Source organism: Dermacentor andersoni, chromosome 3, assembly GCF_023375885.2.
Source record: "Dermacentor andersoni chromosome 3, qqDerAnde1_hic_scaffold, whole genome shotgun sequence".
NCBI classification, from domain to species: Eukaryota; Metazoa; Arthropoda; class Arachnida; order Ixodida; family Ixodidae; genus Dermacentor; species Dermacentor andersoni.
In genome coordinates, this window is record NC_092816.1 from 117,813,567 (window position 1) to 117,885,655 (window position 72,089).

General features: G+C 47.7%; 1 protein-coding gene and 1 long non-coding RNA gene across 2 annotated transcripts; both read left to right on the forward strand.

Annotated features, from left to right (window-relative positions):
- The first annotated feature begins 15,871 nt into the window (after positions 1–15,871).
- LOC126538224 (E3 ubiquitin-protein ligase MARCHF4-like) lies at positions 15,872–22,847 on the forward strand. The gene is made up of 3 exons (XM_050185123.3): positions 15,872–16,411; positions 21,587–21,696; positions 22,620–22,847. Exons 1-3 carry the CDS (start codon positions 15,982–15,984, stop codon positions 22,845–22,847), a joined length of 768 nt encoding a protein of 255 aa, XP_050041080.2. The 5' UTR covers positions 15,872–15,981.
- A 31,596-nt stretch (positions 22,848–54,443) lies between these two features.
- Positions 54,444–56,256, forward strand: LOC140216396 (uncharacterized). Its single transcript, XR_011893056.1, has 2 exons — positions 54,444–54,934; positions 56,120–56,256. It is a non-coding gene; the product is annotated as an uncharacterized lncRNA (long non-coding RNA).
- The last annotated feature ends 15,833 nt before the right edge of the window (positions 56,257–72,089 follow it).

Here is a 72,089-nt window from a genome sequence, read left to right on the forward strand (position 1 = left end):
GTGGTGTTTTCGAGATCGCTTCTCGTTTCGAACGAATCGAAGCCTAACGAAAGAAACATTCGAGATGTCAGCGCCACCTATCGCTACAGGCGCGAAATAGCCGAAACGACGGCATATGGCCTTTGAGATCCGAAGATATCGCCGGCCAACTAAAATTGCAGAAAACGTGCGCTGCTTAGCGTACGCTATAGCTGCGTACGCTATTAGCGTACGCTAAGCAGAGCACGTTTTCTACAATTTTAGTTGGCCGGCGATATCTGCAAATGTTGAATTCATTCTTCACTATCGGGAGCAAATTAAAAAGCCATGGGGCCCTATAACGCTAAACTATTCCAATATGTTTTTATTCTATGACCTGACGTCGAATGTGCGCAAGCGCAGACGCAAGCATGGGGCGGTGACCCGATGGGTTGTCTGAACAGACCAATAAAACGCTCTCATTCACAGGAGATCACTTTTTATTTGCTTGAAAAACGAATAACATTGCCTACACTATGCGGCTTGTTTGATCTAATTGACTCACAAGAGGCGAAGATCGCGCTCAAGTGGAGAGGGGTTAGATGGGGCCGTGCCAGTGCAACAAAATTCGATAACCGGATGAATGGGGTGGGGCCTGCGTCGGTGATTGGCCCGCTTTCCCTTAATTAGCTTGCGGTGGCTAGTCGAAAATCGCGGCGGCGTGCAACGGAAGTTTACGAATGTTGCTAAAACGTATCCTCAGCAAAGAAGAGTTGGGAGAACGAGGTCATAAATGTGCAGAAAGTGCTCGAAAACCTTACAGGGCACCGCAAGAAGCTATATTATACGCAAATGAACCCATGCTCTCTGGAAGGTGCGAGTAGCCTTTGCCTGAGCGATCGGCGGCAGCTATCTTTTATTCCTTTCGGAACGGGGCCGCCTGTCGTTATTCAGAAGAAAATTCAGTTTTGTTCGACATATTGATGGATTTTTAACGCGTACATGTCACAATCACGCGGTGAGTTTTCGCGGTTTTATAACGTCGCGCGACAGGCAGACGAAGTAGGTGCAGCCGGAAAACATATGACCAATAGCTAATTGCGAAAAAACGAAACTAAACGAAAAAATCAGAAACTATTGTTCTTTTGTTGGATGCAATAATGCATAATGAGGGTGTACACGTCACATCAGATGGGGAGCTATCGCGGTTTGCGTGATATCGCGTGACTGACAGGCGAAGGGAGGTTGGCGCAAAAAAGTTTTTAATTAGAGGCCTGATTGCAGAATCGGAATAGTGTTACGTTATAGCGCCTATGATTAACGACACCCTCGAACCCGCAGATAGCCGAGGAAATCGCCAGGAGTCTTGCAAGGTATCGATCGCACTCCGCAAGATACCATATCCACCGACGAAGAAGAGCTCATGGGCGTCACGTCAGAGAGAAAAGCCTCTCCCAGAATGTGAGTCCAAGGTTCCATTATTAGCCTTTACATTGTGAAATGGTTGCGTACCACCTATGACGCTGGTATTTGGGAATGGCTCATGAAAGATGAAGGAATTGAATAAGTGGGGATGATAGACGGAGTTAAGTTTCTCTCTGCAGTATGTGTGCAGCAAAATATTGAGTGAACTATAGACTGAAGTGTCGTTTTGTTGTAACGATTCTTCATTTTGATGCTCTGTAGCCATTACCCAGTAGAGTGTTGTACATTACTTTCGTAGAAAATTCAAATCTATTGTTTCTTTAAAAAACGAAGCTAAGAAAGAAAACTGCACCAATTTCTCTAGCGCTTGATTAATCAAGGAGAGTTATATAGAATCCCTTGTTACAACAAATAAGTATAGGATAGATCGCAGCGGCCCCATGTTCCCCGTTTTCTGCGGACTCTGCTTATTCTGTACAGAAGGGCTATGTCAACTACGCTAGCTATCTAGCTCGCTTGCCCAATATAATCCAAAATGCTTTAGGCATGCCACTACGCTGGGCTTCATTTAACAGTAAGTTTGTACACTTCTAAATATAAAACACAAGTGCAAGAACGCTGGGGATTTTTTTTTTCATACAAATGGCTCATTTACACTTGCTTTAACGTGGCCTAATCAGAGGAATAGCCACACGACATTGCGGTATAAAGGAGGCCGATATCTGTCATCTGACGCAGCCTTTCCTGATCAGTCGCATCGTGTATTCCTTCATTTACTACCACATACGTCTTTCTGACAAGGAAAAGGTTAACAGCGTCATTTGCACAGCTCATAAAGCTGCCCTTGGTCTCCCGAGGTATGCGAACACTGAACGATTACTTGAGCTAGGTATATACAATACCCTAGACGAACCCATGGAGGCCCATAAAACAGCCTAACGTGAACGACTCTCCAGCACCGCCACTGGCAGGGTCATTCTAAGTAAACTCGGCCTAAATCCCGTTATGAATTCAGCAGGGAGAACAACATTACTCGGTGCGGTCAAACGCCGTTTGGTTATAAAATCGTTACCCAAGAACATGCTCCCTGGGAGACACGACAAGAGGCGGTCTGCCAGAGCCAAGGCCCTTCAAGAAAGGTACAAAAGCAACCAGCACGCCGCTTATGTCGATGCAGCAAAGCAATATCCCCAAACTTACGTAGTGAGCGTCATGATCGGAGAGGGAAGTATCCTCAACGCCGCGACCATAAAAAACCATAAAAACGGCGTCCACCGTGGAAGCGGAAGAGATTGCCATTGCTTTGGCCATCATGAATCCCTCTGTGCAAACTATCATAAGCCACTCCAAAAGGGCAATCGTCAACTTTTCGAGAGGCAGCATAGGAGTCTGTGCAGCGCGAGTCCTACGGGACTTTACAAATTAAAATACCGTTGAACTCGTATGGATCCCTGCCCATTCGGGGAATCAAGGGAATGAGGAGGCGCACTGGGTAGCCCGAGGTCTAATCAACCGGGAGGTGTGCCTCTCAGACTCGGATCCGATGGATGAGGCACCGACGACATACCACGAGATAACAAACTACTACAAGCAAAAAAGGCGAATCTACCCGCCTTCAAACGCAAGCCTCACGCGAGCGCTAGCCTCGATCCTGCGTCGAATACAAACTAAGTCTCCAGCCCACACTGGCAGGCCATAATTACCAACGGGCAATGGAACCCAATATGTCAAAACTGCACAAATCAAACATTGGCTACCGAAAATCACATTCTTTGGGGGTGCGAGGGCTTAACCCCCCCCCAAGTCGCTCCTGCCAGTTCCCTCACAACAGACGTGGGAGGACCTGCTCAGAACGCCGGATCAAAAACTACAAAAAGCCCTCGTTGCCTGGGCCGCAAGGGTCGCTCCTCATGAGGGGCCATAATAGGACTCGGGCCTGCCAGATCATAACTATCCAGAATCTCAATAAAGTTGTTACCACCTTAACGTGCACCCAAATATGCAGGAGCGTTTTTGCTATTAGCCCCCTATGAACATGCAGCCACTGCGACTTCATCCGCTGATGACGACGTGAACGACCGAAGCTGCGCTGGACACGTTGAAGGGGTCGCATAAGAGGTGTTATTAAATATTTGTGGCGCCCACTAGAAATTTAGGCATCATATCGTAATTACTGAGTTGACAGCCGCCTAAAAAAGAAGAAAAAAACTGCAAGAGATGCAATTTTACTGCTTGCGGGACAAAGTTTCGATTACAGAAACAGCATTGACAGTAAATAAGTCTTTATTGCACATAATCAGAAATACGGAGAAATAATCTCGGCAGAAAGCAAAAGAACACTAATGCATCACAGCCAAATGCTGTCGGCATGCTGTCACGCATTCGATTAATATCGTGTTTCACTGCAATGCAGTTATACAGGAGCCAACTAAGACACGAATCAGCGTGTTCGTACATGCGAAAAGCTTCGCTAACCTCAAGGGCACGTTGGTCCGTGCGGCGATCTAAGAAAGTTAAGTGTCTTTAGATATGGGGTGGAATTCACTAAGCGAAGTTACGAACAAATGTTGACTTTGTTTATCTTTAGCTTTGACTGACGATAATTAGCGTTTATGTTGACGGCGAATGTTTAATTTCATCGTTTTGTGCAACCCGATATTGGTGAATTTATGTTAAAGGTTAGCTTGCGTGCACCACTGCTGTTTGTCTGCATACTACACAAGACACAAAGGGAGAGAGGTTTGCTTGAGGCGTTGTTGTGTTCCATAATTCATAATCTCTGAGAGGGCTCAGCACTGTCATTGCCTCACATGCCACATCGCATTGTGACACATGTATTAAAATTCAATTGGATTGCGGGGCTGTACGTGCCAAAGCCTCAATCGGATTATGAATCAGGCCGTAGCGGTAGACTCCGGAATAATTTTGACACCGTTACTTCCTTTAACATGTCCAAAAATCTAAGTGCACGTGCGTTTTCTATTTCGCCCTCGTCGAAATGCGGCTGCCGCAGTCGGGACCAAATCCACGGCCTCTAGCTATTCCATAGCCGCAAAGCTACCGCGGCGGGCACAGAAGTGTTGATTTGACGATCGACCGCTTCCGTAGTGTTTCCTGGACCCCGCGGTGCATTTAAGTAACGCGGCTCTGCTTTTGCACGCCCTGCGTACTTTGTCCGCTTGACATATTTGCATGGTGTTTATTTTTCAGAAATAGCAACAACGTAGAGTAACCAACCTTTAACTTAAAGGGACCCTGAAACGATTTTGGTGATTTTCTACAAACGTACTGAGTCGTTAGAGTAGGTCCTTCTGATCATTAATTGACACATCTAAGTGCTCTGCGTAAAGCGTGTAATTTATTATAAGGTTTTAAAAATGCACATCGCTGTCGATCGCAGCGCACTGCTCGGCGGAATTTTAAGCCGCCCCTACCCATATGATGCAAATAACCCATATGACGTCACGTGGGCGAGCTATCTGATTGGCTGACCAGGGCGCGTGATCGATAATTTCTCCAACTTTATGGTAAACAAATGATCTTCGTAATAGTTGGAATGTTAGTTAATTTGTTTTTATAAAGAGAAAGTAGCAGAAAGAGAATGCACAAGAACAATTTTTCAGTACACTTAAGCACTTCCGGCACACAGCAAGTGTCGTCTGCTTGTGTTACAACGTACTCCATTTTGACGAGAGCTCCGCGGTCAGAGCACTATGATTCGACTTTGTTGCCTTGTGGACTGCAAACGTAGTGACTGGCAATATGTCAAGCTGCGACATCGTGTCCCTCTGCAGGGCAGCGTACTGCAGGGCAGCGTACGAGCGAACTGGCTGCTGCGCATCGGACTGCCGCTATCCGATCGGCGCCAGGATTTGCGCGTTTGTGGCCGTCACTTTACACCGGAAGATTACTAACGCACTAGCGTTTCGCGAGTCCCATATTAGGGCAAACGTAAGCGCAAGGTATATAGCGCAAGGGGACAGGGTCTGGCCGCTTGACTGTGCCGTAACGGGATGAGCCGAGATGAGCAGAAGGGCAAATGTGAATGGTCTGCACGGTGCAGCCACCTGGTGGCATAGAGCTCAACCATACACAGTAGCAGCAACGAAGCGTATTCTTTTTTGCTGCTGGTGCGTATTTTTTGCAGGAGTGTAGTCATCAACACATTGTTTTTATAAATGTTTAAAATGTTTTACACTTGGTTAGAGCAATATTAGCGCTGTGTTTGGCTGGTTAAGCGCTGCGGCAACAAGTGCCTGGACCGTGCAGACCGATCAGGCCGCTCACGTACGTCTGCGCCAAAGTTCCTTCATCAGCTTGGGTTTATGCCTCCAGTCATTTGCCGATATGACCAGCTTGCCTGTGGCTAACGGAATACCAGACACGTTCGGCGCTACGACAGAATGCTCGCAACGCACGCTGCTTCGATAGCTCTCGCTTGGGGTCGACAGCCAAGCGGCTAGCGGAGAGGTTTCGCGCGGGCGGGGGCGGGCTTCAAAACAACCGGAAGTGGACGATGTGACGTCGCATCGTGACGCAGGACCAGTGAAGGCGGAGCTTAGCCCCGCTCGCTCGGCGAACGAGTTGAGGAGGAAAAGCATGGCTGGGGAGGAGGGTAACTTCTAATCGCTTGTAGCTCCATTAATACGTAACGCTTAACTTAAATTGTGGTGCGAATGTTCTACTTAAGCTGTACCCTACGCGTCTACAAAATTTGTCCGAACCGTTTCAGGGGCCCTTTAAGCTTATCCAGTTTCCCCGAAACCGCCGTCGTATGGTAGTAGGGTTTCCTTACCTTCCCACGTCACCTCCCCACCTCCCATGTAAGGTGACTGCCTCTTCTCCTCCCTGCTTCCTATAGTTGTATCTACGTGCCCTCTGGACTCGCACGAGGGAAGCGCTGCAGTTTCTGCCGTGCTTCTGAGGTGAGTCACGGATAATTACAGCTCTCAAGAGGCAAGATTGGCTACGGCCAGGGAGCTCCAGAGGGCATTGTGCACATTCGACGCGGGGGTGAAAACGAGTTTCGAGCGTCTCCTTTCCCATAACACTCGTTCCTATCATACCCTCTCCGTCCCCCCCAAATGCGGCGTGCTTGATAACAAAAGCAGCAGCTGGAAAGTCGAAGGAAGAGGCAAAGAAAGCTTGGCTTTGAAGACAGCATGGGCGCTATGATTCACAGGCGAATATACACGTGTTCAGCGGCACTCTAGGGCACTGAGAACCTCACACTGAGTAGAGTCGACTGCCACACTGGCCATATCGTGCTCGGACGATCCCGATCACGCTCGTGAAATTGTTTCCGGTGAATACAGGAGCAGGGCACCGACAAATTCATGCTTCACTATCTGGACCCAATTAAGAAGCCATGATTAACGTCACTCTCGAATCCGCAGATAGCCGAGGAAATCGCCAGGAGTCTTGCATGGTATCGATCCCACTGCGCAAGATACCATTTCCACCGACGAAAAAGAGCTCATGGACGGCACGCCAGAGAGAACAGTCTCTACCAGAATGTGAGTGCAAGGTTTCATTATTCGCATTTACATTGTAAAATGTTTGTGTACCAGCTATGACGCATGTATTTGGGCGTGGGCTCAGGAAAGACGGAAGAAATGATTAAGTGGGGATGACAGATGGAGCTAAGTTTCTCTCCGGAGTATGTGTGCAGCAAGGTATTGAGTGAACTAGTCCGAAGTGTCGTCGTCTTGTAACGATTTTTCATTTCGATGCTCCTTAGCCATTACACACTACTCTGTTGTACATGATTTTCGTCTAAAGTTCAAATCTGTTGTTGCTTCAAAAAGCGAGGTCTAGAAAGAAAACTCAACCGATTTCTCTACCGCTTGCTTAATTAGTTACAGTTATATTGGCTCTCTTGTTACAACAAATAAGTAAAGGATAGATCGCAGCGGCGCTATGTTCCGCGTTTTCTGCCGACCCAGCGTATTCTGTGCAGAAGGGGTCATTGATAATGCAATCACACTAGCGATCTAGCTGGCTTGCCCCAAAACATCTAAAATTCTTTAGGCATGGCGCTACGCTACGCTTCATTTAACGGCAAAAGTTTGTATACTTTTAAATATAAAACTCAAATGCAAGAATGTTATGCGATTTTTTTTTATACAGATGGTTCAATTCGACTTGAGAACCACCTTTGCAGCTTGGCTATCGGATCCGCGTACGAAATTAACATCGATTGTGGTACATTAACAGACACGCCGTAGTGGGTCGCTCTATATTAATTGTGATAGGGATGCTTGAACGTGCACCTGAATATGCACGAGCGTTTTCGCATTTCGCCGCCTATCAAAATGCAGCCATAGCGAAGGGGCCGCGTAAGAGGTGCTATTATGTATTTGGGGCGCCCACTAGAAATTCAGGCATCGTATCGTTATTATGGCGTTGACAGCCGCGTAAAAGAAGAAAGAAAAAAAAAAACGGCAAGAGATTTTATTTCACTGCTGGTGGGACAAACTTAACCTGGTATAATGCATGCACATTTACAATGTGCATGCACATTTACAATGTATAAAATGCAGAACAAAAGTAATGAGCGGATGTGGCTAATCGTAGGCGAATTTTGCTGCTACATTGTGCAGTTGGTGAAGCCTGTGCACCTTCGTCGAAAAGGAGGATTACTCATGGTTTCCTGCAGTCTGAAATCGTCAACGGCGGAAAAGAGGCCTTCGACCGAAGCATGCCGTCTACTAGCCGCGAGGGCTTCCCGCAAAGAAAGCGTCGAAAGATTGGTGGCCGACCACCCCGTGATTTTTCTGCCCCATTGGCCCACGGTGGGGAAGAGGAGGTCGCCCACGATCTCGGTGTAACCTCGGAGGAGTGCCCCCTGTCATCCGTGTCGGGTTTAACCGCCGATCCTCCAAGACTTTTTACGTTCGGCCTATTCACCTACGACACGCTGCTTAAGTGACAGTTCGACTGGCCCGCACGGAGCACGATCCGAGTTATCGAGGACAGAGAAGCGCTTGTGTGCAGGGCCTGCCTTTGGCGTTGTCATTACGCTTACGGTTCCCAGTGGATGCCTTGTCAGTTTGTTACAACCGGACTTATAACTCGTTGTCTCAAGTGTGCATAACAAGGAATAATACTGTATAAAAGAAACAACAGGCATTTGTGTGTGGCATTTTGGATTGGAGGATGTGGCAAGTGAAAATAAAAAAAGTCTTGGCTTATTTTACTATTTCTTGGCGGCCTTGAGAAAGCCGGTTGAGATTGCCAGTCGACAATCCCGGTGGAAGTGTCGGTGGCATGCGCTTGTTTGTGCACGACATAGATTCTAGTGCTGTGACATTGCATTGTCCAGAGAGAGAAATATAAAAAAAACAAGAGGGTAAAGGCAGCGCAGTTAACCAGATGAATTGTACGGTTCATTACTCTGCACAGGGGGGATAAAGTAAGGGAATAAAAGATGAGAGGAGAAGATAAAAGATTATGCAAATCCCACGCGCTGTGGGAATCGATATAAGCGAAGCTTTCTCGGCTGTTTGCCTTGATTGACGGTGAATTGCGGTGATCTTGACGGCGAATATTTAGTTTCTTCAACGTACAGTCCAACACCAGAATGGTGAGTTGATGTTAAACGCTACCTTGCCTTCAGCACTGCTACTTGTCTGCTAGCACACAGAACACACAGGGAGAGGTATTTGCTTGTGGGATTGTTGTGTGTGATAACCTGTGAGAGGGTTGAGCATTGTATTTGCCTCACATGGCACATCGCATCGTGGCAGAAGTATTAAACTGGAATTGAATTATGGGCGGTACGTGCCAAAGCACATTTGGATTTGAGGCACGCTATAATCCTAATCCATAAGAAAGGGGACGCCAAAGACTTGAAAAATTATAGACCGATCAGCTTACTGTCCGTTGCCTACAAAGTATTTACTAAGGTAATCGCAAATAGAATCAGGAACACCTTAGACTTCTGTCAACCAAAGGACCAGGCAGGATTCCGTAAAGGCTACTCAACAATCGACCATATTCACACTATCAATCAAGTGATAGAGAAATGTGCAGAATATAACCAACCCTTATATATAGCTTTCATTGATTACGAGAAAGCGTTTGATTCAGTCGAAACCTCAGCAGTCATGGAGGCATTACGGAATCAGGGTGTAGATGAGCCATATGTAAAAATACTGGAAGATATCTATAGCGGCTCCACAGCCACCGTAGTCTTCCACAAAGAAAGCAACAAAATCCCTATAAAGAAAGGCGTCAGACAGGGAGATACGATATCTCCAATGCTATTCACAGCATGTTTACAGGAGGTATTCAGAGGCCTGGAGTGGGAAGAATTGGGGATAAAAGTTGATGGAGAATACCTTAGCAACTTGCGATTCGCTGATGATATTGCCTTGCTTAGTAACTCAGGAGACCAATTGCAATGCATGCTCACTGACCTGGAGAGGCAAAGCAGAAGGGTGGGTCTGAAAATTAATCTGCAGAAAACTAAAGTACTGTTTAACAGTCTCGGAAGAGAACAGCAGTTTACGATAGGTAGCGAAACACTGGAAGTGGTAAGGGAATACATTTACTTAGGGCAGGTAGTGACCACGGATCCGGATCATGAGACTGAAATAACCAGAAGAATAAGAATGGGTTGGGGTGCGTTTGGCAGGCATTCTCAAATCATGAACAGTAGGTTGCCACTATCCCTCAAAAGGAAAGTGTACAACAGCTGTGTGTTACCAGTACTCACATATGGGGCAGAAACCTGGAGGCTTACGAAAAGGGTTCTGCTGAAATTGAGGACGACGCAACGAGCTATGGAAAGAAGAATGATGGGTGTAACGCTAAGGGATAAGAAAAGAGCAGATTGGGTGAGGCAACAAACGCGGGTAAACGACATCTTAGTTGAAATCAAGAAAAAGAAATGGGCATGGGCCGGACATGTAATGAGGAGGGAAGATAACCGATGGTCACTAAGGGCTACGGACTGGATTCAAAGGGAAGGGAAGCGTAGCAGGGGGCGGCAGAAAGTTAGGTGGGCAGATGACATTAAGACGTTTGCAGGGACAACATGGCCACAATTAGTACATGACCGGCGTAGTTGGAGAAGTATGGGAGAGGCCTTTGCCCTGCAGTGGGCGTAACTAGGCTGATGATGATGATGATAGTGGCGGACGCCGGATTAATTTTTACATCACGGTGTTCTCTGAACGTGTCTCTAAATATAGGTGCATGCGCATTTTTATTTCACCCCCATCGAAATGCGGCTGCTGCGGTCGAGATCACATCCGCGACCTCGAGCAATGCCATAACCGCAAAGCTACCACGGAGGCACAGAAGTGTTGATTTCAGGCGCGACCGCTTCCGCAGTCTCGCCTAGACACAGCCGTGGGCTTGCTATGCTTCTGCACGCCCGGTATCAGTTGTGCGCTTCACATATTTTCATAGTGTTTCTCTTTCATAATAGCAGAAATGTACCGTACCATACCCCGAACTTAAATTTATCTCGTTTCCCCTTAAGCGCTGTCGTGTGTAGTAGCACGGCCGCCTGGATCGGCGCTCGCGGTGGGATTCAGTCGTTCCATTCTGACGGAGAGGCCGTAATTGGGAACAAGCGCTGGCCAACATGCTCTACGGCACTTTGAGTGTGCAACTAAAATGTGGTGACACTGTCGGGTAGGAAGGCCACGAGCAATGGCGTAAACTTGAGCGGCCAGATTAGTGGCGCCAGCTGGTGGTGCAAAGCTGAACCACACAAACTCAGAGCCAGTTACTATATTCTGCTTCGCTGCTGGCGGAAATTTTCGACAGCAGCGTAATCGTGTTCACAATTAAGCCGCTGCAGTAAATTTGCACCAGCAGCGAAGCAGAATATAGTGGGTTACTGCAATTTTAGCACTGTGTTTGTGTTCAGCTCTACGCCACCAGGCGGCTGCACCGCTCCCGCCGCTCACGTTTACGCCCCCGCTCGACCGGCCAATCCGCCCAAACCAACTCCGTTTGCCGGAATAGCGGGCGAGCTCAAAGTCCCTAATGTTTGCTAAGCCCGATACGCCCAGCCAAGTTCTGTCCAATGCCATGCGGGTTTCGAGGATGGCATGCGCTGTCGCGTTCTGGCACGTCGGTGCCCAGATAGATCAGTTGCTGGCCGCATGTGCTTGAAAACGAGCGGTGAATTTGGCGATGCAAAACCGTAGCGAGCGCTACTGTAAACTGTGCGCACTGCTCGCCAGGCTGTGTGTTACGGCGCTGCAGTGGGCGCGCGAAATTTCAGCGCTGGTCACCCATTGCGGAAAGGGGCGTGGCCGCTCCTTTCGCCGCAGCGCGGGGCGTACGCCCTTCCCCTCGGCTCCCATGCTACGGCTGCGCGCGAGACGATTTCCTTCACCTTTACGATATTGCTTTATAAGAAACCACGCAAAGTTGTGCTGAACAAAAAGCCGCACAAAAGCACGGATGGCCCCTGTCGCTATTTTTTTTTTCTTTGCGCTCCCGCCTTTGTCGGGACGTTGCTGCCCGATGAGAGTACACTGGTCAGCGAAAGTTTGCGGTAAAATTACTTCCGTGTGCTCAAGCGCAGCATGCCGATGGAAAGCTTACAAGCGAGAGAAGGCATTCGAGCTCTCTCTGTTAGAAGGAATGCCACCTTACTAACGAGGCAACGCAGATTTTTTTTTTTTTTTTTCGCGAATCAGCAGGCCGCAAGCTTTCTTTTGTGGCCTTTTCATACTAGGGGCTGAGAAGACCGAACACAGAGATGTTCAGAGTGCGAGAAATACAAAACCTCTTGTAAATCTTTTGTTCTTCAGCCAACATATTAAAAAAAGAAGTTGGGTACATATCTAAAACCATCTATGTGGAGTATCTCTGCATATTCGTGGAGAAAGGAATATACAGAGCCTTGCTGTTCTATAGTTCAGTGCAGCTGTCGGTGTCAGTTGCACTCAATTTTTTATATGAATGCAAAAAAAAAGCACCACTATGCAATACACACGCAAGTTTTTTTGCATGTAGAGACGCAGAAAAGCTCCTTCGAATGCAACGGCCGGAATAATGCCAAAACTTCCAACCGACATCTTAAGCACACCAGAGCCAGAAATGTTTATCTTGCTACAAGTTCCATCTCTCTCTTTAATGTCGCTATCACACATATCGCCGATTCTACACGCAACCACACTGCCCACGACCCTCGAGCCGTGATTCCGACGCTGTTTCTTCTCGTTGTGCCATGTTGTACTTTTGAAGGAGAAGATTCCGTATCCCACGCTGCGCCGACTCGTGACGACACGTATGCGCAGACGCGTGGAGAGCACGGTTACTTTTGTTTGTATTGTGTTATTCATTGCTCCCCTGCTTGACCCCCTGCTTGAGACAGGCAAAAAATTAAACAAGACAACACAAAATCCACAAAAAAGTTGGATTCACTTAAAAAAAGAAATCTTTATTTATGTTTATATAGTGCGCCGACCTCGCCGACAAGAAACATCGGCGACGGTGGCGGCGCGCCGACGTCTCGGCGCACACTTTGAGCCGGATGGATGAATGGATGCTATGAGTGCCTGTACGGAACAGGGTTGTGGGTGGCGCCACCAAGCTCTTCTTAATATACTGCCGGATGTCCTACCTATATTATAAACGACAAAAGAAAAAGACAGAAAACGCGATAAATTTACATAACCAAAATTTATTGACCCCTATTGGGAACATTGTTTTTGTACACCTCCGTTGTTTGTCGTTTCGCTATTGTTCTTCCACGAGTTTTCCAATCGCCTCTTAGTAATCTCTATTGCGGAAATGTTTACGTTCCTCCTGCTGTTGCTGCATCTAAGGGCTTCAAGGAGGACAGAGATACCTAAATCGACCACTGAGCAGATATCTTCACACAATGAGAAGGAGAGTGTGCAAAAAATGCTGAAACACCTATAGCAGAGTCAATGCGCGTGATTCTCGGTGGTCTCGAGACTCCGGCCGCTAAAGGTGCCCTACAAGGGCTCGCCGTGCTAGAGCCGCTTATCGCAGCTCTTTATATGCTGTAAAGATTTTGTTTGGCGCTTGTGCTGTTCACGCAGGGGAGGCCCACACAACAGCTTCATCCTAGCGCCTCTATATTTAAGTTCACTTGAATTGGTGACTACAGACTTGATACGAAACCTGATAGTGGCTTCATGGATGACATTTGTGAATATTTGTCATCAGAGTGTTGAACTTGCTTTCACCTTTGCGCATCCCTCTTGCTATGCCGTCATCATCCCTCATCACACCTCTATGTCCCTGTTCGCCCTCCCCCTGTGCAGAGTAGCAGGCTAGAGCGCCTCAGCTCAGGCCGGCCTCTCTGCCTTCTTTCAATTAAATTATATATATATCTTCTAGGTAAATCTCTCGCAACAGCTGTACAGAATCGTCACTTAATCCTTCCCCTTCCTGAATATCCCAAAAAATGTTGCGGTCTACGTTGTCATACGCTCCTGTAATTTCTAAAAAAGGCCATATATAACGGTCTCGTTTCTACTCTGAATATTTCAATACACAGAGTAAGGACAAATAAGTTGTCATCCAGACGCCTACATATTCTGAAGCCATTCTGAAGTTCCCACAAAATGCCATTATTCCCTGCCCATGCTTGCAGCTTTAATTTAATTACCTGCATTGCTAATGCGTATATTACCGATGTAGTGGTAAGCGGTACATGCGAGTGCCTTCTATATTTCTCCCCTGTACCTTTATAAGTTAAATTCATTCTGATTTATTGCTGACTGTTTGGTATTCGGCTATCTTTCAAAGGTTTTTCTACTGTTTTCAACATAGCTTCCTTACTTTTTGGTTCTAGTTCATTATTCAGCCTAACCTCGTCTAGCCCTGTGGCTGTGCGCTTACGAATGTTCTCTTCGGCATTCTTAAAGTTGAAATTTGTCAGAACCATCTCCTTTTCCTTCTGGTTCTCTTTCACGCTCTTTCTTTCCTCACACACAACCTCGTAATTGCCTTGGAAAGATTCGGCTGTTACTTTTCGGATGTAATTTATAGCCGATCCCCTCTTCAAATTGTTTCCATCTTCGTCTAGGATATTTTGTCGTATTGCGCCACACTTCTTGCCTAATAGGTTTGTGCGGCTCCAAAATATTATAAGTGCGAATTCTTTTTCTCACGCATTTCTTACAACCAACGTTCTCTTTCTCCTTTTGTGTACGCTTGAACCATTATTTGAACCATTAATTTTTCTACGGGTGTATTTCCAATTTTCTGGCTACTTCATCCTGCGATAACTGTGCTTTTTTTTGCCTGCCTGCGCTGTCGGGATGCTTTCTGTCATTCGGCGAATGCTTCTCGTATCTTCATGTTCCACCAGCTTTTCGGTTTCTTTCTTCCTTTCCAACGAACATGTTGCCTCTCTTTCCGTATATCTGTCGTTATTACACTTAAAAGCTCACTATTTCCCACTCTTTGCTTGGCCATTTGCGAAATTCTTCTTCGACCCTTGTGACTATATTTGTTATTTGTTAAGCGTTCAAATTTTCACTGGCCATTTTGCGTTCCTTGTTTTCTTTCTCAGTTACATATCTAATTTTTGAAATGATGCGTTTGTGGTCACTCCATATGATGCCATACCCTTCCTCGTCAATGGCCATTTCTCTCAGCTTATCATGAACTCCTTCTGGCATCAGACAGCATTCAATGGCCGATTGTTGGTTTCCCACTTCCTACTAGGTTTGCCCATCACACTTAGGCCCTGTATTTACCATAACAAGATTATGGTGCTCACAAAGATCTAGCATTTACTTCCCGTTGCTACATGCAGGGCAACGACGACAGCAAGAATTCACCTGCCGTGTTCATATAATTGTTATCACAATAAAGAGCGAATTGATTGCCCTTTCTAATTCGTGTTCAGAAAGCTGAAAGTATGGAACATTTCTTTATAGAGTGTCGTAGGTTTGACGTGCACAGCGAACGACTTCTATAAGGACCCTTTCAGCAACTTGGATTGGTCAGTACGCTTCCTGTGATACCGTCTGTTGGGGCGTCGGCACTAGCACAGTGCAACAGGAGCTTATGTGATGCCATATTTAATTTTGTAAGTGAAACTAGTCTGTCATCTTAGTTTTATCGCTTACTTTCCTGAATATAAACACAAAATTCTTAACTTCACATTTTAAAATATTAGAGCGTAAAAAATTGATATTGAGGATGAGTATTTATTTAATATCGTTTTTAATTGCAGAATTCTGTTTCACTATTATTTCTTTTTACCTACTGCTCCCGATTCATGGCCGATCCCCCGTAGTGGTTTGAGCCACATTCGTAGGCACCATACCAAACCGTGTTCTTCTATCTGGTTATGAACCATTTATGCCACGATTTAGAACCATCTTTCCTCGTGTTTTTTATAGGATACCTGCAGGGCAGAAGTGGTTAACGCATAATCGCGTCGGCTTTCCAACATAGATTTCGAGAACGAGGAAGAGGTGCAATCTCGCGTGCGAACAGCACTTTCTGGTAGGAGCGATAGCATTCTATTTGCACGGTGTTTCTCTGAGCTTCTCGAACGAGCATTCTACAGCCAGGACCAACAACGCCAAGGACACCTGCAAGCGGTCAGCCAGAACGCCGATCACTACTGCGCAGTTAGTTATGAGTCGCTGCATCGCGATAGAGGACTCCCAAAACGCGTGCCTCGGGAGCCGCGGCATGACACCGGTTGCGCCCGCACAGTCTCGAGCCTCCACCGTCTACCCGGAAGCGGCGGATCCCGAGATTAATGGCGTCTCCTCCACGGTCGGAACCACGGCGGGGCCTTCCTCGAGTGCTCTTGCGGCGACCGTGGTGCTTCCGATGGACGACCTGGTCACCACCAAGTCGTCCGCGAAGGAGCACTTCGGCCCAGACTCGTCTGCCCTGATGGACGAGGCTTTCCACGACCACTGCACCGTGTGCGAGATCGAGCAGCCGCGTCCGTTGTCGCTCGACTCGGTCAGCCTGAGCAGCGACGCCGCGCCCACGTGCCGCATATGCTTTTCCGGAGGCGGGAGAGAGCCGCTTCTCGAGCCCTGCCATTGCCGTGGTGAGTGCGCCTCTCCCTCTCTCCCTCACCGCGTCGTCGTTTATTTGCAGGATGTCCCGGGCAGGCTACTTCGGATCAGTGGGTGTCGAACTGGCATTTCTTTCTCCAGAATTCACCGCCGTATTGCGACTGAATGGTCACGTTCAGAACATTGGGCACCTGCTCTGCCGATGACGCGATGTCGGCAGCTTCATGGATGTTGTTTAATTAGGGTTCGATGCTATCTTCCGCAGAAAGCCGAGCCTGTAGCTGCGCAGTGAACCTTTGTTCGAGACCCACTGCGGTGGCTTAGGTGGCTATTGCTTTGCGCTGCTGAGCACGAGCTCACGGGTTCGATTCCTTGCCGCAGCGGCTGGATTTCTATAGGGGTGAAACGCGAACACCCTCCTGTACCGTGGGTTGGGTGCACGGTAAAGAAACCCCGGTGGTCGAAATTAATCCGGAGTCACTCACTACGGCGTGGATCATACTCAATCGCTGCATCGGCGCGTAAAACACCACAATTTATTCCAATTTTGCCAGAGGGTCAACCGGCGAAGTTGGAAGGGCGTGCAGGGCGAGTTATATTATTAGAATCTTTATCCTCACCCCCACTTCTCTTTCTCTCTCTCTCTCTGCTAACCTGTTTGTCCCTTAAAGGGAAACCAAAAAGAAAACTTATTTGAGCTGCAATAAGAATTGTCCAGGAACCACCAACGTAGATTTAAGTGCAAGTGAATAGCCCGAACAAAAGAGCGAGCGAGCGAACGAATGAGCAAGCGAGAGATAAAGCGAAAGTTATCCCTGCCCAGTCCGACCTCGGACTAACTACAAGAACGGCCGAAAAAGCAAAGGAAAACAATTGACTTCAATAAGTTGCCCTTCTACAGTACAAAAAAAAAATCGATCCTTACCACGGGAGGAGGCCTGGTAGCACAGTGTAGTGGATCGAGTCACCGCCTTGCAGTTCCCGCGCCAGCTCACCGCGTTGTCTGGTGCTTTGGCAGCATCTATCGATGAAGGTGGGATAAAAGGTATTCTAAAGCAGCTAGATACTGAACTTGCAAAGTTTCGAGAAATGCTGCGAAAAAGAAGACAGCCCAGATATGAAAAAAGATAGTTTGAACTCCACGACATCAAAAAAATAAGAAGGAACAGCCAATGACCTTCATATTATCTTGTAAATTATCAACGCAATTATCAACGTCGAAATTAAATAATGTATAAATAGTAGATTATTGCAAGTTCAAACAATTCATTACTCATACCTTGGCTACACGGTTGAAAGCGAAATATTTTCACAGTACTTCCCTGAGGGTGACGACTACCAGCAGCCACGGCAGCAAAGCTGGCGTAATGTTGTCACCAAAGCTGGGCCTATTTTGGCGACTGCACTTCCTCAGTAGACTACGCAGCCATTTCTTTTCGTCATGCTTTTTTTTTATTTTGTCGTGGTATAAGCAGCATAGGACGGTTAGGAGAGTACGGTGCAAAGCAGAAACTGGTGACGACCGCTCGGTTGAAATATGTAGCAAGTGCCTCGCTGATGTTACTTCCGGCTTCTACAGTGCCGGTGGAAAAGAGGGAAAGTTTACGAAGCTATGCTATTGTGCGACATCTTTTGCGACAGTCAGTGGGTTGTGGGAGTGCCACACAAATAGTGCTGCGACGAGGGCTAGTTGCTCAAACATTATTGGCAGACGCGCTACTTTAGGTGTAACAAAGGACTTGTTAGGTACGAAAAGAAACAGACAAGTTGCCGCGTAAATCTTAACGCTTACTCAGCTTGTTCAACCAAATTTCAACAGCATCTCCTTTGAAAGAGGTCTGAGTTCATCTACAAAACAAAAGTATCGAAACGACTGCTCAGCTTCTCGAGCAGTGTATCTTGCTTGCATTCCTCACACATGGAGTACCCGCTTGCTTAAGCTGTGTTTTATTTTATACAGGTGTTTCAGGTCAAACACCGCGCTACGCTCCACGTGAGTCAGCATTCCGCTAAATCTAGACTGGCACGAGGAATGGATTACGCGAAATGCAAAGATCCGCACGCAGGCTTTCCTACGTATCTAACTTACCCGAACCAACATGACCACGTTTTCGCTAGTATAGGCAGTATAGGCCTGCCAGAGCGGAGGAATGCGTTGTGAAAACCGGAAGCGTTGTTGAGGCGGCAGGAATGACGTCACTAGTCTGCACGTTGACGCCGTAATTACAGCCCGAGGTCCGAAGCCTCTCTTACGAGAGACGAGGTGCGTGGAGTGGATCACTTACCGGTTTTGCACATCGTTCATTGCCGAATGACTCGGTGGACGAGCGTGAAATGGTTCTGTGCCACGATATCAGGCGGCACACGAAAGCACCGGAGCGGAGGCGATCTACTGGCTGAGCGCTTTGCTTGAGTTGAGTCACCACGTTTGTCCGCGCACTTATATCTGCTATTCAGCGCGTTGCCAGAATGTAAAACTTTTTCGGGTTCGAGTCGCCGGAACACTCGTTTACCGAGGTTATCCAATTATGAAACTAAAAGTCATGTGCATCTGGCTTACGATATCTTTGCAGTCACTTTAACCGGCCATTGTTCTGACTTCAAATAGTTTATCGGAGCAGGCTAGGAACGCGTAGCTTGGATATCAATCTTTTGCTATCCATTTGAGTTCACGAAGCTAAGAAGTCACATGCGACATGTAGAAACTCCCACAGTGATAGCTGAACGGGCGTATATACAAGGTGTTTCACGTAACATTAACCAATAATTAAAGAAAAAGTGTCTAACCGCAGCTGGATGACACCAACGACATGTGGTCTGTCATCCTGTAGAACTCCAAAAACATTTGTTTGTATTCCGTTTAATTAGGCAATTTACTGACATCAATTATTGAATGTTTTTAATACTTACCTTAGGGCCAAGTGCGTTTCGTTACGTTGTAGTCGGGGGTGGGGGTTCAGAAACGGTTCATCCATTTCTTTACGGCAACCTACGTGCTACGTGGTGATGTTTTTCGGTGTTTAAGGAAATGCTGGGAAATATAAAAAGAACCCACCTGACTGCACTCATGCGCTAACCTATCGCAGCGCTGTCAACCATGCTTCAAGCCTATCGCTTGTGAGGTACGACGGCGCTTCCTTTCCGTGTGCCACCCTCAGAAGATGCTGACGCACTGTGAAGGCGATGCCTCCGCGGCCACTCGATTCGCCACGATCCGCGCGAACGGTTCTTTCACCCTATTAGATTTGTCGGACGATCCTACCGCTGTCAAACAGATGTAGGAGTCGTCGGACGATCTCGCCGCTGCCACCATTTGAAGGAGTTCACGGTCGTAGAGAGGAACTCGGTGAACAGGATTTATTTACGTTATGTACATCTTCGACAAGACATACATCGACAGTCCAGCGCGACTCCCAAATGGAGCCCGCAAGACTAACATACAGCAAACAGCTTACGAGCACGCAGCTCACGACGAGGAGCACACCCTAGCAGCCGGCAATCGCTGCTTATAAGCACTTGGTCCCCCTTTGATTCCAAGTGCACGGAAACGTTCGTCCAGTCATCGTTCGATGTCACCGTAGATGACCCGCCCTTTTGGAGGAGGCGGGCTCACATACTCGTGTTGCACAGGTTTCAGTGGTCCGGAGCCGACGTCAGAAGGGCTTCGTAGAACTCTGAGCCATCCCTGTTGACGCGGCCGGATAGCACTTTGTCTGGTGTCTCGAAAAGCTCATGGGGAGGTTCCGCCAATTACCTCCCCTCGAGAACTCCTCTGAGCTGACCCCGTGCCACGTTGCTGCCGGTTATCCGCAGTTCTCTGAAGTGCGCCCCGTCCGGTTGGATTGGAACACGTGCAGCGGGCTGAAATAGCTGGCACGTTGTCACCCGTACGGCCATTCTTAACAACCCGTAGCACGCTTGATAGCGTGACAATACGATAGCGCAAGAGCGCAGTCGCGTGCGTTTATTTCATATTTGGCGGCCATTTTTTTTAAACTCTGAAAAAGATCACACAGCATGTACGTTGCCAAAGAAAATTCGATCAGTTGTTTCTGAGTCTCCTCTACAACGTAACGAAACGCACTTGGCCCTCAAGTGAATATGCACAATTTTACATAATAGATTTTAGCTATTTAACTAATTAAACAGAATATAAAGATAAATCATATAAGGAGCGCCACATGCCGACAAACCCCACCCCATGTCGTTGGTTTCATTCGGGTGCGCTTAACCGCTTCCTTAAATTCATTGGTCGAAGTTACGTGAAACACCCTCATACTTACATTGGCGTTACGCAGAACAACTTTCATGAGATGATTCGCTCGCATGCTGCCTGCTCGTGTGTGAAAACCTGAGACAGGGTTTACAGCGCTCGCAGTTTGCAGCTTTGAAAGGTTTCAGTGCACAAGAACAATAGCTCAAGCCGCCCCAGGAGCTGCAGTGTTTCGGGAAGGCATCGCAAATTTTGACGGAAAACCTCTCCTCGACATTTTTATTTATGACGCAAGCGCCGTCGGAAACAAAGCAGTTTACGAATATATTGTTTTTTCTTTTAGCCGGAGGTTCCTATGCATAGGATGTCTAATAGCACACTTTTTTGCTCTGAGAGAATGCATCGGAGCTCTTATGCGTCAGGATGCCATGTGGGCAGCCTCACGTTTTACTTATTGCAAAGCGTGCTATTCTCTGCCAGCGCACTGCGCCGTTTGTAGCCAGTTCCACAGTTGCGACGTTGTCAAAGGTATCCGTGCGTTAGGGCACGCCATGAAAGAAGCACGTAAATGGGTTGCTTATCGCAAGATACAAGCAAGTATCTAGCACCTAAGCGTAATGGGAGAGAGGTAGCGCATCCAAGCTGATTTAGCGTACCCAAAAATAGCTGCACAGAACCTACGCAAACGAGCACGTTTTGCGTTCATCTGCAGCTCTTTTTCTATGTCAAGTTTTGCACGTCGATACGGTAGCGTCCACAAAACTTGAGACCCCTTATTAGCACCGCGTAATATCTGCCGAATATTGCAGGGCTGCGTGCTGGGTGGAATTCTTCGCAAAATGCGAATGCAAATAAACGGAGAGGTCTATATTCCTATCGGCGCTCTTGCGATATTGGCAAGAACGTGCAATAGTTATTTCTGTAAATAAATAAGAAAGCTGCTATATAGCACTATTTCAGGTCCAGCAAATCTGTTTGCGTGGTTTCTTTGCAGGCACAATCGGATTCGTCCACAGGGAGTGCCTTGAGCTGTGGATTCGGCGCACGGTGAACCCCCAGTGCCAGGTCTGCCACTTCCAGTATACCGTCAGAAAGGAAGCAAAGGTAAGCTTACAGATGACTTCTGTCAAGAGTCACGATGGTCTCGAATGTACAATTCGTCGTGGCGATCTTGATCTTGAAGGTGCTTCCCAACACAACTTAAGTCTTGCGTTGACCGTGTGAACGTCGGCAATGGTTCGCAACAGTAGATGCGACAACAGCTTCCTTTTAAACGACAACGACGACTGAGTACGTACCACAGATGCAATATCTCTTATACCTATTTACGTGCTGCCCAAAGTTCTAAAGGCCTGACAGAACTTCACTACGTCACCTCCCAGCCTTAACAAAAGTATGGAGTCAAGTATCCTTTAGTGGCGGTGCACACAAACGTGGTCGTTTCCGATGAAATGTTCGCAAGCGACGCATACAAGCGCCCCACCACCATACCACAAATTATTCTAGTCACTCACGTTCATACGTGTCTGTTACACCTCCTTAACATGCGAGTCGAGTTCCTGCGGCATTGTTTCAAACATTTCTGACGTTGTTCTCATCATACTCCTGTCATCTGCACTGTTCATTAAAAACCATTCGCCATCTTGCCTACGAAAGCTTCCGTGCAACCTTCCCTCTGTAGTATATAGAAAGACACCAGCCATAAAAATAGATTATTTAAACCCGCCATTCCGGAGCCAGCTCCGCCCCTTTTTCAATCGTTAACAATGGCTGAAGTGGCGGAGATGAGTTTTTAGACTGCTCCCATAATAGGAGGGACGGTATAGAGGGAGGCTTACCGTCGCTGTGTATCGTAACCTTTTTTTTTTTTTTGCGTAACCTTTCCGAGGGCCAGTCAAGTTCAATGATCAATGTTTAGTAAATCTACTTTTGGTTAGAGTTATTCATATGTTCCCAACTGTCCCAATCAGGCGGGTAATCATGCCGCAATCTTTAGTTTCCAGCCTTTCCTCTGTTTTCTTCTGCAGCCGGCATGGCGCTTGCTGTCGGACGCTGAAGCCCGCCGCCCAGTGCTCGGTTACCTGGTACTGGGAACTCTCTTCGTGATCAGCACTGCCTTCGTTTTTTCTCTGGCCTGGTTGTACGCGGTGCGCCTTCCTGCCCGGGTAGGAAATAACATGGCCGCCGTAGTCGTAGTGCTGCTTTCAGTGCTGCACTTCCTGTGGCTCTATTTTCCCTTCGTCAGCTTCGTGTGAGTAAGAATAATCGAGTGAATGCAGCAGATGCGAAGAGCTGCGTGGTAGCTCGTGTCGTGCTTTTAATGCGGATCATTCTTCTCCGCTAGTGCAGCCACTTCTTTTGCGAGTGAGGGGCGGGCGTTCAAGTGGGCAGGTGCCGGTGATTGTGAAATCTAAAAGATAACGTACCGCAGGGGCGACTGGGTATGCGTGCTAAGATCACTTGGTTTTAGTTTGCTTTCCGTCTGATATCTTGCCATTGGAAGCGTTCTCTCTTACTTATTATAAATATATTAACACCTTACATCATCATCTCTACGCAACAGCTTTCTAAGCAACAGTTACATCTTATTGCGATAGCAGTTATGTGGACGCTTCAAGCGCATTTCTGCCGTCACCGTCTGCGTCGCCGTGAGGTTTAGTATGACTGAAAGCGTGTTAGGGTGAGCCGGCGAACGCGGTTCCATCTCGCGTGCGCGAGCGAGGAACGCCGCCTACATTCATGCCCTCTCCTGTGGCGTGCGAGGCAGGGGTGTCAGGCGAGGGAAGAGGGACGTTATTCTCCGGCGGTTGCTAGGGTGCCTTGATGTCCTCCTCGCCCGCCACTCCGTACAGAGTGGAGGCAACCGCGGTGTCCTCTTGGCCACGCGAATCGCGGACGGCGTAGTAGACGTATGGTAGACGTCTTTGGCGGACGCTGTATATAGGGACGCGATGCCGGCGCTCGTGTGCGACGTGGCCAAAGAGCGGGCTCACGCGGGCTTCATCTTCAAAGCGATCTGCCATGTTTGCACAGTGCGCGTAATGTCGGGAGGTTTGTATGCGCTGTGCTTTCGACGTTTCGTTCGCTTTGAAGCGACAGATGCACGGAGGTCAATTGGTCCGCGGCTGCCTGCCGCGATTCCTATCTCCAGCGTTTCACAGACAGCTTCCGCTGTCGTCGAGAGAGATGTGTTCATGTTTCACCGGTGCGCCCGTGACAGCGTGCTGTGTAATTTACTTAAAACACGTAGACGGGCTAGTTGATTTGAATCCATGATAGAATGTGTAAGCGCGACAAAACAAGCACGTTGGAAGAAGCAGACACACAAATACAGCGCAGTCTCTGTGTGTCTGTTTCGTCCTCGTTGTCTCACGCTGACACATTCTATCATTGTGAATTTAGTTAGTAAGCGAATGTTCACAAGTTTATACGGCCGATAAAACTGCTATCCTTACCATTGTACAGCTATCTACTAATTTCCTATCACAAACGGTGCTTTGCATTTAATGCCGAAGTGCAAATTTTTTCATGCAACCGTTATCTTCAAATCACGAAGGTTTCGCATTACGCAGACGCTACAGTGCAATCGTCCAAACTCATTTCTTACTCTATTCGCGCTGCATGCATGTTCGCTGAACAAATAAATAGCTGCGTACAAGTGGCTCTAGATTCACACTAGGCTTATGTTTTCCACACGATCATTTCTTTTTACTTTTCTTCCACTGAAAAAAATGTACGGCTACCACTTCGTGAAGAAATGTTGATATCTTTACACAAGTTTGCCACAAGTGCATGAGGAGAGATCTTTTAGTGTTGAAGAACCAACGGCATCAAAATGTCGAACCGCGTAACAACCTAGCATAACGTATTGTTCATGTAGAGCAGAGTCTGTCGAAAAATTTGCATCTGGAATATGAGTTGATACCTCACAAAGCACTGGCAAATGTAATCGGTTATTGCACAAAAACTGAAGAAACTCCTCCATTAGAGGTTGCCGGAAGTGATGCATGACCCAAACGCTGATAACCAGCGCGGCTCCTCCACATGACATCCGAAATTTGCCGATACATGCGGCTACCTGCTACGCACTGAAACATCTCCCAGGTGACTTGTTGGGATTGACTTCATATCCGCTGACCACCAGGCGCACTCGCCTGCTAAGGTGACATTTAAACGCTGCTAATAAGAAAATTGGACAATTGTCAGCTGTACAGTTTTGCTATAAGGTTTCTTCGACAGTATATAAGATTCACCTCAAACCACATTTGCCCAAAGCGACGTTTCTTTATAACTGGCGACAAAGAAAGCCCTGAACTAATTAACGCGTTCAGCAGCACGCCCGAAACGTCGACGCACACGAAAAACGAAGCTGACTACTTCATGGGACGCAGACAGTCTGAAGTCACTAGACCGCCGAAATTCAGTTGCTCTGCCGCAGTCTTTAACGTCGCAGGCAGTGTGCTACCGGATTCGGCCAGGTTAATTGCTTAGCACTCTCATAAAAGTAAAGTTACGAAACAGCTAGTAATAAAATTATGGCATAAGCCACTGAAGATGATTATGAAAGCCAGCGCTAGCTCTCTTGCGTAACCCGCTGCATATCCCCATGTCATCCGTGAATCACGAAACCTTGCGGCCACATCCGCGGACACAAAAATTGGCAATCTCTCTGCCACCCACTATGCCGAATGATACTATGACACACTATACATTTTCTTTATCGTGGCTCACAAGTACAAACGCCGTAGCGACCCCCACCATCCCTAGTATCCTGGGCGCAACTACGTTGCGATGGATATCCATCAAGCGGCCGTGCTCGACATGGAGGTTGCTGTTGCCGATGGAGTGTTTTCAGCTAGCGCGTACGCCAGCCAAGAAGGTGCCTTGGTCTCGCCTCCTCCTTCCCACCTGCGCCTTCCTCTTCCGCTCTTCCCGTTTTTATTGTGTGAGATCAGCTGACGAACATTCAAAGTATGCGAAGTAGAAATGGAAAGTGATTGCTTCAATACATGTATCTTTAGCTTGTCGTGGGGCTTATTACTTTGTTGCTAGGTCGATGCTAGCCGGGACATCTAAAAGCTAGTATGTGCACTTTAATTACTAGCCAGAAAGGCTTTCGTGTCCGCCATAGGCCAACAAGCGCCTCCTCCACACAGTTCCACACGAGGGCTGTATGGAGCCACAGAAAAAAAAAAAAAAAAACATCAAACTATGGGTTCAGCCAACGCCTCCTAGGTAGGAGGTCTGTGCGCTCTGCCTTTTGACGTAATGCTATTTGGACCAAAATTTCCATTGCCAAACTCAAAAGCGGCCACGACAAAATCACCGTGGCTTATTTGGTAATATCTCTATCAGATTATATTGCAATTGATCAAGGTAGCATGACGTCATGGATCAAAGTGAACCGGCCTTGCGCAATCTAGAAGGCGTTGGTTGAGCTCGGTGATCCCGTTCCGATCTCACACAAGTTCTTGTAATTACGAACCACAGCGTGTTTTTCTTCTTCAATTCATCGAACAGGTGGGCCACGATAACTTTCTTCCCTCCCCCCGCCCCCGCTCTTTTTTTTTTGATCACGCGAAGCAGTGCACTTTCAACTAATTCTGTGTTCCGCTTACTACTTGTGCCCGTGACCAACAATATACCAAGTTTTATGATATTGTGAAAGTGCTTTAAGAGACAGCAATTGAAAACTCTTGCCTCCTGCCATCGCGGTATTCATAAATTATTAGAATTATGCGTACCTACCGGCCTTTTATGCAAATTATACCGTCTTCTGTGTTGCTGGCGAATAGATAGAATCATTGTGTCATGCGGGTAGCATATTTACAATAGAATTCAGTTTTGACGCCCTGCTTCTCAGAGGTTTACTGCTGTGCCGGTATGTCTGAAGTATCTTCCGAACGATTATAAGATCACTAGGGGCTATTGCAAGTGTCTATTATTGGTTTTCATAATGAATAGGCAAAGCCCGCATTGTTTTGGATACTCTCTCAACTGCATGCTTTCTTATGGACAACACACGCGCACAATAATAAGCGACATACATATCGAGAACCAGTAGTTTTTCGTTTGGGAATTCCCGCGACCATCCATGGTTGCTCAGCGGCTATCGTGTTACCCTGCTAAGCACGAGGTCGCGGGATTGAATCACGGCCACGGCGGCTGCATTTCGTTGGGGGCGAAATGCGAAAACTGCCGTGGACAAGGATTTAGGCGCACGTTAGGGAACCCCAGATGGTCCAAATTTTTGCAGTCCCCCACTATGACGTGCCTCATACTCGGATAGTGGTTTTTGCATGTAAAACCCCATAACTGAGAAATTACCGTGGACCATTGCAGGTACTCTATCAGAGCGTACAAGAAATGGCAACGAAGCAGCGCCTCCCTGAAGCTCGTGCTGGGAGCCGGCGAAAACAGGAGGAGACTGTGGTCGTTCTTCGGCTCCCAACGGACCGGCAAGGGATCCCAAGAACCCGTGATCTCCTCTGGCAGCGCTCAATGAAGACGCCAGTGGAAGCACTCGGACGCAGAATTGCGCCAGCCAATGCGAGCAATGTGGTTCTACTAAAGTAGTTTTTTGGGCAAGAAATTAAAAGAGGACCTGCAAACTCATTCGTGCTTCCGTTCACTTACATGTAATACATGTAATAAGAGCAAGAGCTGTGAAAACTTGATGCAAGAAATTGAGCTAGTTTCCCTCTAGTTTTCTCTTATAATCTTGTTTTCTAGTACTGACGATGTGTTTGATAGAGTGTTGGGGAGAATGAGGTCAGGGTGCTAATCACAACTATCGACTTAATTGCAGAATTTTATCTAGATAGGCTATCAATTCCACCTCTTACATGTCAACATTTCCATGTAAACCCCATGCTTTTAGAACAAGTTCCAAGCGCTGAGTAAGCATCAAAACCTAAATCAAGCCCAAATCAAAAAGGGTCCATGAAAATTTTATTTCGCCACGCAGACCTACATTCTCCCAGTGCTTTAGGCGAAGCTTGAAAGGCAACAAGTAAATTTGCAGCCGCATTCTGGCACGGGACTGTATGAGCGGCTTTAGTAGGGCCACTGTGTGATCAACCAAACCCCACCTTTGTTCCTTTCGCGTTGTCATTTATTACTGTGCTTTAACTACCATCGCATGTTGTCCAGTGCAGAGAAGCAGGCTAAGCGCACCACCTTCGGCTGACCACTACATTTTGCCTGCAAGCAATATCTTGACTTTCAGCTTTCATTGTGCATTGTGCTTTCTTATTGACTCGTAGTTTTGTGCCAACCAATGACGAAGAGTAAAAAGAGTGACATGTGTGCAAAAGGATCGTTTGAAAATGCTTTACTTCCCTTGGAAACTAAAGACTGTGAAACAGTCAATGGAAAGTTAAATGATAGGCGATAACAGACAGAGGCAGCAGGAATGTGAATAATAGATCAAAGGAGGGCAGATAAATTCTGCTTTAGATTAAAGGAATGGAGTGGAGTCAAGTGGTGGGGCTGGTGGTGATAATCTGTAATAGGCAGACAAAAAGTTATCTGAAGATTAAGATACTCCCTAATGCGGATTGTGAGCGCTGTTGTTTAGGTGTTTTGAATTCGTGATTTAGTGTGGCAAAGAATGTGATTCTGCACGACAGGGTCGTCTCGGCGGCGGCGAATAGCCTCTGCTCGGGCAGCTCGTGTAGGAGCTGCGGCCGACGAAGCACTTCCGCCGGTTGCGTCGCTCATTGTTGAGAAAGTACTGGCTGACACTATTTTGTATTATGATTATAGTGTCACGTGGCAGTTACAGTGAAGAAAGACACAGTGTCGAAACGCAGAGTAGGACCCAATTGTGAGTTACAAATGTAAATACTTATTGAGCGAACTTGTGCCCAGCAAAACAAGTAACACTCAAGCACGACAGCCGCGAGCAGCCGGCGGTCGTCGGAAAGTTGATGTGCGGATCAAGCTTGTTAGCTTTTACACATTACCTGTCGAAAGTTTCAGTGTAATCTCTGGTGCCCACGTGGCCTCCAAAAGTACTACACAATTCCCGTCGCGCATAAAATCAGATGACAGATATTTTGATGCCACCTCGTAGTCTCGAGCGCCACTCTGCTTTCCTCCTCGCCCTGTTCCCATACTCTCGTCCTCCACTTCCCGACTCATGCGTTCGCTGTAGCCTCCTCCTCCACTTTTCATCTCACACTAACTTCGCCCTCGCCACCTTTCATACCCCGCCGCGCTTCGCGTTCACTCTTTCACCTTTCGCTGTGCTCGTTCACTCTCTTACGAGGCACGCCGACGTTCAAGGCAGGAGCGGGCGCCTAATACCTGTGCTCTAAAACTATGTTGTACTATATCTCATCTTCTATGCCACGTAGGTATTTACACTGATTTGGTATTTGCTTTTTCACACAATTTAATGATATCCCGATTCTTGGAAAATACCCCATTTCGGTTACATGCAATATTGTAGGCAAATCATCGTCATCATTATAGTCTTTCTACTTATCTCTCAAATTTCACACGACAACATTTCAGTACAACGTTTCTTTTTCCTTTTGGAAAATTTTATTAGCTTTCGTTCATTTCTTTTTTTAAAACGAGAGCAGTGTTGTCCCTTCTTACCAGCTTATCTCAGATATCCTTGCAGTGGGTTGCGCCATTTCACTTTGAGCGAGCCGCCCGAATAACCATCACTCTTCGACGCTGGTACGTACTGCACCCTTTCTAAATATTCCACCAAATAATCTCAGGTGGAATTATCCTTATTACGTAAGAAAATAAGCAGTAAATACTCGCTATGTCCTCTCATCCTACGAGAAAAGCACTGTTCCAGGGTTTGTTCGCACGCTTCACATTCATAGCCTTTTTGGCAACGATCAAAGTGTAAGAAAGGATGATTGTTTATAAATAGGGAAGTATTAATATCGCCGTTTACGAGACGTTTACGTAAAAGCCTAAAAAGAAATGATGCCAGCTTCTCCATTCACATTAGCAGCTCAGTAGGTCAAAAATTCACAGATGATTCCGATGCTCCTTATGCAAAACTTCAGCACAGCTCTATACGTGTTTTCATTTCCCAATGCATTGACAGGCACGGACAATCTGCCTCATGGGGCACGTTGAAAACAGACCGAAGTGTGGCGCGACTGCCTCGTTAATCGCGAGTGGCAGCGCGCGGGTGACACGTGGGCACGATTCACAGCAGCCTCCACAGAAAGACCCCCATAGTCTCGTAGCCATCGTCGCCGCATTACGCTTTTCTTCTCACGCTTTCGCCATACCCTCTTACTGTTCTTTCCGCCTCATGGGTCCGGTGCACCCTTCTCCTCGACTTCCTTGCATCTTTCATCCCCCGCTGCGCTCCGCGTTCGATCTTTCATTCTTCACTGTGCTCGTTCGCTCGGTTAAGACAGCGCCGATCTCGCCTCAGCAACGGGCGCCTAGGAGATGCGCTCTTAAAAGACGCAGACATTACAAACGCTTAACTACAACTAAAATTTACATACGTTTTAGCAACACTATACGCTCAGCTAGTTTATCTCCAGCAGTTAGCCTTCATACATACGCCAAAGGAGCACACCGGTGTGTGAGACGGCTCCCTAATGTATAGAATGCTCGTTCATGCTGTCCCTTCAGTTGTTCTTTCTAGCTGGGCACAATTTTTACAGCATGGTATGAATACAGATTCCCGAAAGAAACCATGTTGCCATGTATTAACGCGACAGCCTTAAGGAGCTCGTGTCGCAGAAAAGCCGGTGTCGGCGGCGTTGGCCTTGAGCGAAAAATGACGGAAGGCAATTCATAAATAAAAACAACTTGCGAGATGGGCTGTATGGGAATCGAACCAGTGTCTCTGGAGTGTGAGATGGAGACGCTACCACTCAGCCATGAGTTCGATGCTTCAAAGCGGGACAAAGTGCTTTTAGTGAATGCGGTGTTGCCTTAGAAACGTGCCGTAGAAAGTTATACTGCGGTGTATATCAGGAAATATGAGCATGTAAATTACAGAAGTCGCAGTTAAACGCGTAACGAAGTACGTTTCCGCTATATTTCTTTTTCGTTTGGCGCGCACGCAGAGCCATCTTGCGGCGAACACAGAAGACATCTTCCTTGCAATGTCCGGCGCTGCCCCGACAGGTGGCGCTCCACTCGCCCGCTTCTCCCCTTCGTCTCGTTTGAGCGCATTGGGGCCGTGCGGGGACCGTTGCGAGGATGCCCCAATACCCTTGCGTTTAATAAGTTTTCTCGCTCTCTCCCCTTCCAACATCCAGCGTGCGTCACTCGAACCCTCGTGTTTAGGCGACGCGGCTCCTCTTTCCGCTCACAGCGCGATTCCTAGGTACAGCGTCCGATACGGGACGCCTCTGACGTGATCGCTGCGCTGTAGCGCGTCTGGTGGGAAAGCATCCCCTGCGAGGTGTGCCGTGCTGCTGGCAAGGAGTCATGCGTCTGCGTGGTGCTCCCAAGCGAGATAGAGGACGATCCCATAGAGGCGTCAGCCCCATGATCGCGTCCGCCTTCATGGCGCGTCGCAGCCCGGCTGTCCATGCCTATCCGACGTTTGGCTCGCGTAGATCGTTTCTCCCTCTGAGACACCGCGTTCTTTGGTTCGTTCCGTTTGCTCAGGCGCGCGCTTCGTCTTTGTGTGACCCAAGAGCATGCCAAGCGAATGAGTGTGCGGTGCGAACGGGGTGCGATAACGCTATCGCGTTCCACTCTTGAAGGCGACGTTTAAGCTTCCTCCAAGTTTTTTCACTGAAGTACATCCCTTTAAAGAAGGAAAAATAAAAGTACGTGCTGTTCTCTTCTCATTTTATTAACTAAAAAAAACTTGGGCTCCATTCCACGCTGCGGGGGTGTTTGGACAGCGAAGCTGACGACACGTAGCTGTTCAACGACGCTTACGAATGTACAGACATTAAGGGAGCACTGAAATTTGATGTTTTTCTTTTTGGTTTTCATTTTTGTGCAGACGCCCCGATTGCCAATTCGGCACATTCGGAAGTGGTACATTTACTTTCTTGAACGCATCGGTTTTGTCTTTTCTCTACACGTGGGTCACTTCCCGGTTGGCTTATTTCGCTTTAATTTTTTTTTTTTTTGCCACGAACCTGTTTTTGCCGCACCGTATGCACTCTCATGAAAAATAAAATCGCCACGTTACACAATTAGTACGGCGCTGGAGATACCACCGTTAGATGACACTTCCTTCACTTTTCCCCTTCATGGCAGACGCATGAAAAATCTCGCGTGCTGTTTGGTTTCTGTGCCGCAACAGAACCCATGTTTCTTGAAAAATCGGATAGCAGCCACACTTCGCCCAGTGGATGGCCAAATTACTCCCACGTTTTGTTTTCACGTTATTAGCGTGCTCACGATCGGCCGCACGAGCTCGGGGACCTCGTGCATGGGGAGCTCGGGGACCTCGTGCTTTTGCACGAGACATAGCTGGTGGTGCGCGTCTTGACACAGCACCGACTGGCGGGTTTGATTTATAGCGTTCACTTTTTTTGCAGACTGAGCTTAGTTCGTTGGGAGCCGAATACACAACTTGCACCTCCTCACGTCCCGCGGCTTTCTTAACGCGATAGGAAACGCTATGAACACCCGGGCTTACCGCCGCCTCGGATTTGTCAAGGGCTGGCCTAACGTGGTCCTTGGAGGTCCGGACCTCACGCAAGAGAGTACCAGTCGAGGCAGACAACAGGGATTAAGGATAGCCGCTCGCCTTCAGTCGCTGCACTTGGGAGTCGTAGCTTTGGACACCCTGCTAATGGCAGGATCGCACTAGGGCGTTGTTCAACGCACCACTGGCGATGACCCTTTCACGAGTTTTGAGTGATTTGACGAAAACAACAGAAGGGGTTTCGTCAAGCGTGGCGCATAGGTCCAAAAGCGCTTGTCCTCTGTTCCTGCCTTGTCCGTGCTTATATCGCGCTGTTTTTCTCCGATACATATATATATATATATATATATATATAGTGATGTCACGTCCTGTATTACAAAGTGAGCTGTCAGAAACCTGCACTTTAGTTTACATTTTATATGGGTGTTGAGGACACGCCCCCTTTTACAAGCGGATGTCGATATCAATCTCTCTGTGCATTCCATTGTTAGCAACCGCATTATCATAGATGTTGATACGAGACGTATGTCATGCTTTTCTTTATCGAAACAACCTATGTGGTATGCATTGCATGTGTGATTCGGAATAATATGCACACTTTTCGCTTCAGTTCTAGCCTACTTTTGCACAACCTCCACAATCGGCCCGTGACAGAGGTTATTTTTGCCCTACGGACACGACAAATGCATTGGGGTGGAGAGGTATACAGCTTCGCTGTAATATAAGTCGGAAGTTTAATGACCTATACGCATTCGACGGAAACCAAAGTGTGGCGTGGCTGGTTCCAGATTCCTGCCGCAGAATCCATCAACCCTCTGGTGACGATCCAGTTGCCGACATGAGCACGGAGGAAGCCATTGCGGGCACCTCGACTACAACGGTGTCAGCGTCAGGGGAACCGGAAGAGGCGGAAGAGGGCGTGCGTGAAAGCCACAGCGCCCTATCTGTGGGACCCACGTGCCGAATCTGCTTCCGGGGATGCTTGGAGGAAGCGCTGCGCCAGCCCTGCAACTGTCGAGGTGAGAGAACGCGCCCAAGAAATACTGTACGCCAAGCTGGGCGAGTGCAGTCGATGGCTTCACAATTCCACGGCGAGTTTTACTATGCCAGAGCGTGCCAATAACAGCTGGTACTCATTAGCGGGTGAAAGGCACAGCGATAAGAACTGTTCGCGTTAGTACATGGGAAACACATAGGTCTGAATACGAAATTGAAGGAATATAAGAGCAATAATTAAGGTTCTGCGAAAGGAGTGGGGTACATATGTTACAGCGGTGCACACGCAAAACTCCAAACTTCCCCATGGCATGCTCTGCATCGATCCTCATTGACAAATGTCTTCTGCATTTCCCTAAATGTTACCTTTAAACCGATTTGCACAGGGAAAATGTCGATGACTACTGTAATCAAGGCAGCGACTGGGCCGCTAAGCCCGCATTCAGAATGTGACGAAATCGGTGGGACTAGCGGAAAAAACGGCATGTGTGGCGATCGAACACCGTTCACAGTTAAAAAATTTGTCCCATTTCCCTCTGTGAATGTGGGCTACCAGCGGAGCTGTAAAAAAGACAAGGCACACCACTGAGTGCAAAAGCTTACGTATTTTGGGGCGTTTCCATTCCGCGTCTGTAGAATATTTTAAGAACCCACAGAATCAAAATGATGACCGCTCAACCTGTCGAGGTGTCCAAATCAAAACGCGTCAAGCGTCTCAACGAGCTGGCTTGCCCACAAGAAATTCATAAGGGCCTTCTATGGCGCTTGTTGTCGTATGCATCCGTGGCGTAATAGACTTTTTTTTCTGAGACAAAGCAATGGCCGATTTTAGAATTTAGTTCTTGCTGTCACGAAGGAGCCAAGTTTCACGGACGAATCAGCATCGAAGCGGGCAGTCTTGGTGCTGCCAAGTTCTTGCGCAAACGCGGTATACGGGGGATCCTCTTTTCCGGTAATCTTATACCGGAGGCCCCTAAGCACCACGCATGTGTGGGCGTGGCAGCCGTATACAACAGCGCTCTGCTAAAACTGTTTTTGGCCCCCAGAAAATTTTAGGCCTCTTTTATGTAATTTCTTTTTAAAATATCGGCGCAACGTGCCTAACTCAATGTAGATGAGTAGGCACCATTATTAAAATATTTGCGACTACAGGGACCAGTGACTTGCCTTATGACAAGGTGGCGGAGGGAGCCAAATGCCCGACGGTTTCACCATAGTTTCACGGCCGAAGAGTAGAGTGACGAAGACAAAAATTTAAAATTAGACGACCCTCGTTCCATGAAGTGAACCTGCAATTCGCGTGGGCGTACTTTTCTCTTGTTTCTGCTGTCATTGTTAATTTAATTATTCTCTTATCGCGTATGTAAGTGTTTATCCTTCTGATTGTCTGTAAGATCACGCGAAGGACCCGGTCCGTCCACACTATGCCACAGTGAAGCACCGACTGCTCTTTCTCAGAGCCAATAGAGAAGTGAATTACGTTCCTCTCGGAGCTCCGATGTCGGGCACTGAAGCCATCCGCTCCTCGCCGTGCTACCTGTGCGAGTTCGCACAGTTCGCGCCGTTCCAGCTGTGCCGATGACATCATCTGCAGCACCACTCGCTTTTCATCTAGGCCATCCACCATCCACCGTGACAACTGCGCCGCTGGTCTCATTCTTAGCGCTGTGCCAACTTTTATCGCCGAGCTTCATACACCCCCATCGCGAATCTTCAAAGTGGGGCCACGTACGCTCACACGTAAAAGGCACAAAGGAGCGGGGGAGGGGGTGGAAAGCTAGGCGTTCTTGCTTACTGTAATAAATAGGTCGCTGCGGAATTCGACCGCGCCTCTTTCTCCTCACATAACCAGAGACCAAAATGACGTACCTTGCGCATATCAGACACTCTTCACTACGCACTCTTCAGTGCAAATTCTGTCTGATGTTTGGTGTTTCTGTTGCGCGGCATTTACCCAGAGAAGCTGAATTCGATGATGCAATGTTCCTCGCGCAGGATACAAGGTTCGGACAGCGAGTAACAATTATTCTCCTTGTTCACCGCAGGCAGCATTGGCTTGGTGCATGCCTCGTGCCTCGAGAAGTGGGTCTCGCAGCGTAGGAACCCACGATGCGACATCTGCGCCTTCGCGTACGAGGTGGAAGAACGCTCGAAGGTATTACTGCAAAATGACTGGTGCAACAGTCTTCTTTTGACATCTTCAATTATTAGCCATGTTGACTGGTATTGTTTCAGCACGTCTTTTCCTATGTAAATCCTTCAAAGGTGAAAAGTATCAGTAATCTTAATGGAAACACTATTCTAGCTATGCGAATACTGACGCTCAGGTTTACTTTTAGGTGCTTTGGTAGACGTAATTTTCGCGACACTGTAGTGAGGACATGCTACATTAAAACGTTGTTAAAAAATATATGCCACTCTGCTGTGTTTATATTAAAAACTGTAGGAACAATTTCATTGAAATACGACTCCAACTTGTAGTATTGTTATTGCACGCTTCTATCCCGAGATATTAACTAGAAAATTTTGCACTGATTGCGGTAATTTAGCCTTCGGGACCGCAAGCCTCGACCGTGGTTTAACCCTTCTCTTTTTTTTCTGACAATTTCGCCAGGCAACGGCACAAAACATATTTTGTCAAAAAGTCACTAGATGAGGATAATGATAACGATGATGATGAGCAGAAAAATGACTTGCTCGGAGTTTTATATTTGTGCTTTTGCTGTCCATAGAAGTCTTCGTTATTACATTTCGGACTATTGGCCGTAAGTTCAAACAATAGGCGGCAGCAACATCTCCGTGTTAGTGTGGATAGACTGCCAACGGCGCGCATTGAAATGTACTCGGAATGTACTCCCACTGCGAACAATTTTGACAGATTTTTGGTAAGGAAACGCGCTGACCACAGTGATATGATCTTATAATGCCCCCAAATGCCACATTTTTGCATGAAATGCGCACAACGTTTTTATTTTTTTGAAGGAAGCGCGAACTGTCATTAAACGGAGGACTGTCAACAGAGAACTATCGGCCACAGAGCCTCTGTTTCGGCACTTCCTCGGAGCTTTATGTGTACGTTTCGCTTGCCTTCTGCCTGTTCTCTTATTACTGCTGTGCAAGTTATTAATACCGCATTCCATGTGGATCTTCAAATGGTTTAAAAAGGTCTGTATTCCTTCACAACGATGGGTAATGTAGCCAGTTAGATTGCGCCCTCTGCATCACGAATTGATGCGTGCTCTATAGCTTTTCTTTTTCTGTTTTTCGCAGTTAAATACAAACAGTTGATGAGGTAAATAAGGCAAGCTAGGGCACTGTGAGAGACAGTACACTAGCAGGATCACCAGGTTACTTCAGACGAGATCATTTTTATAACCGCTGCATGATTACGAGCACGACAACGATGTTGCTAACTTTTAATTATCTTAGGAGCTAAAATAATCTGGTACTTTTATTCCAGCTAATAGCGGTCGCTGTCTTGCATCAAGCTAACACCACGATGAAGAGGGAAATTATATTAGCCACCTTTCAACTCATTGTTATGATCTCCTCCGTCTATATCGAGGCATCCGTCGCACACGTGATCGTCGTATGATATTCTATTTTTGTTCCTTTGTAGCAGCACATCAAAGTCCCACACCGCATTACCTCATTGCTAGGCAATATAAATTCACCGTAGAGGCACTAGAATCACAAATTAAGGGAGCACCTCTGGTCCTGTAACCGCAAAGCGAAAGTCATGCAGTTATCACGATTATCACAATTTAGTTATCGTAACATAAAGTGTTACTAACGCTTAAGAGCGCACATCGCTGGATTCAGCATTATTTGCAAATCAACGAGCTGCTGGTCTTTTTTTTCAAACTCACTATAAAATTCCTATGCAGCGCGCACCTCATTTCATTAAACTAGAGGGCCTCGAAAGCAGCGCCGCCTTGCGAAAGCTCCGGTGCCATATCCGCGTGGCACGTGCATGGCTCTCAGGCACGTTCGTGTGCTGCTCTTGCCGCTCGCCGGACAGCCATAGCATAGATTATCACTTGTTGCCTAATAACTTTACGAGTTACCAGGAATCGAGTCGCAACTGGTGCAAGGCGGGAGCCGTTTCTTCGATGGGCCGCCATGTTTCTTAACGCAAAGCCATTTGGACAATTTTAAATGATAATGTCCTATCAGCGTGCCCGATGCCAACCCCAAACGCCTTTCGTGCCTGACGCATGCGCAATGGCTACAACGCTATATTTTTGGAGGGGCCCTATTCTAAACCATTCTTGTAGCTTTAAGTTGCGCCATTAGTGACGAGACAACAGCCTCAGTGTATAAAGGAGTAAAAACCGACGACTTTCTAAAACGGTATCAGATCGCAAGTTTCTGCTGTCTCTTGAAAAAAGACATTAATCTACTGAGCTAGCTGACTGATAAGGTCTTCCGTGTGTCTTTAGAAGTAGTGCAATTGGGAGTCGAAGGCATCAACTTGGACAATGTCGTTTCAGCAATTTCACTACGACAATTTATACAATCTATATACGTCACACAAAAAAATAACCAAGAAAGTCGCTATAATTCTAAAAAAACCAAGTTGTCAAGGCGGCAAAACGCTCCCTCAATTTAGGGACTTACTAAGTTGCTAACTATTGTTCGACAACAGGACGAATTCATCACGTGACATAGCCGATTCCCCATAGCAGGCTAGCGAATAATCCGGGTGGAGCTGATGACAGCTGCGCTTCTGCCTCGGCTGGATGTATGTATGTATGTATCCATGTATGTATGTATGTATCCATGTATGTATGTATGTATGTATGTATGTATGTATGTATGTATGTATGCATGCATGTATGTATGTATGTATGTATGTATGTATGTATGTATGTATGTATGTATGTATGTATGTATGTATGTATGTATGTATGTATGTATGTATGTATGTAGGCACATACGTACGTACGTACGTACACGCACGGGGCTTTCTCTATTCTGCATGCTCAATTCCAAACGCCACCCTCCAGGAAGGGGGAGTAAAGGCGCTGGGTTGGTTGAGCTATGGTAGAGGGACCTCAAATCCCCCGCCATATCGGTCTGTCACTGCACAAAAATGCCTTGCTTCCGCCACGCACGCACCGAACGCTCAAAAATGAATGGCAGCATCATTTGATATACTTCATGGCTACTAAATAACGCCTGGCTCAGTCGTAAATATAGTTCAATCACTGAGCGTGTTGCATGAAATGGGTCGGTTGTGGCGGACCTCGATACCAAGCCCAGCTTTCATGGTGGGGACACTGTCTCCGTCGACGCCACATTGGTTCTCAGCCCTGCCGCGCCGGGCTTAAAGCTTCTACGCGAAAACCACCATGATTTTATCGGAATCATCATCCACGGATGCCTGCGAAAAGCAAGTTAGAAGTCATAATTTGGTGAAACGAAGGGTTCAGTAATATATTCGCGAGAAAATTTTATGCACAAAACTAAGCACTTAAAGGAAAGTTTACTTAGCTGTTGTCTAGGTATATGCGAGTGGAAAATCGCTTTTCTCGGCGACCTTAAACTCCAGCATCGCCTAGCAGAATGGAAAGAGCAGAGAATGCTGATTTACCAAGCGAAGCGACGACAACCTCCGTGACCACGGAAATACTCTGCCCTAAATGCTAAAATACACGGCCGCATCCATACAACGGGGACGATATACTGGAGAATTCACCAGAAGAGCCATCGAAAGAAGCACCAGGAGGATCAGTGCAAGTGGTCCCACAGACATACCAAGCTCTTGAATGGATCATGAAATTTTTGCATGATATGAGAGTCCAGTCAATGTAACAACAACCTCACGCGCAGACGAAAGTTTTACAGACACTACAAGTTATAAAGCAATCGCATTAAATGCAACAGACACAAAAGGATATGGTGCAACAATTCATGCAAACTCTGCATAAACAGCAGGATCAAATGATATCCATTTTGTCCCAGCTTGAAGAGCCCACCAAAAAGTAGCGGTGACAATGCAGTGCCTAAAGAGGCCCCGGGTGTCTTGCAGTGGAATTGCCGCTCGCTCAAACAGTGCGCCGCCGAACTCAACGCCCTTGAAAACATGTGCTCCGGCCATCGGTGGTTCTGTTGCAAGAAACGAGAGGTACCACTCCTGGAATCCGGGGCTACGAAGGATATAGCGAACCAAGCATATTATACGTGCAGACTGGAAAGAAAACGTGGGACCAGCAGAACGAAGGCAGTTGAAGCACAGGCGGCTGTTTTTGTGCGCAGGATTGTGCCGCAAGCAAAGCTCGATATAGCTAAGTACTGTAGCAAGGTTCAAGAGGTGGTGGCGGTGCGGTGTAAAGTAAGAGGTCGTCAAACTTTACTTCTGCCAGCCTACCTTCCCCCGAAACGAATTCCTACAAGAAAAGTGGTGCGTACAAAGCTAATTTCATATGGTTGCGTGAACTGCGAAACATTTACCCTAAGGATCGAATATTGGTAGGAGGAGACTTCAATGCACCTCATCAAAACTGGGGATATGACAGGAATTAAGAGAGGGGTCGTATACTTCTTAAAGAAGTTGAAGCAGCCGACGTTGTCTTGGCAAACGACCTGGACTACCCCACTCGCCACGCACTCCACGCGGGGCAGCGTGACAACACGCCTGACTTGACTTGGGCGACTCCGGGAGTTGTGAATGACTGGAGACGCAACGAGCTATGGAAAGAAGAATGATAGGTGTAACGTTAAGAGATAAGAAAAGAGCAGATTGGGTGAGGGAACAAACGCGAGTTAATGATATCTTAGTTGAAATCAAGAAAAAGAAATGGGCATGGGCAGGACACGTAATGAGGAGGGAAGATAACCGATGGTCATTAAGAGTTACGGAATGGATTCCAAGGGAAGGAAAGCGTAGCAGAGGGCGGCAGAAAGTTAGGTGGGCGGATGAGATTAAGAAGTTTGCAGGGACAACATGGCCACAATTAGTACATGACCGGGGTAGTTGGAGAAGTATGGGAGAGGCCTTTGCCCTGCAGTGGGCATAACCAGGCTGATGATGATGATGATGATGATGATGATGATGATGATGATGATGATGATGATGATGATGATGAGATGTGCCGACCCTGTGGGCAGCGATCATTACCCTATCTGGATTGAAGTCGACGCGAAGGCCACCGCGTAGGACAGAATGACGTACCAGTCGTAGATTGGGACATGTTCTGTTCCAGTTTTGAGGCCTTCGATAAGAACGCACCGTTCCTAGAGAGGTTAATTGTAGCTCGGGAAGCCACTAGCAACACTGAAGTGGACGAGCACCTTCCTACACGTGACAAACATTTCCTCAACCTGTGGAACACGAGAGGCATATATCTAGAATGGGATGCAGCACGTCGACTTGCTCAAGGTTTGTAACAAGGCGGCGCAGTCGCGTCGTTATGCTAGGAAACTTGGCCGAGAGCGATGGTGCGACCACTGTGCCTAGGGACGCGGAAGCTGTGGTCAACTTCAAGGGCATGTCTGGAAAGAGAAAGTGCAATACTGTCAGGAATGTAATGCTGGCTACTGATTTTTCACCCTCTGAGTTCGAAGCGAAGGTGGCGCGCGCTTTCTCCCCTCAGCCAGACGTATACCACATGATGCTAAAATTTACCAACGCATGATTTCCACGTCGGACCCAGATATCGAATCGCCTGTTACTATTCAAGTATTGATCACGGCTGTCGATTCTGTGAACGCCAAGAGTGCACCGGACAAGAATGGCATTGCCGGGCAGTTGTTGCGGAACTTCAGTGAACAAGGAAAACAACAGTTAAAGGAAGAGCTCAACAAAGTTTGGCCACCAGGCGAAATTTCCCCCAAGTAGAAGCACACCTTGGTGAGCGCTATTTCAAAACCAGCCAAACCTGCAAGCGATGTCAGCAGCTTGCGGCCTATTTCATTGACATCAACACTTTACAAGCTTCTCGAACGCTTAGTCCTCACGCGGATCACTTATCATATCGAGGAAAGTAAAAAAGAACCCTACTTTGACCCAAGCCAGACCTGATTCAAACCAGGCCTTTGTACTCAGGACAGTCTTTTTTTGCTCTGCCGCTGTATGAGGAAGCGGCGGGGTACGCAGAATGTTCCTGGCATCCTAGTCGCCGCGGAACTACGGAAGGCATTCGACTGTGTCACAAGCGAAGCCATACTCTCCGCGATCTAATAAGCACGCCACAGGATAAGAATTCTTAACTTTCTTAAATTTTTACTGTAGCATCGAACATTTGAGATCCGTAGTGGCAACACATGTCCAAGGATAATCGAGAACAATGTAGGCGTTCCTCGCGGCGCGATTTTATCGCCTACACTGTTTATTCTTGTCAAGTGAGGACTGGCTGTGCGCCTCCGACAGGTTCACGGCGTCCAATTCACCATATCTGCAGACGAAGTGAAATTGTGGACGGAACATGGCGGCCCTCTGAGGAGAACAGAAATAGCCAGTAAGGCAATACAGAATGCGCTCGACACATAGACGGATTATTTGAAAGAAACGGGCACGCAGCCGTATCCGTAGAATACAAAGTACATCCTCCCCGGTGGCAGGGCGCAAGGAAAGGAAAAAGTCGAGCTGTACCTATAGCTGGCAAGAAACTTAAACGAGCTCCTGAATGCCACGTGAGCATACTCGGCATTCCAATTCACGAGGATGGTGGGTAGGAACTGCTTGGCCCAAAGAAATGGAAACTACACGGAAGAAACTCCTGCATCTCCTGAAACGCATGCATATCGCAAAGCGCGGAGGTGCTAGCACGCAGTTCGACGTGGGCAGTGCTCACGTCGAGGGCTTGTTATGATGCGGTATGTTTTGACCTCACCAAATGACAATACAACAAGCTCAAAAGGATGCATCGGGAGTGTCTTCGAGTGATCACGGATCCTCCCCCTTAGCATGAATGAAGACCTGCATCAGTATACGGGACTTCCTCCACTCTGGGAGATTATCTTAGAACGCAAGGAGGGACATGACAGCAGTCGCCGATACACATGCTCTGGACAGCAGCTCTTAGAGTTAGACGGAGAATGTTCGTCGAACAAGGTAGAAGTGCTTCCTACAGTCACTCCTTGGGACAACGTGCAGTTTCAAGTCACGAAACCTGTACCATGGTGATAGCAGAGCAAAACACGCAGAATGGACTGACTTAATGGAAAATGTCATCTTCAAGGATGCGGCCTGGGATTCTACTGCCTCCTTTGCGGCGCTGGCAGTCGTTGATGGTGAGCAGCAAGATGTCCGGATCCACTAACAACAGCAAGAACCGACCACTAAGTCATTGAACTGCAGGTCATCCTGATCGCCAAAGAGAGGCTTACGGGAAAGGCGGAAAATAGTTCGGAAGACCACTGAAGCAAAGAGGTCAGAATATTTACCTACTCCTTTGACTCCCTAAAGGCGGTCACGGGGACGCCTAGAGTCGGCGCGTGGGCGTATGATATTAAGGTCGCATGCGCATCCCTTCATCGGGATGGGCGTGCGAGTGGACTGGGCTCCAGGGCACTCGGACAGCATCGGCAACGGTGCGGCCCACAGTGCAGTGAGCGAGATGTTACTTTCCCGCTCATCTCCCTGAGCCCAGTCCCTCTCATTCCCCTGCGCGTGGACCCGGAGGAGAAGAGTGAGCGACTCAAACTGCAATCAAAATGGGAGCTGAAGGCGACGGTACCACACAATGCTTACCCTTTGTCCAAGGGGCTTCCTCGAGGCGCACAGGCCTTGGTTCACAAAGCCAGGACGGGCGCAGCACTCACCGAATAAGTGACGCGTGCACGCTGCTTCAAGGAAGACGCGAGGACATCAGAGACAACGCCTACACAACGAGGAGGACGAAGAAACAGAAGCCAACGTGACGTAGCTACCAGTTACGCGCAGTACGTGCGACATCGGTGCTCGTGCGACAGTCAGGCACCTGTAGTGGAACTGTCCCGGTCTCGCGACACTAAGAGACACACCCAGAGAGGAGCCGTCATTACCTAACTGGAAGCATGTACCACGCTACTCCCTTACGTCGACGTCGGACGAACTATCTTTTCTTTCTTGGAGTTTGTGCGCGAGGTCCGCTTGGCCGGCAGGTTATGAACGTGTAGTGTTTAGTATGTTTCTTGTTCTTGTTTTCTTATTTTATTTTTTCTATATTTGTTTGATCATCCCCACCCATGACTCACACCCCTGCTTAGGCAACGGACCATCCTTTTGATTAAAGTCCATTCTCTCATTCTTTCGGCAACCATTGCATCAATGCCAAAACGTTTGTGCCACGTAAAAGTTAAACTACCGAACATGTTGCATGCATCGATATATTTTTAGCGATTGTACTTTGTTATAAATTTTACCATATGCTCCCCTCACCCTATGCCTTTTTGTAGGCCAGTGAAATCTTTCTAAATAAATAATTAAAAATAAATATTGCTATGCTCTACATTAGGGCAATGTACAATATATATAGTCCTATAGGACAAAAGTTCACAGTCGTATAGCGTACGCTAAAGAGGATGAAGGCGAAAGCTCGTGCTCTCACGAGACATTCGTTAAATTACTTTGACATCGTCATTCGAATGCGCGGTTACTTCCTGTTACTTGCTTTCTCTTTTCTTGTTTTTGCTCTTGTTCTCTTTTTTTGGTCACATAGACATTGCCACTGGTTCTGCGTGGCAAATGACACATAAAAACAGTTGTGAGAACACTGTGAAGACCCTTAAGACACAAACGCGAATTGAATGAATGAATTTTAGTTTATTTTAATACTTACATCGACGAGGGTAGCTGTATCGGCTTGTATATATGATGCCTTCCAATTTCTGGTAGCGCAGGGAGAATGAGAAGGAAACGAAAAGGAAAAAAGACAGACACACAGGGTGAACTTTCAACAACAGATTTATTTCCAGTTCTGGCAGGCGTACTTACACTCCTCAAGTCTGCCTAGGACACGTGTACATTGCTCGGAAAACATGAACAAAACCAAGGAAACCACACGCAGACACTCTTGTAGCCAGGCTGATAATTTAGAAGGTGTCCGTTCACTGCGAACTGAGACAAGCGAGCTCTTTTATCTATAAAGAGATGGATACTTAGTGTTGCGTGCGCTTGAATTTTGGCGCCAGAACGCTGGACGGTGAACGAATCTTTCGACCCATGAGCCATCTAAGGCTTTCGCCTTTATATGTATGACATACGCACGCCTTCCCCCCCCCCCCCCCCAAACACGAGCGCTGTCTAGCGCTGTTGGAATTTCATTGTTACCATGGAACACCAACTCGCTCAATCCGCTGCCCTTCAGCAGACATACGCGCTGGTACGCGGCCGCACGCGCAGCGCCGCGTCTGAACGCGTAGGCGTCAGGCGTGGAGGCTGCATCGCACGTTGACGCGCGGCGGAGTGGAGACCTTGCACTGCTAGGTTTCCGAAGTGTCAATCCAGTGTCACCGAAGCCGACACTGGATTTCCTGCGACACAGGGTCCTTAACGCTATCGCGTTAAAATATCAAACTTCTTTGAAGCGGCACTCATTTTCTCGAAGGTTAAATGCTGTCATGTCGACATTGAAGACAACCTCATGCAGAACTGTTCAGCATCCCTCCTTTTGCAGTCGTACATGGAGATGTTGTGGGACCGGGAAGACCGCAGTCGTCCTCTAGGCCACTTGTTGCGGGCCGTAGGCCTGGTGCTGTGCGTGCTCTTCCTGCTGCCCCTGAGCTGTGCCTTTGTCGCCGGCCTTCATTACTCGCTCGTCTCGGTCTCGCTCTACGTGTTCAGCGTCGGCCACAGCATGTTCTGGTTCCGGAGACCCGTGCTGTACTTCATGTGAGTGCATGTAGAAAAAGAGGGTGAGAACATATTTTAAATGAGTAAACATTTCAGCCTTTACCCCACAACAACATAAAACACAATCCATTCGTCCATCCGTCCGTCCCGTAAGACGATGACATTCAAGTTAGCGCCAACAAGTAAGCGAAACCGCCTTCGTGCTGCCTCTCACTCAACGCATACTAAACGATGAGAACACAGTGCGCACGAACCTGTCTGCACTCGTTGCACTGCTGAGCACGAGGTCGCGGGATCGAATCCCGGCCACGGCGGCCGCATTTCGATGGGGGCGAAATGCGAAAACACCCGTGTACTTAGATTTAGGTGCACGTTAAAGAACCCCAGGTGGTCAAAATTTCCGGAGTCCTCCACTACGGCGTGCCTCGTGATCAGAAAGTGGTTTTGGCACGTAAAACCCCATAATTATATATATATATACTCATTGCACTGTGACCCATCGTCGATTGCTTTCAAGATTGGGCCCCGCGGGGCGGCGCCGTACGCAGCGGCCGCCAGAGTAGGGTTGGTCACGGTTGATAATGGTTCGACTGGATAGATAAGGCGCTAAAGAACGATACCGGCAAATGATGATCGGAACGTCATCAGCGCACCTGGTGCCACTACCTGCAGTAGTCTGCTTGCCTCATCAATTCAGTTCGTGTCAGCGCTTGTAGTCATACTGGTCGGATGAAATATAACATTGATTATGACACTGGGCTGCGTGGAGATAAGCAAGTGGCACAATGCTTATGCATGATTAGACAACTCCGAGAAGAGTTTCTACGCGAATTTTGTTTTCTGCAACGAAGGGGCATTTCTTCTGAGAAAAAAAAAAGTTATATTCGACAAACCATTTTTTTCATTAAAGTTGCCAAACGTCGAGATCACAACAAGCACTACTAAACTTTCACAATCCGCAGGTGCTTGAGGTACACGGAAGACACGGGGTCAGCCAGAATTTCGCTAAGGTTTTAAATTTAATATTTTTAGGGGGGTTGTGAAACGTCCCACCCTGTGCAGGCAATCAAGAACCCGTTCTTTGCTCTTTATGGCTTCCACCAGCTTAGCGATGCTCTCACAGAAAAACCGGTAAGCTGGAGGCCTTATAAGGGCAACAGGTAAAACCAGCCATGGGGGCTTGTTAATGTATTAAATTGTACTGACCAAAAAGTGATCAATCGCTGCTGTTGCGGTAGCAATTCTATGGACACTCCAGGCACATTTCTCCGTCGCTACAATTTTCTGTATCAAGTCCAACAGCGATAACATCGTCGTGGCTGGCCGTCTGCTGTATGTGCGAGTGAGAGCGTGAGAGTGAGGGTTAGGCGACGATGACGGCTTAATCTCGCACACACAAGGGAGGAAAGCGGGGAAGCGCGCCTTCTTTCGTAGCGCGCAATCGACCAGAGCGGAGGGAGGGAGGGGGCGTTTTACACCCGGCCGCGTGTGGCGTGGCCGCGCGCGGCCCCGCATGCCTTATGTAGAAAGCGATCTGCAATGAATACAGAGTCTACGTGTGCCAAGGGCTCATAGCTTCGTGTGCGCTGTGTTCTCACTGCTGATAGTTCGCGCTCAAGCGAGACGCAGAATGAAGGTCAATTCGCTCGCTGCTGCTGCAGCGCTTGCTCTCTCCAGCGTTTCTACAGCGACTTCCCGCGGTCATCGAGTGGGATGTGTTGATGTTCGCTTGTGTGCGCTTCACACCAAGCTTATTAATTTAGTTATTACGTGAATGTTTAGAAGTTTATACGGCCGATAAATCTTCCATTCTTACTTTCTATAGCTGTGTACTAATATTTTACGCAACCAATGCTGCGCCTTTTGGGCACAACTGCAACTTATTGAATGGCGAGATACAGGATTACTTATCGGTCTCACAGCAGTTGTTTCTTTAGTGCCTCTTATTACAAATCGCAAACGTACGCTACCGTCTAGCAGTGCAGGAAAATGTAATAAATTTTCTCAGCTTGTTTTTTTTTTCACGGGACAATTTGTTACATACAGTGAATAGAAGCCACATTCTCCTAATATACCCGCGTAGCCAGACTCAGGGCTGGGCAAGGATAGTTAGCAGTTGTATTGTGATAGGATACAACATACGCGGGCAACGAATACTTGAGGAACTGATACAAGATACTACCGCAATAATTGATACTTTCAATTTATATCTTAAGGTGCTTTGATACATTCACAAATTTCTTATAGGTCTATATAATGAAGCAGCAAATGTGTGAAAGCCACTAGACACAAGGCAACCCCATTCTTGCATTCTTCCAACTTCGTAGCAAAGCACCCCGCAAAAGAAACTTCGACAACCACACTACAGTGGCACCAGAATTTGCGCGAAAAACGTCGTGCGTTGGCTACAAACAAGTATCATGGCACCGACGCAACTAAAAAAAAAAAAAAATCAAGAAAAAGAAAAGGTGGGCAACCCGCAGACGTTCTAGCGTTTGTTTTAGAAGAGAAGGCGCGAGCGCCACCACGTGACTCTGCTCGACCAACAGTGACGGGCAGACCTCATCGCCTGTCCTCGCTGGAGGGCTCTGGCGACAAGATCAAAGAATGTCGCTCCCTTTATGTGGCTTAGTGGCAGCAGTATGAAGTTGAAAGGCGGAGTTCAGCCGACGTTTATAGATTCGCACGGTCAATTCAATTCAATTATGGAGTTTTACGTGCCGAAACCACTTGCTGATTATGAGGCACGCCGTAGTGGAGGACTCCGGAAATTTAGGCCACCTGGGGTTCTTTAACGTGCGCCTAAATCTAAGTACACGGGCGTTTTCGCATTTCGCCCCCATCGAAATGCGGCCGCCATGGCCGGGATGGCCGGAGTGCTCAGCAGCCCAACACCATAGCCACTGAGCAACTACGCCGGGTATTCGCACTGTCATGTTGTGATAGCCAGTATCTGCTATCTCAAGATACACGATGCATTCCTTCATGTATAAAAAATACAGATAGTGATCGACGTTTTGCAAGACGTACCATGCAGATACGAGATACCCAAAGAGTAGTCAAGATAGTATCTAAGGTACATGTATCTTCGATAATGCTCAGCCAGTACGACACCTAGAGAAAATCACCGCCCAGGCATTCCGTACAGATGGTTAACCAGCGAAGTTGAAACGTGTGGCGCCGGTGTTTATCACTGGGTTAATCCTGACGGTTCATTAAACTACGGTTTGGTACGCTGCCCGATCCTCGGTACGCAGTTGTTGCTTGCACTCGGTTGCACGAGCCTGTTCTTGTGCTACGCCTGACGCATAGACATGGCATAGACGAGGTTTATCGCGGTTCTGCTCGCGGCGTTGTTCATCGAAAGCTGCCTGCTCCTCAGGCGTATATATGACACGTGACCTACCCATTTCGCAGCAGAAGAGAAACTGCTGCGCGCGCGCTCCGCTGCGATGGAGAGGAACGACGATACTACTGGCGTAGCAAATCGCGCGTCTCTTTCTCTTTTTTTTCCCGCATGCGCAAGGGGTGGCGCCGGAGCAGTTTTCGGCGTACAGACGACAGATGGATGGACGGACGGACCAAGAGGCTAGCCACATACAGATTCGCTGTAAAATTGCAGCAGATTCAACGTGCCCTGTGGGAATCCACATACAGCGAAGCTTTCCGTAAATGCACAGGAGTGCTGGAACATTTGTTTGTGTCTGTTCAATGTGAGCACAAAGTGAAGGCGAAACTTTTATTATTCATGTTGGCGAAGAATGCAGTGCGCCTTTGACGCAACAAGGGTTGTAGGGTTTGAAAGAGGCAAGCTGGCTTTCTGCGTCATTTATTTGCGATACCCGACACCCCCTTGGAGGCGCAGATGCCACCTTCCACGCAGTGACAAGTGGGGCAACGCATGTACAACGTGTAGCGGGCTTCGATGCGCGCGCCACCCTCCGATGCCGTGCAGGGCGGAGGCAACCGCGTCGTCTCCTACGGCGTCCGACATTATTATGCCCACTCCGTACGCAGCCAACGGGCGTCGCACAGCTGCATGAAAAATTCGTTGTGATAAGATGTGTGCTGCTTTATGATATGACGAGAACACAAAATTTTCGCATCGGCAGTGTGAAGGTCTCAGATTGATATTCTGCGACCTTTATTTTTAAAGCGGAATTTCCGACTGGAAGTCCTGCCTGCAGACATCTACTCTCCACGCCAGACGCCTAATGACATTAAAGGGCCCCTCACCAGGTCTGGCCATGTTGAGCTGACAAGCGCAGAACATAGAATGCGCGCCAACGATCGTGTTCGCAAAGAATTATATCGCTACGCGCCGCGGAAAGGTCTTAAGTTTCAATCCGAACGCCGTTTTTTCTTCTCCTCGCGGCCGCGTCCCTCCAAGCCGGACTGTGACATACTCGCGTCCCTGCGCCTACGTACTATAGTCCACAGTGTCAGGTCGCTCGGGATGACACGTGACTTCGAGAATTATTCAAGGCACCATCTCTTATTTGTGTGATCTGTTACTTGAGTTGTGGAAATCAAATTTAGGGAAATAAAAGACACACAAACGGACTGTCTGCGTGTTCTTTTTTTTTTTACTTCGCACCGAAGCAAGAGGGATGTGCTTCCACTTCGTCTGCTTGTTCGCACAGTAGTGCAGTCACGTGCGCAGGTACTGCAACTATGCCATTTCATACCGTGTTCTAGCGCCATGATCATGCTCTGCTGTCCGCTTGTTCTGCCTCAGTGAAGCACTGAATTATACCGCTAGTCACGTGTCCTTAATGAAAGGAAAATCAGACATCCACCCGTTCGTGCACAGCGCGCAAAATTGTGCGCTGCGCGAGATAAGACAATCACAACAGCTCGTGTTCAGCGGCACGCGATCCGCGAGGTCCGCGATGGGAGAACGGAGGGAAGGAATTTTGCTTGCGGAGGCAGACAGGGCGAGTGGAGAGAGTGTGTCGCTATGCAGTGGAGCTCGCCTCCTGAAATCATGGGTTCGCGGCACTGAAATATTTCTATCTCGGCTATTAACGAGCCGATTTGAAAAATTCTGCGGCAGAACGCTCCCTAGAGGACACGTAATAGCTTTCAGCGTACAAACGAAATTTGCTATGGGGCCTGGTGAGGGTCCCTTTAAGAGAACGTCTTGTTGGACTAGTTGGTCACCATTCACTTTAATTAAATGCGCGAAATACGCACAGACTCGAATGCCGTCGCCTTTCGTTATGTCTGTGTGTATTTCGTTCCTTTAACAAGATCATAAAAACCGCTTGGCTACCGGCTGAAAGGTGAATTTGATCCACAAGCCACGTGCCACCACGGGACACAAGAAAAATTCTCATCGCACGCCTTAGTTTCAAATCATGTTTTGGAATAGTTCATCAGCTAGCCCATTTACGGACTGAATGCTGCAACGCTAAGTAAAAGGCAATGATCTCGACTGTCAAATAAAAACTCTGTGGTTGAAAGGAAGCCGTGCGTAAATGACATTCTACCAATGTTCAATGTTTTTTCCAAGGTCACGGGAAACTGCAGTGAAGGTGGCCGTTTTGCCTTTGAGGCTACGTTGCCTGCATTACATGCTGATTTTTAAGCGCGATAAGCGAGTTGCGATACCTCATTAGTGTACTTCAAGTATGAGGCAGGTCGCTAACACAACTGCTTACGTTTATTATTTTCCGTTTTAGCTCTACTCGATATAGACGCTGGAGCTCCGCATTGCTCACATTTGAGAAATTTTTAACATCGCACATTTCAACTAATATAACATTCACGGTCCTTTGTGATTTCGTGACATCGGCTGTCACGGAGCTTTGGTGGAAGACACCAGAAATTTCGTCCACATGAGGTTTTGTTAATGTGCACTAATATCGTAGTAGCACCGCGTGTTTCACCTCTATCGAAACTCGGCCGCCGCGACTGTGTCACACCTACGTCCTTAGGGTCAGCAGTTCAGCTCCATAACGACCAAGCCCATACATACATCCGGGCCGCTTTTATTGTTCCATTAGAGTTGTAAACGTGTTTTATATTTTTTTCTGAAGGATATTACACACTAATACTACGAAATGAACCATTTCTGGTAGAGTTTTATGTTTAGTTTGAGTATACTGCACGTACTTTCATTTCACGTTGCTAATTATTTTATGACCTTATTCTGCTCAGCAAAGCGTTTCCATCGATATTCTGAATTTTGTTGTGAATTCTTTTCACCTACTCTACATATGCAGATGGGGTACATAATATTAATAAATGCATGTCAGATTATTTGGTGCTTTACATACGGTTTCTATAACAATAAGTCATGACTCTCATGCAGTCACCGACTATAAAGCCGTGTTCAGCGAGTTTTCTGCAGGAATATAATGTAAAATAATTGCTATACCGGTCATCGATGTCGTTAAAATGAAGCGGCCACGCGGCTCAACAATGAGAAAACAAATTGCATTCATTAGATAGCGATTGCCTATGTGCGAACTTGGTTGCAGCAAATAAGTGCAGCAAATAATAAGCAAATATTGCAGCAAATAAGTGTATTCTACTTCATTGCTGGCGTAAATTAAATGTAATGAAGTTGTGGAATGGAAGGGATGAGGACAGAGCTAGCTACCGAGGAATGCTTCCCCGCACGGTAACACTTGCGGAGAGTGCCCGATTCCGAAGCAAAGGCGAACAGCGCTCGCACGACGCTGTCGGCCTCCGCTGAGGGACCCCTCGAAGTTGGCCACATGCCCCGTTGCTTTCCTCAGATTAGTCACTAGCGTCAGATTAGTCGCTGCCTTTTCCTGATTACACACGTGGCACGGAGAAGCTCGGCTCTCCGTCCGACTCCTATGTGACATAAAGTGAAGCTCCCATTGCAGTTCCCTCTTCCCGTCAGCTGATTCCGATTGGCGTTTCGGACAACCGCGATCAGTCGCACAGTTACCTCCGCAGTAGGGGCGAAACATCGCTCTTATCAGGTGCTATGGAGAAGCTTCATTTTACGCCGCCTTGGTTAGAGGGGGCTTGCATCGCCGACCGCACTTCGCAGTGCCGCATGCTTACTCAGGTAAATTGAACGAATAATTTGATGCCGATTAAATTGGTCTATATGGGCATTTTGAGAAGTAGAAACACATAACTCGAATTTTACGACGATTACCCTTCACGTTCAATATAGACGTGTGAAGCAAAGCTCGCAGGAAGCTAATAATACTTAATTGGTTAAATTGCCTAAACTTTTTTTTTCGTTTGTCTGACTTTTCTTTTTAAAAAATACTTCCACTTCACTACGCTGATATGATTCTAGTAAATTCGAGTTTATAATAAAAGGGGCAACGATGTCGTAATGAAGTTTGGTGCGCCAATTACTTGCATTTTCCTTGCAATTACCTATTTCTGAGTAACTCCTTTTAGCATGCATACGGCTCCGACTGACCGGGTGGGTAGAAACGATATCTGGTAAACCAGTGCAGAACGCTCTCTTGAAGGGAAAACAGAACAGCGCTTTGTACTCTGTCCGCTATGTTTCCTGCACTCTTCCGTTTTTCTGCTTTACAACACCTAATAACTTTAGCAAACAGTCATAGTCCCGCAGCGCACCCTGGTGAATGGGGGCTGCCACTGCCAGCTTTGGCTAAGCAAGACAGTTCGAATTAGACACTTGATCGGCAAAGCTAAAGTGTTACGCTTGAGGCGGACCATGCAGGAATGATTATCATGATGACTAAAAATGTTTGCCTTTTGAACGCAGCGAGTTCTTGAAGACCTCGGTCGAGTGGAAGCGACGCTCTTCCTACCTGAAGCTGGTCCTTCCCGCCCCATGTGTGCCGAGCGCACCGGTAAGCACTGTTTGCACGTGCACCCTCCAATGCGAAGGACAAGCGTAGGTAGGCTTTCTTTGCTGACTTTCTGGAAAAAATGGGGTTAGTTTATGATGTTTTAGGCGGATACAGCTATGGTTTGGTAGCGAAACAAGAATGGTAGATAGAACAAGATTTACGAAACGAACTGCACGCATCGTTTCTTACCTTCTTCCGCATACCTTTCGCCCTGTTTTTCAATGACCCCTGTGGCGTAACTTACGATGATACGGCGCTTCTTCTTCGGCGTGCTCGTTTTCTTTCGTGAAACATGTGTATTTTCATATGCAAACGTCAACAAGCCATGCTTAATTACCAGTCGGATAAATTAAAATAAAACAACAAAAAAAGAATGTTTGCTACTCTAATATGCACATTTATCAATGTATCATTCGTTAGTATATTACCATACCATACAAATATTCATTATGCCATATTATTAGCTGTAGCTGCAATATAATGTAATTTTGTGAAGGAACAACATAAAAATTTGATAAGCGACACTAATCATTGACTTAGATGCCTCTTAGTGGCATTGGCACCTCGGCGTTGGTGTTCTTTAGGTTAACCTTCGGCGAACGCAACGCGCGAACTGAAGTCGGAGGCAACTGTTCTGAATTAATTAGCAGGTTAGATATCACGCCACCTTCTTGTGTGGTACGTCATTAGTGATGACATTGCTCCGGCGTTTTACTTCCGGGTTTCCAGGAATTTCGCCAAAGTCTGATTCCCGTGGCGGGTCTCTAAAATCTACGATTCTGTGCTTTGATGTGTGGTAATCGGCAACTTTTAATTAATTCAAATTATTCCAGAGACATCAGTAGCTCAACTTGTAACTGAACTTACGCTTTGATATTACATCAATAATGAAATCCATGAAGCTTGTACGTACTATTTCTTTCTGTTTTATTTAGAATTTCGTCCCCGGTTGTCTCAGTGATTTGTAATTGTAATTATTGCAAACATTTCATTAACTCAAGTTGTAACTATCTTATGCTCTGATCTATCTTTACTATCTTTCTGTTATATTTTGCAGATTTATTTTGAATATCGTCCCTGGTCGTCTCAGTGATTTCCAATTATTCCTGAAACTTCAGTAACTTGTAACTAAACTTATGATCTCATATAATATTTGTAATGAAACGTGCGCATTTTGTATTTACTGCTTTTTTCTAAATTTAGCTGTTTTATATTGAATTTCCTCCCTTGTCTGAGGAGGTGAACCGGAAGTGCTGCACAAGAAACAAGAGTGACACTCGATGCTCTTGCTACCAGAAAAATGCTCCGACGATTACGATTCTCCGTAATGCGAATTTCGAGCGCAGCTGTTTAGGTGTTTTAAATTCGCGATATATTATCGGAAAGAATTTGATTCTGAAAGACAAGGTGCTCCCTGGCGGCGGCGCTGAGCCTCTGCTCAGGCAACCCGTTTACCAGCAGCGGTGGACCAAGCATTCCCACCGCTTGCGTCGCTCACTGTTCAGAATGAAAGCGTGAACAGGGGAACGCGTGGCTCGCGCGGAGAGCATTCTCAAGCGGCGGCGCCTGAGGCGAAGTAGCGCATGCGCAGTGGGTCCGAAGCCCACGCCAGCGCTTTATTTCCCCGCAGACCGCACGCTCTTTCCACTTTCCTCTCCCGCGTTCGCTTTCACGTATAGGCATAGAGAAAGGGATTGAACAAGAGCGGACACTCGGCGAAAATTGGAAACAGGAAACACGTCACGCTATAGTATTAACACCGACGAATTGAGGGCGCGAGCATCGAAAAAAAGAAGAATGTGAAATGAGATTAACAGAAATTGTTTTATTTTTTTTTTATTCTTTCTCGGAAAAATTAAAAATATCTGCGTATAAATTAAATTAATCTTTGCGGCTTACTTCCGTTGCCTAGCGACAGGCGAACCGACGAATGACGAGCCAGATGTTTGCGTCATTCGTCAGACACACCGCCGAAGCGAGAGAGACCGGCCGCGCATCTGAGCGTTGGACTGTTCGGGCACCCGTCTGCCTGTTTTTCTATTTTGGGATTTAGCCTGGTTTGGTGGCCTTCCGGCGAATTATTGCGTTCATTCGGAACTTCGACATGGCAGCACTGCACTATTGGACTACGGCAAGGTGAGAAACTTTGTTCGACAGTCTGCGACGCACTTCAAGCAATTAGGCTTACTGCCCGGCACCTAGGCTAGACTTGTGACGCAGTTAACGAAAAACAGCGTGGCCGTCGTGGAGCAGTTAATTTGAATTAATGAATCGTACTGGGAGATGTTTGCGACGCTTCCTATAAGCCCCAATATTACTTTAACAAATTTCGGTAGTTTTTGGGCACGCTAGTCGCACAGGGTGCTGTGACGCAGTTTCGCGTGTACTGAATTTTACTGCGACAAGTTTTGGCGCTTTCTCTGACTGCCAACATTATTGAAACTAATTTCATTACTTTCTGGGCTACCTTTCGAGCGCAGTGGGCGCGCCTGACGCTGCGACTCGGTTAGCGAAAATCAGCTCGGCCGTAGTGCGCGGTTTCGCGCTTTAATGCACTGACTAGTTCATGGCGCTTTTCTTTGACGCCCAACATTGTTGAAAATTATTTTCGATACTTTTATGTTGAGGCCCGCTCGCCGCGCCTGTTGTGAAGCAGCGAAAAGCAGCTCGGCCGTGGTGACAGTTTGGCGCGTACTGAATCTTACTGCGACAAGATTGTGGCAATTTTTGTGTCCCCGCAACAATTTAAGCCTTCTTTCGGTACCCACGCTTGTCGAAAACGCGACGAGCCATCGTCAAGAGTGATAACACGGGAGTGCGTTGCTTGCGCCTGCAGAACGCACAAGAGATAAGCCAAGGCGCTGAAACACCACGAACTAGCGACTCGAAAATTCTGTCTTCTGGACGGCACCCACGCATTTTGTCTTGAGTGCGAGTAGAAGGAATTCTGCGAGCGTCCAGCATGCTCTGGTTGAGAGCCTGTGTTGTGGCCACCTCTGTGTATTCGTAGCGTACTATCGCGTCGGTTGTAGCCAAGTTCGCGAAACGCGCCGTTGCCCGCGCATTGGTGCTATTAAAGTGCAGGAAATAAGTATTTGGAAGAGGGGAATACTTGGAATTAGAATGTGTTTTTGGTATGTACGGTATTGCTTGCATGAGTCGGGAATTTTCTACGCCGAGTGTGAAAATACCAACTGCATTTGTTTGTAATGCCGCCCACTCACCACTTTCGCACGCTTCGCCTCTACTATAGTACAAGAATAATGCTATAGCATTATTCTTGCATGTTAACACCAAAATAACACTTGTAATTTTTTTCAGCTCACGTCGTCTGGTGGATCTTCCTGCGGAAACTACTGCTGCTTACCTGGTGCCACAACGTTGGATTAATGCACAAAAAGCCCGCGACGAGCATTTACAAAGAATAAAATAAACGTAAATTTTTCCTCATTTCACAAGGTGTCTTGCGTCTTTATGAAATTGCACGTGGCACATATTCAATGGAGGCTTGTGAAGATCGTTCGCAATCAATTTTACTGAATAAAATGATTTGAAAATAAATGTTTAATAAATAAAAAATAAATATATAAATAAACATTTGCTGCAGAAGCAAAAAAAAAGGGGGGGGGGGGGAGCCAGCGTGACGCGCACCAGCTAGTATTCAAAACGCGCGCGCACGAAACCGAAACCGGAAGTGTGCTTCAGGTTTTAACACCCACGGCTTGGTGCGCTGCAGTCAATTCGGCCGCTGGGCTCTATGGGAGTGTCCGCTCTTGTTGTATTCCTTTCTCTATGGTATAGGTGTGCTCGTTCTCTCGCTTAAGCGCCAGACGAACGCTGCGATTTTACGTGCGATCCGTCGTACGGCGCATCGCAACCGACTTGCTGCATGCGACAATTCGGGACACGTGGTACGAATCAGGAACGGCGCGTAGCTCCGCCCGGAACCGGCGCTCCTGCGTGGAAGCTCGGAATGCTGTGTAACTTCGTACAGAAAGTGAACGCAAGCGTATTTGCAGTGCTCTCTTTCTTGAAACAAACGATGACGGCATAAACACGTCTATGCCAACACCGTAGACGTGTTACCGCAAGGCCGCGTTCGCAGTGTCGGCTCCGTTGGCAGCCGCCGATGGCTAGAAGCCGGCAGGCATAGCTCGCTCGGCCATCGAATCCGACACCGGTGGCGCATGTGACACGATCGCTTGCAGCTCGTATATCGAAGCGCCTGTGTTACCCGGCAAAACGCGTACACAGCTATGACGCGCTCAAATTGAAGTACAGTACATTTGCTTTCATCGACGCCGACAGAAGCGAACGAGCATGCCAGACGAGCTTGCGATCGCTGCGAGACTGTGCATGCCTAGCTCGGAGGCCCTTGCGATGCGTCCGCAGCTCATAATAAAGCGCCGAAATTCGTCAGAACAATCAATGTCTGAATATTTCGGAACATTTATGTTCCACTTAAGTGAAAAAGCAATCACTTTTCCCGACACCGCTAGTAACGTTGAGTAAACGCGCCAGTCAGGCGAACCGCTTCGTACAGACGATTGCGGCACGTCTGCGCTGACTGCTTCCGAGTTGAAATCACGCCAATGATTTAGTGTTTCACACAATGTTTTATAACCGCATTCTTTCGAGGTCACTTTATTCTATAACTTCTTTCGTCTAAGAAACAAATTGTTCCCGATTTATAAGCCGCCGTCAGCGGCGAAAGAGGCCAGCGTTTCGACCAGGGAGAAAAACAAAAAGGAAAGCACAGGCATTATCGGATTGGCGAGGCGCTCGCTCGACAGCCCCGCCTCGCTGGGTCTTCCACGTGGCCATGACGTTCACGCTACCGGCGCTGTCATTGGCTGCGGTCGTCCGACCAACGCGACAGTCACACCACCAATTCAGCAATTTTGGTCGAATGCGCGTCGTGCGATTAGGCACCGCTTGCGGCGTATTCTGTTACAGGCAACTCCGGCGATCTTTCCGTGTCCACTGATCTTAACAAAATTTCGAATATATATTTCCTTTTGAACTCTGATTATCAGTGCCAAACTAAATGTCTGCAAGTTATTTATTATTCCTATAAATGAATTTTGAAGATTGGTTGCGTTCCCGACTGATCCTTTTCTGCTGGCCACCCTGTGTTTGTGACGTTAGAGACTACACTACCACTGTCACTGAAATCGTCGCTTAAACTGCCGCTGTCTAGTCGGAATTTCTGTAAAAGCTCCCTGTGTCGTCAGGAAACATTATCAGCTTCGCTTCTTTTGGCGTTAGCGCCATGTCTTATGCGTTTTAGCACGCGTTCTGCATGTTTACATTATGGTAGTGTAGGATGCGACGTCAGTGACTCATCATGACGTCACACGAAGCAACTACCTGTTTCTGTATCTCGTTTATTGCTTATTTAAAATTATTTATGAATTTCTAAGCAAATCGAATACCCCTGCCAATGACAGGACTGTCAATGCCATTTGAAAACGACAATATCCTAACATGGTTAAAAAAACACCGGAGTTCTCCTTTAAAACCTGTTGAGTGCGGCTGGCGATGTGAATGGTCATACGACGGATCACACCCAAAATTGAACAGTGTGTCTCGGGATACGCTGAGGCCGACACCGACACTTGCTGCTGGAACGGGCCCTAAGATCTTCGCTCTAAAACAGTTATGTGCTATAGGTGTTTCTGCACGTGCGCGACCTCATGCGTGCCCTGCTTCTCACTCACTCGAACAGGAGGCCGCCCAGCCTCACGCACCGCGGCGTCTGCTGGTGTATGGCGCGGTGTTCTCCCTGAACGTGGCCCTGACGCTGCCTCTGGCCTGGTTGGGGGCCATGGAGCTGCGCAAAGCGATACCAACTGTGCTGACCTTCTACGCGTCCGTGTTTCTGAGCCTGCTCTCGATTGCGTGGACCTTAATGCCCATCGCTTGCTTCGCGTAAGGAACCACTGCTTACCGCCCGAATCCATGACGGCTGAGACACGCGTCATTGGGAGCGCTCATCACGCAAATATAAAGTAAGGAATACAGCTGGGCATGTAACCATTACGAGGTTCATCCAGAAAGTAAGTTACCCAATAACATACCGTTTTCATGACGAGCTCTGCTGCGTCTATACTGTTGCAAAGCGTGGAGGCAGCACAAGTCTGTAGTAGACTGAAAGAAGGAGCAACACCGGCAAGAAGCATGTTTGTGCTTGTACCATGACAAACCCGCATTGCGCGCGAGGTTAGGAGGCAGGGAGTTGAGAATGAAAGTACCAACATTATTTAGTTGGAAATCAATGCACGGGAAGCCTGAAGAATGGCTGCACAAGGGAAGTGGAATATATAATCCCGGCATTTTTACTTCGTCATTGTGATACCGTGCAATTGTATCTCTCGAAAGCCAATAGAGATGTTGTCATTGTGCGTTACTTGACACAAAGCCGTGCGGACTTACAATGTCGCAGCACACGTACATCAGATAAGCGAGCAGTCTGCACAAGATGCCACGAAAATATTATTTTGACAATACTGAGCGCTCATGATGCCTAAGTGATAATTCTGCGATGAAAATTTTATGCGCAATGGATGCACACATTTGCCGTTTGGGTCACGTCTTTTGCCCGTGGTACAAATAAAAGCGCGAATATCTGCTGTTCTTTTTTTATTAGACGCTCATTGAACTAACTGCTCCTATGTAAGGAATGAAACTTGGATATCTAGTTTAAGAATTCTGGCATATTTACAGCGCTATAAAACATACCGAACGTGAAGATCTCATCCTGTCTCATTCAGGTCATGCGGCCGTTTTTCAGAGTTGTACGTTCATCCACTTGCGTTAGACACTGCAGCGGTGGGCGTTGTCAAAGCGGAAATACTTCAGGATTGCATTCCCATTCATTGTCGAGAAAGAGTTCGTCTGCCGAGATTACGAATTTCATACACAATGGTGCAACGAATTACTCTCAGTACGAAGGTATTGCGGTAAAGTTAACGCACTTCAGTACAGTCTTGTTTCTGCGTTGCATTTCAGGATGTACTTCAAGAAGAAAAGGAAGCCAGAGACTTCAGAGGTGGTCATGGAGTCTTAAATTGTGAAGTTTCCAAGATTAATAATGGTAACAGAGTGGCCGGCCTGAAGAAGAAAGAAAAAAAATGCAAATTCTTGTTTTTTGTACGCTTTCCATTTGTAACTCCAGAATCCATCGATAAACACTCGATCGTGTGCGTTTTTCATGCGTTTACTAGGTTTACTTGCACAGTTTATCACATTACTAGGGATATCGAAGAATGAGGCGTGTGATGACATTGCCTTATCTAAGGCGAGTGTCTGTATGTCTGCGAGTGTGCAATATAATTCTCGTCATTTAAACACATGCGTCACATTTGTCAATCACAAATCGCTTTTTTAGTTTACTACATAATATACGCAGGTTTCCAATTTATCTGCTTTAAACGGACCCTCCGACCGCATCCTGAGCGTCATGTGTTGCGTACCAACGAATTTGTTTAAGTAAAGCGGAGGATGTCTTTGCATTACGAGGTTATCTCAAGACAACACGCAGCCGTGCTTGTTGAAGGAAGTCGTTATTATGGTTACAACAACCATATGCGTCGCAAATTTGGCGCAGCACTGGTAGTCGCATTTTACGGCGCTTTTATTCAAACGCAATGCTCGAGAGCCTGTTGTGTCATTGATTTTGCAGAAATGGAAAAAAAAGGTAGCATACGGCTAAATACTGTTGCTACTGACGCCCTCGAACCGTCCAATAGGTGGAGTAAGTTCATTGCAATAATAGGTCTGCGTGCTCTAATTGACTGATGGTGCAACCACATCATCACGTGGTTGCACCAGCAATGCCGCTGCGCACGTACCGGTATTCAGCAACCTGTAATATGATCGTCGGCAGGACAGAGCTCATCTAACGAAACTGCAATGAAAGTCTGAAAGTAAGTGAGATTCCGTGCGTCAGCCCGTACTATGAGATTAGCCAATAAAAAAAAAAACTGAATTGCCTACGAGCCCGATGTTACGTGAAAGAGCGCGCTTTGTATGCTGCTGTAGAGCCATGCAGTCGCATGAATCGAAGCTCACACTCACTCGCCAATAGCCTCGCAGGCTATGTAGTCGATCACACTCGTTGGTACTCAGGCTCGCTCATACTCACCAGCCCTCACTCCTCTTGATATACACTTTTGATCAGGTTGTCAAACTGAAAAGCATTCGGGTTCGGGCTTCCATGGATATTTACCAGCTCGGTTCTGGCTCAGCTCCGAAGCAAAATGTACTGGCTTGAACCGGTTCGTACATGTTCATAGCGGTTTGGAATCGGGGATAATTAAAAGCTTTAGAAAACAACCTTTTTCCAACCACACTCTCAAATTTATTTGAGTGAAATATCGTTTATTTCTAAATTTAGGTGATGCGGACCGATGTATGAGGCCTGTCGGAAAATTTCATGCCGTGAGTAAGCAGGAAAGAGGGAGACTCAAACACGAAAGAAATGTGGTTGCTCGCAGCAGCGGGAGCGATTGTAAGGGCAGAAGAGGTAACAAACTAAGGAAACAAACCGGCAAGCAGTTTCAACTCTTCCTCATAAGTTCGAAATGTCATGATTTTGACTACAAATCCGAGCTGTTAACGTGGTACGCCTTCACTGTACTTAGCACACCAAATGCTCTTGCATGTTTTCTTTATTGGCAAACCTGCGATACATTCTGAGAGCTACATTGATAAATATTGTGAAGAAAAGCAGTCCCAAGACGGGATTGGCTTGGGACAGAATGCAGTCAGGAGTTGCGACACCTTGGCTTCAATTTCACTTTTCTCAAAACATCGTGTATGGTCCCGAATCTGGGTGCCCGGTTTGATCTTATTATATTTTGCAGAAGTGCTTTCTCAAACCAATACAGCACGAGCATATACACGAGGTTTGTCCCAAAGGTTGATGCAGTCAGTTAGCAAAGAAAAGCGAGACCATGCAGTGGTGTCTTTCTATCCGCTCCAAAGGATGCGGTTGATCTCCAGTATGGGCTGGACAGCTGTACAAGGCAGAATTTTATGCCAGCACATCTTGAGCAACCAATTTTTAGTCTGTCGAAATGGAGGTTCAAGAACGGACGGAACAAAGGATCAATATGAAATTTCTTGTGAAACCAGACAAGAATTATTCAGAAAGTTATAAAATATTGCAGAAGATCTATATTGATCGGTTTTGGCTAAGATGTTGCAGATGAAAAAATTTTCCACCAAGGTGGTGCCGAAACTGCTGGCTCCTGAGCAGTGGTTGCCACGAAAAGAATGTAAAAGTGACTGGAGTGCGAGCGATAAATTTTTGCAGGAGGTCGTCATAGGCGTTGAAACGTAAGTTTACAAATAAAATACTGAAACCAAGTCGCAGAGCACACATTGAAAAGAAGCATAAGCAACACAACCTCCCCCCCCCCCCCCCCCCCACTGAGCAGTGGTTGCCACGAAAAGAATGTAAAAGTGACTGGAGTGTGAGCGATAAATTTTTGCAGGAGGTCGTCATAGGCGTCGAAACGTAAATTTACAAATAAAATACTGAAACCAAGTCGCAAAGCACAGATTGAAAAGAAACATCAGCAACACAACCTCCACCCCCCCCCCAAGAAAAAAAGAAGTATAGAAGGAAAAACGTGCGAGAAAAGTCCAGAAAGAATAAAAGCATGTTGATCGTGTTCTTTTGGTGGCCATGGAATAGGTCACTATGAGTCTGCACCTGAATGTCAAGCTGCGAAGGTAGCTTTCCACTTGGTAGTCCTGAAGGATCTGAGAAATCCGGTGCGCCATGTGCGACGAAACTTCTCGAAATATGGATGCTGCACTCTCCACGACGATAATGCCCCAGCGCAGCCTGCAATCACAGTGCATGAGTTTTTGGCAAACATTTCCTTCACTGTGCTCGAACGTCGTCCATACTTTCAGGATAAAGTACCCTGCGACTTTTTTTTTGTTCCCCGAATGCAAGCTTGTGACTCATTATACGCATACGAGCTTTTCGTAGTGCAATGAACAGCCATTCTGGGCCAGTTTTTCAATTACCGGTGCTGTGCTGCACTGTACAGTTGTACTGGAGAGCCGGCCGGCGGTTCTACTTTCTTTGGTGGCGTTGTTATTAGTGTCGACGTCTCCCGCTTTAATCGATTATACAAAAAAATAATCAGTTAGGTGAAAACGAAAAAAATAGCAGAAATTTGATAAGGCGAGAAACAAAAACTCATAAGAAAAGTCTCATTAAGGCCTACTTTGGGGCTAGTGGGTATCTCAAAGCCAAAAATCAACGCTACATAGCAATCACTAGATATTTAGCAAGATGTACAAGTTGCTATGTTTTTTTTGTTCTTTCATAGCTTTTAGCAAAGCAGCATTGCTTTCTGACAGCATTATGAAACGACGAAAATACAGAAATCCACAGATTTGTCTGTCTGCGATAAAACTTCAATCTGCTAGCGTGACGTGAGATATCTCGCCATTGAAATTTTCCCAGTGGCATGGAGCTTCGCACCTTCTACATGTAATGAGTGTACTGCTCATCTCAGAAAGATATTGTGGCAAATTCTGATTCTAGCGCAAACCGACACTCTTCCTCTGCTGCTGCGACGTCAGGGTTAAATGGTTATTTTTGTGTCAAACAAGCTTCGAGCTAAACTAGGTTTTGAATTTCATTTGACACATTGAACAGGAAAGCCAAAAACCCACGCAAATCCACACTTTACACCGAAAAATCAGCGTAACACACCACAAAACTGTTCAAAATAAAACCGTCGTTCGATAAACTTAAACTACGAAAGGCAGTGGATTCATTTCGCAATGTCGATGAATGGGATACAAAAAAAAAACGGCAGATTTCATGGTTAGAACGCCACACGCTATTATTAGTGGCGCGATAAAACGCATACCCTTGCGAAACTCCGCGCTTTGAATTTCAGCGAAGGGACACCTGGGTACACGAGCAAGAAATATCGGCAGCAATAATGCAACTTGAGAAAACCGAAACGGAACTACGCCTGCAGTTATAGGTAGTTTACACGCCAAAACTTCTATTCGTGTGTGCGCATTAGTCCACATGTTCAGACGTTTAATCACCGAGATTCGTTATCTGGTGGCTAATAATACTGCAATGGCAGAAATTAAGCATTTAGTAGTATGGTAAGCAAAAATCAAGCTACCGAATCCACACTGGTTCAGGGCTGTAAAGCACACATTCCAGGGCCCGACCATCCAGCGCACGTGGAGACACACCACAGCCGATTGTCGCCCTGTGGTCGCACTCCCACGAGCTGTCGAAGTTGCACTGGCTTCTTACAATTTCTGGTAGCATACGCGGAATCGAACATCACTGAGATCACCTAGAGCGTTCATCGACGTGGTCAGATGCCTTCGCAACGAGAACACAGTCGCATAACGGCGCTCGTACAAAGAAATTACGATTATTGCCACCGAAAAGAATCGCTTCGTCCGCCGGCTCACGCCATGTTCTTGCTCCTTCCCGACCGGCGTAGTCTTTCCTCCTCCTCCGCCATCAAATAAAGCTATGCACAGAGCCGAAGACTTCTTTCTTAGCCTATTCGCTCTCTCCTTGTGTGAATGTCTGTGACTATTAGTGCAACTAATACAGGCCCACGCGCGTTAGCGAACTCACCGCTAATTTCCTTCTTTCCTTATTCCCTTTCTCTCCCTGTCATCTTTTTTTCCAACTTTCCCATTCCTCCGGTGTAGGGTAGCTAACCGGACGTTATTCTGGTTAGGTTGCCTTCCACTTTTCTTTTTCCATCCTTCCTATTCGCTCTCTCCTTTTGCCTTTCGCTTTTCTCTCTTCCTCGCAGATTCTCCCTCATAATTCATTGGCCCTTCGCTTTGTAATGCTCTCTCAACGCTTCTACGCGCTTTCTAAGCGCCAAATTTGCAGGGCTGTGTATAAACATTGATTTTGCTCATTGGCCGCATACACCCGTGAGCAGCGGGTCGGCCGCGCTTTGTCACACATGATCTTGCTTGAAAGACCGCTTATATGCGTTAGTTTGGGATGAACAGAGAACCTACCGCTTATACGGAGTACGCTATGCAGGGCTTGACTAAGAGTGTATGTTCAACTGGAACGCTTATCAAACATTTTAGAGTGCAACGGGGGATGACGGCGGTAGCTACGAGGAGTGTATGGCGAAAGCACGAGAAGAAAAGCGTATAGTGCCAAGCAAGACGTATTCTGCGGTCACGATGGCTACCGGATTGCGGCAGTGTAGCGCGCGTCGTGTGCTCACCGAAGATGCCATAGATAAAGCATGCGGCGTGCGCGTCCACCATTACCATATGTGGAAAGAAAGCACTGCATGAATGGATGTCTGTCTGCGGCGGCTGTTGTGAATCGCGCCAACGCGTCACCCACGCGCTGCCTCTCGAGAGCTCCCGATTAGCAAGGCTGCCGCGCCACACTTCACTGCGTTTGCAATGTGCCACACGAGGCAGATTGTCCACGCCAGCCAATATACATCGCGAAATGAAAACAGCTATAGAGCTAAAGCCCATTTTGAAGCAACCCAGCTGGTGGCACCATTTTGTGACGCGAGCGTTAACAATAGAGAAAAACAAATTGTATACAAGGGATTTTCAAGCCAAAGCCAATTTCTTATAACGAAGCAGGTCGTGGTGCGCGAGCTCTGGGAAAAATTTGATCACCTGCTGGGGTTATCTACCATATTATACTAATACATACCGACTACAGCATATCCGTTCTTTTGCGCTCTATGGCCCTTGCGTCACAAATCGCCATATATAATCACCACCTGGAGTTCTTTAGGGTGCAACAAATTCACCGTAAACGAGCATCGTTGAATTCTGTCCCAATCGAAATGCGGTGGCCGGGACCACACCCACTACCTCGAGCGCAGCAGCGCAACGCCTTATCCGTAGCGCTACCACGGGGGTTTGTATATACATGGGGGCATCTGTGCGCAGAAGGACAGCTATTGTTGCAGCAACCAAGGATGTTTCTCTCGGTTGCTAGCTTAAAGCTTGCGCAGTGTTCTGTTATATTTCTTTGAGATGAAGACACACGCAACAGAATAAAATTTACCTACGATTACAATACCGCCTCAAGCGCGAGATGCATGTTGGGATCTGTCGTACGGCGCTTCAGAGTCCGACTTGCCGCATACGACAATTCGGGACACGTGGTACGAATGTGCGAGCGGTGCGTATACCTCCGCCCAAAACCGGCACCCCAACATGTACGCTCAGAATGCTGCGCACCTTCGCAAAGGGCTGTCGAATCCGAGAATGGTGGCACTTGCGAAAGGACCGCTTGCAGCTCGTAATGTAGAGCCCATGTTAGCCAGCACAACGTGTACACAACTATATTGCGCTTAAATTTCAATACATTTGATTTCATCGACGCCGACATAAGCGAACGAGCAAGCCAGGCGAGCTCTAGATCGCTGGGAGACGCTATAGGCCTAGCTCGCTGGCCGTCGGATCCGGGACCTACAGCCTTGCGCTCCGTCCGCAGCTCGTAATAAAGCGCCTACACTCGTCAGCACAATCGAATCTTTGAACATTTAAGTTGCTCTTGAGTGAAAATGCGATTAATTTTCCCGACGCTGTTGGTAGTGATGAGACAACACACCAGTAAGGCGAGCTGCTTCGCACAGACGATTGCTGCGCGTCTTCGCTGACCACTTCCGAGCCGAAATCGCGCCAACGATTTACTTTATCGCGCATTAACATGCACACTTTCGAGGTTACTATAAGTTATTTTGGGTCAGTAGCCGATTTATGTGCCGCCGTCAGTGGCGAAAGAGCGTAGCTTCTCGACCAGGGAGAAAAACAAAAGCACCTGGACGATCCCGCTGGTTCTACCAGTTCTACTACGTTACCATGACCTACTTGCTACCGGCGCTGTGATTGGCTACGGGCGCCCGGCCGACGCGGCAGGCGTCAGTCGCACGGCCTGCTGTTGGGTGCGTTTGCTTATGAGAATGGTCGCAAGACGGATCGCTTGCAAATTCGCACCATGTGGCCGCACTTAAGTGCGAGACCATAACGCGATTTTGCGCGCTATCCGTCGTACGGCGCGTCGTGTCCGTATTGCGCGCGCGACGATTCGAGACCCAAAGTACGAATGAGCGAGGGGAGCGTTGCTTCGCTCAGAACCGGCGCCCCCGCGTGGGTGCTCGGAATATTGCGTAACTTCGCACACGGCCGGTCTCTAGGGGAGCGCGCGCACCCTTCGAGACCGGCCGTGCTTCGCAACAGAAAGTGAGAGCAACCGTGTTTGCACAGATCTCTCGTTTTAAACAAATGATCACAATATAAAGACGTCTATGCGAACGCCCTAGACGTATTTCCGCATGGCCGCGCTCGCAGCGTCGGTTCCTCTGACAGCCGTCGATGGCTACGAGCCGGAAAGCATAGCTCGCTGAGCCGTCGAATCCGACGCCGGTGGCACTTACGACCCCATCGCATGCAATTCGTATAACTAAGCGCCCATGTTGGTCGGCAAAACGTGTACACGATTGTGTCGCGCTTAAATTTCAATGCATCTAATTTAATAGGTGCCAACGGCAGCGAACAAGCAAGCCAGGGTGTAGGGGTTGAGGGACGGACTTCGGGATGAAAAACAAACTTGGGAATATTTATTTTACATTATATACAGAGAGGTGAGAGACAAGTAACAGTTGTACAGTCATTACAGGCCGGCAGCAACTCGGACGCTGCGGCCCGCGGCAAGAAGTTCGAGAGAGGTGAATCAGGGAATCAGGGAATGCTCTGGTCTCTCTGGAATGCTTCTTTTAAACCCTTCGAGGACTGGAAGTCGCGTCATGTTCTGGCCAATGGGAGAGCCCGCTCCGATGACGCCATATTCGGCCAATGGTAGGCGCCCGGGCAGTGGTGTCACACCCGGTTAAGAGAGTCGCCGTGGTCTTGCCTTGCTGTGGTGCAATGCTCTCTTCAAAGGCGGAGAAGGGTGTTGGAATCGCACCGCTGGCACGAGTTGTTGGGGTCTCGGTGCTGACGCCCGTTATTGCCAATGGGTCGCAAGCCCCAAGGGTAGCGTTGGCCTGGCGGCCTGGGGCACTGGAAGCATCCGAAGGTCCCGGCAAAGCAAGAGAAGACTGGTAACAGAACAACTTGTTTATTCTAACATAGCAAAAGAGCGGCCGGTCAGGTCGACCGAAGTGGAGAGACGGGAGAGCACGTAACTCAACAGTACAAATCGGAGCCTCTCTCCTGGCGTCCGGGGGCAGCTGCTCTTATACTCTCGGCGTCGCGGTCCAAAAGGGAAGGTCACGGGATGAAGGTCACGGGACGGCGAAGCATGAGCCCACGACGGCGCGCACGGTCGAGCCGAGAGACCTGCTGAACCGAGTGCAGTGACGCATCGCCAACCCGCCCACACGACGGCGCGCACGGTTGAGCCGAGAGACCTCCAGGCTCCTCATTCGGGGAACTCCGCTCCCCGGCTGCCGCGCTTAGACAAGCGAGGGCACACACACACACACGCACACACGAAGACACGTGGCACTGAAACACGCCTGGACACGCTTGGCGGGTAGGCGTTGCGGCGGCGTCGCACGGGCCAAAATGTCCGCCGCTTTGAACGAAGCCCCGGCGTCCGTTGCATCCGCGCCGGCATTACCGCGCGTTGTAGGCGAAACGTAACAGACCGCCCCGCCGGGGGAAGGAGATCCCGATGGTCAGGGGACTGCATCCGCTGTCCGGAGGGATGTCGCTCGATGATGCTCATAACCGAAGTCGGGCGTCCTTTGGCGTTTCTTGAGCGCAGCGCACAGAGAAGGCCTCGTTCTCACGTTCAGGTGCACACAGGACACTGCAAAGTGACTTCGGGAGAGTTGACATTTTTGTTCTCGTTTCCGGCAAGCGTTAGAACTACGCCGAAAGTCAACCGCTCAGTCAGCAAGCACGGCACAACCCTCACTAAGCCCTGCCAGGCTCTTTCCCCTTTTATACTGCTGCCTAGTTCCTTACAGTAGTTTAGCAGCACTCAGAACGCGTCCACAAATCGAAAAAATTGCACTAAAAAGCACATCATCACTTTGAAACACTACACAAAAGCAATAGGTTAAAAATCCTGCCTCAGGAAGAAAAACATCAGTAACAAGCAATTTTGAGGCTGATTCCCACGTTAGGGGCTTCGACTTAAGCCATCGGCGTTACCGTTGAGACTCCCCTTTTTGTAACGTACCTCAAAGGAATATTGTTGCAAAGCGAGGCTCCAGCGCAGGAGGCGGCCATTTTTGGGAGAGATGGTCTGCAGCCATTGGAGAGGGCAGTGATCCGTTTCAATGATAAACCTCGAGCCGGCTAGGTAACATGACAATTTCTGAACGGCCCACACGATACACGCACACTCTTTCTCGGTGGCGCTATACGCCTGCTCACGACTGGTCAGCTTACGACTAGCATACAGGACGGGGTGTTCTACTTCTCCATTTTCCCGTTGGCACAGTACAACGCCCATGCCTCGCTCACTAGCATCACACTGAACAACGAACCCTTTTGTGTAGTCGGGCGATCGTAGCACAGGCTGGCTTGTTAGGGCGCTCTTTAGGGCGCTAAAAGCTCTTTCCTTTGTCTCATCCCAGACGACTGTTTGCGGCTCTGTCTTTCTTAGAGCATCCGTCAAGGAACCGCGATATCAGAGTACCTGGGGATGTACCTCTGATAGTAGCCGGCGACACCTAAGAACGACCGAATATCGGTCTTCGTGCGCGGTTGCGGGAAGTCTCGCACAGCGGCCACCTTTATTTCAGAGGGGCGGCGACGACCCCGACCAATCACGTGTCCGAGGTAGACAACCTCGGCCTGTGCTAACTGGCACTTGGGAGCCTTGACTGTCAAGCCCGCATCGCGCAGGCGGGTTAGCACTTCCCGCAAGTGCGCCATATGTTCCGGCCAGGATGCGGAGAATATCGCTACGTCGTCTAGATACGGTAAAGCGAATTCTTGCTGTCCCCGCAACACTTTATCCATGAGGCTTGAAAAGCAGTATGGCGCGTTCTTCAAACCAAAACTCAAAACTTTAGGACGGAATGTCCCCATTGGTGAAATGAACGCCGCATACCTACTAGCCTCTTCTGTAAGTGGAACCTGCCAATAACCCCTGACAAGATCTAGGGTGGAAATAAACTGAGCGCTACTCACTCTCTCAAGGCGCTCCTCGATGTTAGGGATCGGATAAATTTGATCCTTAGTGATGGAATTAAGCCTGCGGTAGTCGACGCAAGGACGAGGTTCCTTGCCCGGTACCTCAACTAAAATCAAAGGGGAGGTATAATCACTCTCACCCGCTTCAATAACACCGAGCTGTAGCATTTTCTTTACCTCAGCCTCCATAATATCGCTCTGGCGGGGTGACACCCGGTACGCCTTGGATCGTACTGGCTCTGGGGAGGTAAGTTCTATGTCATGAGTAAGGACAGAAGTCCTACCAGGCCTCTCAGAGAACAGACCTTGAAACTCTTGTAAGAGCTGGTGTAGTTCGGTTTTCTGCTCAGGCGACAGCGATGCTTTACTTATTAAGTCACTAATGACTTGATCGGTGTCTTTCCTGTTTGTCACTGAGCCTAGTCCCGGAAGCTCGACCGGAAGCTCTTCTAACTTTCCCGCATCGGGAATTTCCTCTCCAGTATCTGGTGCCTTTAACGCTACAGGCTCAATTTTATCCCGTTCGGGCGTGCCCTGAATACCAGCTTGCTGCGCCTCTGACCCTTTTTCATCGTTCAACAACGTCGGCCCCGCAACTACCGCCTTTGCAGCGAGCTCCCGAACCTTCGATCTGGTTAAGGCCTGAACGCTAGCCTCACCAAACAAAAGCCCCTTCTCGCGCAGGAGGTGATCGGACCTGTTCGAAAATAGGTACGGGTACTGGGGGGGCAGCATAGATGACACTGCGGCCTCCGTCTCAAGTGCTCCGAAAGGTCCTTCAATAAGCACTTTTGCTACCGGCAGACACACGCTATGAGCTTCCACTGCTTGCTTGATCCATGCGCACTCGCCCGTGAACATATCGGGTTCTACGTAAGAGGGGTGAACGACATCCATCGTAGCTGCGGTATCGCGAAGCACTCGGCACTCTTTCCCGTTCACGAGGAGGTCTCGCATGTAAGGCTCGAGAAGCTTCATGTTCTCGTCAGTGCTGCATATAGACAAAAACACGACTTGTGTTTTTGTTTCTGGACACTGCGCCGAAAAGTGACCCGGCTTCTGGCATGTATAACAAACGCGCGCTTGCCTCATCTCGAACCGCTTTCTGCTTCGGCTTCGGTTCCCGCCGTCTCCGTACGTTCGGTCGGACTGCTTTCACTCGCATCCGAACTACGTGTGTCCCCCTTTGCTCTCATGGGCGTGAACTTTGGCCTCTCAAACTTGGAGCCAAATTCACCCTTTTGACCGTCCTTAGCTCCACGAGCCCGACGCGTCACAAACTCCTCGGCTAACTCAGCGGCTCTAGCCACCGTACTAACGTCTGGCCTATCCAAGACCCAGTACCGCACGTTCTCAGGTAACCGACTATAAAACTGTTCTAGCCCGAAACACTGCAGAACTTTCTCGTGGTCACCAAACGCTTTCTCTTCTTTGAGCCACTCCTGCATGTTTGACATAAGCCTGTACGCAAACTCTGTATATGACTCACTTCTGCCTTTCTCATTTTCCCGAAACTTCCGACGGAACGCCTCCGCTGACAGCCGGTACTTTTTTAGCAGACTCGATTTCACTTTGTCGAAATCCTCTGCCTCCTCTCTCTCCAAGCGAGCGACTACGTCGGCCGCCTCGCCGGGTAGCAAAGTGAGCAAGCGCTGTGGCCACGTTTCCCGAGAGAACCCCTGCTTCTCGCACGTTCGCTCAAAGTTAACCAGGAACAAACCAATGTCCTCTCCAAGCTTAAACGGCCGCATCAGGTCAGTCATTTTGAACAATACTCGTTCTCCTGCACCGTGTGCCTGACTTCCATTACGAGCGCGTTCCATCTCTAACTCGAGACGCTTCATTTCCAAAGCGTGTTGACGGTCGCGCTCTTCTTTTTCTTTCTCTTTTTGTTCTTTAAGTTCACGCTCCTGTCTTTTTGCCGTCTCCCTCTCCTCAATGGTCTCAAGGCATTCCGACAGCTCGTCATCCTCAGCTTCTAACTCAAGAATAGCCCTTAGCAGTTCTGGTTTTCTGAGTTTGTCTGAGACATCCAGACCCAACTCTCTTGCAAGCTCCAGCAATTTCGGTTTGCGCAACGACTTCAAATCCATGGCTGCTCTGAATGCTGCTTTCTCTACTGCCT

Coding starts and splice junctions, on each gene's coding strand:
- LOC126538224 (XM_050185123.3), top strand. CDS start 15,982: ATGAGTCGCTGCATCGCGATAGAGGACTCCCAAAACGCGTGCCTCGGG. Junction 16,412..21,586: donor CGAGCCCTGCCATTGCCGTG/GTGAGTGCGCCT, acceptor GTTTCTTTGCAG/GCACAATCGGATTCGTCCAC. Junction 21,697..22,619: donor CCGTCAGAAAGGAAGCAAAG/GTAAGCTTACAG, acceptor TTTCTTCTGCAG/CCGGCATGGCGCTTGCTGTC.